Source organism: Struthio camelus, chromosome 1 (assembly GCF_040807025.1).
Source record: "Struthio camelus isolate bStrCam1 chromosome 1, bStrCam1.hap1, whole genome shotgun sequence".
NCBI lineage: Eukaryota > Metazoa > Chordata > Aves > Struthioniformes > Struthionidae > Struthio > Struthio camelus.
Genome location: NC_090942.1, coordinates 27690856 through 27753171, shown reverse-complemented (window position 1 = coordinate 27753171; position 62316 = coordinate 27690856). Strand labels below are relative to the sequence as shown.

General features: G+C 56.7%; 4 protein-coding genes across 4 annotated transcripts in view; all 4 read right to left on the bottom strand.

Annotated features, from left to right (window-relative positions):
* Positions 1-7303: 7303 nt before the first annotated feature.
* Positions 7304-8424, bottom strand: LOC138065745 (ankyrin repeat domain-containing protein 7-like; the record flags this gene model as incomplete). Its single annotated transcript, XM_068931164.1, has 4 exons — positions 7304-7415; positions 7705-7811; positions 7907-8080; positions 8317-8424. Coding segments are annotated over 4 exons (501 nt in total), but the record flags the coding sequence as incomplete, so codon positions are not given.
* A 15439-nt stretch (positions 8425-23863) lies between these two features.
* On the bottom strand, positions 23864-25989 carry LOC138065744 (ankyrin repeat domain-containing protein 7-like; the record flags this gene model as incomplete). Its single annotated transcript, XM_068931163.1, has 5 exons — positions 23864-23975; positions 24265-24371; positions 24467-24640; positions 24876-24990; positions 25877-25989. Coding segments are annotated over 5 exons (621 nt in total), but the record flags the coding sequence as incomplete, so codon positions are not given.
* Positions 25990-43306: 17317 nt separating this feature from the next.
* LOC138065743 (ankyrin repeat domain-containing protein 7-like) lies at positions 43307-45446 on the bottom strand (the record flags this gene model as incomplete). Its single annotated transcript, XM_068931162.1, has 5 exons — positions 43307-43418; positions 43708-43814; positions 43910-44083; positions 44319-44433; positions 45334-45446. Coding segments are annotated over 5 exons (621 nt in total), but the record flags the coding sequence as incomplete, so codon positions are not given.
* Positions 45447-61333: 15887 nt separating this feature from the next.
* The window catches only part of LOC138065742 (ankyrin repeat domain-containing protein 7-like), a gene marked incomplete at both ends in the record, with an annotated part of 2134 nt that continues 1151 nt past the window's right edge, over positions 61334-62316 (bottom strand). The window contains 3 exons of the mRNA XM_068931159.1: positions 61334-61445; positions 61735-61841; positions 61937-62110. Of these exons, the coding sequence (XP_068787260.1) occupies positions 61334-61445; positions 61735-61841; positions 61937-62110 (393 nt within the window). The remainder of the gene's footprint in view (positions 61446-61734; positions 61842-61936; positions 62111-62316) is intronic.

The following is a 62316-nucleotide window of genomic DNA, read 5'->3' as shown; positions in this document are numbered from 1 at the left end:
GACATCTCTCTCTGCTAGCCGAGGGCCGGCCCCACAACTCCAGGGGACAGAATCCCACGCAAACTGCAGCACTTCAATATTTCCACCACCCAGGCTAAGACCGAGGGACAGAAACTGGTGCCTGCCACCCCTCTCTCCCCCCACACCACCCTCCCCCCGACCCCCACTAAAGCAAAGACCACGCGCTACTAGCGAGGGGCTCACGGGGGCAAAGGTGCCACGCACACTGGAGAACACCTTCCTCAGGCCCTCCGCTAATAGCCGACGGTACTTAGGTATCCCCATCCGGGCAGAGCACAGCTTAATTTAAAGCTCCAGGGGGATCTTCAGCGACCAGCGGCGAATGGAATTCCTGGCACAGCCTGAGGAGGCCGCTTAAGACTTGGCAACGACGTGCTTGGCACCAAGGACGTTCCACAAGTTCACTTGCAGAACGCCTTTAAGGCGGCAACAGCTGAAGTGCTGCTGCCACACGGCTTAAGCACCACAACCGGTACAAAGCAGCAACCATTCACACCGGCGCACAAGTGCCGTAAGTGCCCTTACCTCAAACACTGTTAAGTAAGACTCAGCAGAGTAGCGCACAAAACCAGAAAGCCTGCGAGCGGACCAACAGCAGCCGATCGCCTGCAGCCTGCAGGGAATGATTTCCCCGAGGCTCCCCAGGAAAATCTCTTCCGAAAACGCCCCCGCATACATACACACACAACTGCGCACAGTAGCTCATGAAACAGGAAGGCTATGACTAGCTTACAGAGGCAGAGGCGTGCAGCTCTTTCTGAAGAGCTTCGAGTCTAGCTGCCTGCTGCTGCCCTGTGTCTTCCAGCCGGGCGTTTTCCAGTTCAAGTCTTGAAAAGAAACACAGGCCTCGTCATGGAAATCCACAGGAGCACCAACACTGGCACAACAGCGCCAAATCACACAGTCCAAAGCAAAAGCCTCTCCCAAAATCGTGTACTGACTTGCTGAGATGCAACAAGGCCATCCTGCTGCTATTACACCAGCCCACAAAGCAAAGCCTTGCTTCACTGTGCCACTTCCTTACCGTCCCACTCGTTCCTCCAGGTCTTTTAGGCTAACGCCTCCCAAAGAGGCTTCCAGAAGGTCTTGCAGTTGCCGGGAAGAAGCTGTCGCTTCCCTCTGTTTCTCTGCCAGGGCCGTCTTCAAATCCTGAACACAACGCTCAGCCTGAACATGCTGCTCTTCCAACGCCTGCAACTGTAAAACCACGCTAGTCAGGACCCACGCTAGTCAGCTTCGCTTTCAGACAGACGACTCCACTGCTTCGACTCTCCAAAACCACGTTGCTCCTTCCGCTTTCATACCGGCCTCTCCCATCCCCATCTCAATTTCCTACCAGCTGCCCAAACGCAGCTGCAACACCAATCCTACTCCTTCCCGTGACTCGGGACGCTCCTAGCATCCAGCTGCTCGCTCCCCCACGGGAAGCATTACTGCAAAGGCTCTCCCTTCTCCTGCTGGCACTTCCCAACTCCAGGATAACGACCACAATCACAAAGACTTCTAGTCCAACGCTGCCCACGCTGCTATACCTTATTCTTACACAAATGGTGGAAAGCCGGTCCCTACACTCCTTCCTTCAACTCCGTACTTGCGTTGGTGGCAGCGGTGGGCGTAGTGAACGGAAAGCAAGTCAGTAGCTCTGAACGTAGCTCTCTCCAAAAACAACTTGGAAGTGAATTAGCATTTCGGGATCCTAATGCTTACTAACTACAGGTTCATCCCCAGGGCCCTGCAGGAACTATAGCACTTTGCGGCACATTTGCATCATGCAGCCACAAGATGGCCAAGATGTTTTCTACAGAAAAAGCTCAGCACTAGGGCCAACCCACGGCCTTCTCCGGGCAGCTAGGTTAGGAGGTCAAGTTCCTCCTACAGTCAGGGAACAGGACAAGTCACAGCACCTGCCTGACATGCTGCTTCCCGTATACAGTGCAAAAACCCCACCTAGCAACCAGCGCTGCGTGTGCGAGCGCAAACCATGAAGAAGGATCGCACCCTTTCAAGTGCTGCCCCCCCCCAGAACACAGACTGTCACCTTCGCAGGCATTTGACCAGCTACAAAGAAGGAACCAAAGCTCTACACACACAGCCAAATATAGAGAAAGAGTACAACAGCCTCAACAGGAAAACACGCAGCACTCTCAGGGCACCCGGAGCTCACCCACTGTCACCTTCAGGTCCACCTCAAAGCTCAGGCGGGTTCGGAGAGACAACAAGCTGCTTGAGCAGCCTCCTCGTGGGTAGGTGTGACCCCCAACACACTGCTTGGCCCCTCACGCTTGAAAGGGCAGCTCCCTGACGCGCTTGGTCTGTTTGCCACCATGGGGCAGCGGCGGGAAGAAGGGAAGGCAACAGAAGGGACACCACTGCACTACTACCCTACAGCCTCAACAAGGGCTTTTCCCCATCGTTTACAGGGGAAAACCACCTCCTCACAGTCATGCAGGCCGCTACAGGCTTTGCCTACCTTGGCTTTCACCCTGGCCAGTTCCTCTTGCAACCGCAACTTGTCTCCCTGCAGCTCACCGCAGGAAACCTTTGGAACTTCAAGTGAACCTTCTGGAAGCAACTGCTTTCCAGGAGCTTCAGCAACCTCCGCCGGCAGCTCTGCGGCCATCGCCTAAGGAAAGATTGTGCCGTGAGCCTCACAAAAAGGGCACGAACATGCACTACCACCTTCTTTTCACTCACGACAGCCTTCTTCAGAGGGAGCCCAAAGATAACATACATCTAAAGTATATTTCACATCTGCCACTCTCTGCGGTCTTCCGCCTGCGCTCTTTTGGCAATAACACCTCGCTCTAGGCTAACATCTCCACAGCTCTTCAACACAGCTCCTCACCTGTCCGTCACACTGAAAATCAGTCTGTGTTGCAGCAGCCTCGCGTCCTTCACGCTCTCCTCCCTCCTTTGCAGACACCTAGGTGAGCGAGAACACAAACAAGCAGAGAGTGGTGCAAGCAATCTCCAGAAACGCTTCACCCACAAACTGCATTTCAAATGCAGGACTACCCAAGCACAACTCGGATTGTCGCTCAAGCATTACCTGCAGATTCACTGCTGCTTCGGGACTTTGGCAGGCCGTCAAGGAACGCAGGCTCTGGAAGTAGAACAGCCCTTTCAGAACCCCCAACTGCGCTCCCTCCAAGCCTACACCCACTCTGCTGCTGTCCTTAGTACTTGGCTGCACCGTCCCAAACACGCTCCTTTCACTGCATAACCTGGCAAAGCAGCAGCAACCCTTCCAAGCACGCACAGAACCAGAACCTTCTCTCTTGCAGTAGGACTCTAGAAATACAACTCAAAGGCCACTTGCTGCCACTCCCAGGACATTAGCACACCCCACTTAGGCACAGTCCTCACCAAACCGCTTGCACAGAGCACAAGCGGCTCCAGGTCACAGGAACAAACCTGTGGTGCAGCCACCACAAGCGGCAACTGAGCCTCATCCCTGCTAGGGCCCACGTCCAAGGCAAGCTCCCGCGCACTTCCCCCCTCGGGCAACCCACTGCGCCCCTCACACCAAGCACCTCGGAATCCCAGGGAGAGTCGCTCTCGTCCTCCTGCTCCGCTCCTGCGGACGACGCAACACCTGCAAAGGAAGCCACAAATGACACACCACCGCTCCTTCTTTCCCTCTCCTGCTCTCCTCCAGCACGCAAGCCCTGCGCCCAGGACACACCAAACCGTTCCACTCCCCAGGAAAAACAAAGCAGCGTCATTTAAGGGCGCCTGCACCCCCAGCCGCACCACCACGCCATCGCCACTTCCTGCCGCCTTCTTGCCAGCACCACAGGCCCAAGCCCAGCAGCACAGCTCACGCCCCTACCAAGAACGCCCAACACATGCTCGGCGAGCATCCAAACAAGGCTCTGCCATGCCACAGTCGCCGACTACGCAGCTCTGACGGCATCTCCCCTCCAAACTACAGCTCCAGAGTTGGCCCTTCACAATCCCTCGGCACGCTACAGGAGCGACCCGCAAAGCACTAGACAAACACCCTCCCACCCGCAGGAAGTCACCAAGAAACAACCCTCCTTCCCTAGCACTACCACAAAACATCTCCCTCCAGCTACGTTCCCTCCCCCCTTCCCCGCCATTGCCTGCCCAGCGCCTACCTGCCTGCTCTACCCTCTCACAGGCAGATCGCCATTTCAGTTCATTCACCCAGCCCAAAGAGCAGAGAAACAAAGCCCCTCCATGTCTAGAAACTCACCTCTCACACCAGCAGGGGCTCCTGCAGCAGCCGCCACTTGGGCACCACCAGGAGCCTCCTCTCCCTTCCTTTCCGGTGAGTCGTCCTAAAAGAGATCGGCCCGCACACTTAGAAAGAACAGAAACAAGCAGCCTCCACGAGAACGTATGTGAAGGGACGGCAATGCCGAAGCTCACAAACGCCCTGCTCCCTTCCCCTAAAGCCCCTGAGAAGCACTACCCACACTCCAGCTTCCCCTACACGGCAATACTCAGCAGCACACACATCCTTCCCCCCTCCTTTGCACCAACAAACACCGCCAGCTGCCTGCTTCTCCAACAACCTGAGGCAAACCTCCCCCTGGGCCCTCGCTTCCACTCTCCAACCCCCAACTGCGCTCCCTCCAAGCCTACACCCACTCTGCTGCTGTCCTTAGTACTTGGCTGCACCGTCCCAAACACGCTCCTTTCACTGCATAACCTGGCAAAGCAGCAGCAACCCTTCCAAGCACGCACAGAACCAGAACCTTCTCTCTTGCAGTAGGACTCTAGAAATACAACTCCAAGGCCACTTGCTGCCACTCCCAGGACAGCAGCCTCTGCCCAGGCCATCCACACCTTGCCAAATACTTCTCCTCTCTCGAGCCACAGAGAAAAACCTTCTCGCTCCTCTTTTACAAGGCCTGCAGATGTCTTTATGTACACAGCAATACCTAATGTCACTAACGTCCTGCTCCCATTCCATAAAGCCCCCCGAGAAGCACTGCCCGCACACAGTCAGGCTCTGCCTTCACCTACGTTACCTTATCCAGCAGCACACACACCCTTTCCCCCTCCCTTGGGCTCACGAGACCACCAGCTGCCTGCTTCTCAAACTACCGTAGTCTCACCTCCCCCTCTTTCCTCACTTTCACTCCTCCAACCACCATCACATCTTACTATGCCACACTAGCTCTTCTCACACAACAGCTGCCACAGTCTCTGACAGGCCACTGAGACAAGGGCAACCAGGTTGCAAATAAACATGCCTGCATCTCCAGCACTACGGGGTGCGTTCCTGCACCACACTCGGCTTCTTCAGCTTCTTCATCATGGCACAGCCCCAATGCCACACACCTCAACTGAAAAACAAACCAAAACAAAACAAAAGAAACAAAAGGAAGGGGAAACAGGTGCTGTGAGATCCCATGCAAGCCCGCAATGCCATCCCCCAGGAGGAAAAAAAGACCCTCTTGAGCCACTCCCCCCGCCCCCAAGCACTCTTGGGCAACCTGACAAGGACGAAAGAAAGGAGAGCCAGGAGATGAAGCATTGCAGCAGATCTTGAACAGCAAGTGCCCTTTTCCCCATATCAGCCTGAATTCTATCACCAAAGTTACTGGAAACAAACAGCAAGGCTTGGAGGACAAAAGAACAGGCCATCTAGAGGCTGATCAGCTTTGGGACGAGAACTCTGACTCAGGTGAAGAAAACCATGTGGTCGCTTTTCTTGTCACCTACTGCTCTTCCCACCCGCAACCGCAAGCCTGCTGCATGCTCTGCCACGGACGGCTACAAGGCTTGGAGCAAACAGCTCACCGCAGCTGAAAGACTGGCAGGCAGGAGACCGCGGGGCAGGAGAAAACCACCCTGCCTGGACACGCGCTTTTGCCCAAATCTAGACAGCTCTGCCCTGCAAACGAGTCGCTCCACGGGCAGTTCTCCTTCTGGAGGCACTTTACCTTGGCAGCTAAACTGCTTTTTTCTTCCTCAGAAGCAGGACAGCTGTCATCGCTCTCCTCTGCCTCCAACACTCTTCAAAGGCAAAGGCAAAGGCAAAGGCAAGAAGGACCGTCTCGCTCAAATCTCCCCTCTTTTTCGGCAGGTTAAGGTCGTTGGCAAAAGCTACTGTTCGAGGCTCACCTCGTGAAGTATTCGTGGGAAAAGCCACCTCTCACTGTTCAAATATTAATTGACAGGATTAATTCTTAGCATGTCGGACCTTCGACTTTCAGCAATGCAGACAAGCATGTTACACGGACAATTCTACAGGCCAGACTAGAGTGAAGCAGTCATGCCAGACAGCATGAACGAAAGCATGCCCCAAACCACCAATTTCTCCCATCCTACTCAATTCTCGCTGCCCCCCCCCACCCCCCGCAAAATAAAAAAGGACAAGAATTCCACACCGCCCTTGTCTTTCCTTCGAACGTTCCAAACCTCAAACCTGCCATGGCATGAATATGCTATGTGAGCAGGCAGCGAGCAAATGCTGGTAGCGGTTGAACAGGACAAGAAGGAAACAAACTGCCGAGCTCTTCATACCACACAGGCAGAGATCGGTCTCTCTCTCGTGCTCTCTTTGCCTCTACCCCCACCCCCGCCAACCTGTGCTTCAAAATGCCAGAGACTACGCTGTATTTCCTGCTCTACCCAGCCTCCCACCCATCACCCCCAAAACCAAAAGCCAGCCTCAAAACCAAAGGACTATCCTCACGGAGGAGGATCACCAGCGCGTCTCTACTCCGTCCCTAGCAAGGGTACTCAACAGGCAAGAGGGACGGAACCCTGCCAAGCTTCAATACAAGCCACCACAAGAAAAGGCCGTAGGCATTCTCCTCCTCAGCTCCTCCACAGTTAAGCCTCCTACCTCCTCGGTCCGCAGCAGGTGTGCCCAACGCAAACGCAGCAGCTCCTGCCTCGCAACGAGTGCTAAGCACTGGCGTGCTTTCTGCGCTGCCTGCACAAGCTTCTCCCACGTTTTTCTCGGCTGCGCGGTCTGCCAGCTGTTCACTAACACTAGGGAGGTGCGGAAAGAAAGGGAACACTGTCACTATAATCAACTACATCCTTGCATAACACCACTTACCAAACAAGACGATTTGCAGGGGAAGCTTTCCTCAACTCCCCAACTCACACTTGACACAGGGAACGCTACGTCCCGGAAGATTCCACTGAGCCCACCTTCAACAAAGGTCTCCACGCATCATTAAACCTTGCGCCTCTTACCAAACACGTCCGCACACCAACACGGACATTCGGACCGCTTAGCGACTCTCACCGTGACCTAAAGCACTTACCCAGTGTGTCCAGACCTCCTAGCATAAGCCTCCGCTGTCCATCCAAGAACGTCTTTCTGGCAAAGGTCAGCACCATAGCCAAGAAGAACTTCTATCATGCTCACGTCCCCGGCAGAGGCGGCAAGCATCAGAGGGGTCCTAAAGCAGCCACAAGACGAGACAAAAGCTATCAGGAGACACCGACGTTTCACTGGCGTTCCTTTCATCCCTATTTGCTCCCAAAACAATTACACCTCCCCCTTTCCTACAGCCAGGAGGAAAGCAAAGCCAACCACACGGAAGCCCACGAGAACTCGGGTTGCAAGGGGCCGCAGCACGTCCCTGGGCCAAACGTCTCCCCCGCTAAGCACCCTCGGCTACCCGGCCAGACCAGGCAAACTTCACCAATGCTCAGGAGACCCACGCCCCGTTTTGACAAACCCTTCACCTTTCCGACTGATCTCGAGCGTGCACGTCGGCTCCTTTGCTAAGCAGGAACTCCACCATCTCTACGTGATGCGCGGACACGGCCAGAGAAAGGGGCGTGTATCCCATCTGAAAGCATAACGCCCCTCTCCAGTTAGAAAAACACAGAGAAGCAAAGCAACTTTTTCTTCTCAGGAGCGGCCTGACCCAAATTCCACGCTTACCTTATTCTGCGCATCAAGATGGGCGTTGTGCGCCAGTAACTGCCCTGCTAGGCAGGTGTTAGGAGCAAGGGCAGCCAGGTGAAGGGCAGTGTTGCCGTTAGCATCCGCAAGGTTAGCGTCGGCGCCATGCGCTAGCAGAATGGCGACGCAGCCTTCGTGCTGGCACTGCACTGCCTGCCAACCACACGGGAAACAAGGAAACGTTGCCAGCAATTACGCTTCCCTCTGGCAGAATTCCCACAGCTTGCCGACCTCGGACAACAATAACGCGCCCAAACATTAGGCAACGCACGCCTAGCCAGCGCCCAGCGCACCACAAGCTCCACCCAGACCTACCTCCAGAATCACCCAAGAGCTCGATCGCTCGGGGCGCAATTTAGAAGCCCTGCCTCACCGCAGCACCCACGTACCTTCATCAGTGGCGATCTCTTGAAGTTGTCACGAGGATTTAGCTTGCACTTCCTCTCTACTAAGTACAAGACAACCTCCGCATGTCCGTTAGCGCAAGCCAGATGCAGAGGTGTCCTAAAAATTGAGCATGTTACCTTAGCGCAGGCCAGACAGCTGAAGAGACCGCGCCTGCCCATGTCACGCGGGTGACCGCTGCACACCCAAAGCCCGAGACGCCGGGGCTAGGAAAAAGCTCCTCCCCGCCCCAGCCCCAGCCCCCACTTAGGAAGACAACGTTGCCTCAGCTCCGCGCTCCCTTCCCTGCGCGTGCATCCCTGCGCCCAGGCCCCCCATTTCTCCCAGCCAGCCTCCGGCTTCCGCTCTGCAACTGCTGCCCTCCGCCCCGGCACCTCCTCCCTGCCTCCAACACCACTACGCACGCAGCCCAGCAAGCAAGAGCAAGGCTTGCGCACCTCCAGCCTACGGCAAGGCAACCTCCACCTGCTGCCAGGACCACTCACGCCACAGCAGCGGGCCGCAGGCCCAGCACGTGCCTTTTATAACACCAGAACATCCCCTCGCTGCTGGCCTTGCCGGGAAGTCGCGCCCTCTGGCCTCTTCCCGGCCTTACTGCTGCAGCAAGCACCAGCACGCGCTCGCTCCCAAGGGCCCTCCACAACACCTACCAAACCCGACAGCAGAAACCTTCCCCCTCGACCCTGTCACGCTCCCAGCAACAAAGTCCCGCTCCGGCCTGGCCACACACGCAACCGGCCTCCGAGCCCCGAGCCCCGAGCCCCGAGCCCCGAGCCCACCCCGCGCGCGCAAGGCCGACTGCCCTCCCGCACTCCCTCGCCAGCCCAAGCAAACGGCCCTGCCTTCCCGGCACAAAGGCGCTCCTGCCAGCTGCACGCCAGCTCCAACCCACCAGCCGCCGCCCCCGCCGGCACCGACGCAGCAGCCCGGCCCTCGCCGCCGCCCCCCCCACCCCCCGCGCCGCCCCGGCCCCCCCGCCGCCCCTCACCGCTTCGCCTTGTCCCGCCCGTCGAGGCCGACTCTCGGCAGCCACCGCCGCCGCCGCACCCGCGCCAGGTCGCCGCTGGCGGCCGCGCGGTGCAGCTTGCCCAGCTCCTTCTCCCGGAGCTCGTAGGCAGCGCCGACGCAGCGCAGGGGCGCGCTGCCGCCGCACGCCCACCGCGACCGCGACCGCGACGGCGACGGCGACGGCGGCTGCCCCTGGCCCTGGCCGAAGAGCCCCAAGAGCCTCTTCATGCTGCGGCGGGCACGCGGGCGGCGGACAGCCCCGAGCAGGGGCCGCGGCCCGGGCCAGCTGCTGCGGGGCTGAGTCCCGGCGAGCTCGGAGCCCCCGGGCCGGGGGCAGAGGCGCCGGCCGAGGACAGCGACGCAGCGACGCTGGCAGCGAGGCACACGGCCGCAACAGCACCGAGGACCACCGGCTCCGGAGGCGGTGGCGGGCGCGCCGCGCATGCGCAACAGCCGCGGCGAGGGCGCGGGGGGGGGCGTCACAGGGCAGCGGGGTGACGCGCCGAGGGGCGGGGCTGTGCAGCGAGGGGGCGGGGCTGCGGCCGGGGCGGGCCCGGGGCGGGGCGGGGGGGGGCGCTGCCGCCTCCTTCGCGGCGCTGCCGGGCCGGGCCGGGGGGCGGCGGCGGCGGCGGGTGGCTGCGGCCGGCCGAAGGACGTCTTTGTTGGGGGTCCCTCCCCGGCGGCCCCCAGCTCCAGCTCTTACTCTGCTGTGCCGTCATTTCCCTGAAGAATTCATGCTGCTGCTGCTCCAGGTGCGGGACACTGTGCTCCTCGCAAACCTGCGCTCCCACTGTTTCCCTAAGGGCGCGGGCGTCGCGAGCGCTTGGCCGAGCTCGCAGGGCTGAAGTAGCTCGTTGCGCCTGAAGAGACGGCGACTGCTTAGGTTGAGCCCCGCAGCTGGCTGCTCTGGCTGCTGCCCGGCCAGGCCGCGAGCGTGCCAGTCCTTCTGGGCTCCCAGCTCTGCGCCTGCGCCGTAGGAAGCCCAAGTGCCGGAGGGAGCCAAATTGGCCGCGAGTCGCGACTCTCACCGAGGTGAGCGACTCTCACCGAAAGCGGATCGCTCCAGCTGTTAGCAGAGACCACAGCGAGAGGCTGGAGGGCGATTGCTCCCTTTGGCAGAAAGTTATTATCAAAACGATTAAAATGTGGTTACGATTTCTTTCTCTAACCATTGCTGACTCCTTGCTGCCCACCTGCACCCCCAGGCCTTCCTCTGCCCAGCTGCTTTCCTGGCAGTAGCCCCCAGCCTGCCCCAGGGCACAGGGGCTATTTGTCCCCAGGTGCAGCCCTTGACAGTTCCCCTTGTCGAACTTGACTAGATGCCCGGTCGCCCGCTTCTCCTGCTTGTCACAGAATCACCGGACGTTTGAGGTTGGAAGGCACCTCTGGAGATCGTCTCGTCCAGCCCCCCCTACTCAAGCAGGATCACCTCAAGTAGTCGGCCCAGGACCCTAGCCAGACGGCTTGGGAACATCTCCGAGGACGGAGACTCCCCAAGCTCTCTGGGCAACCTCTTCCAGGGCTCAGTCACCCCTCACAGCAAAGAACTTTTTCCTCCTGTTCAGACAGGACGGCCTGTGTTTCAGTTTGTGCCCCTTGCCCCTCGTCCTACCGCTAGGCACCGCTGAGAAGAGTCTGCCTCCGACTTCTTTACACCCTCCCTTCGCATCCTGCCTACACCCTGATCCGCGGTCTTCTCTTCTGCAGGCTGAACAATCCCAGCTCTCTCAGCCTTTCCTCGTATGAGAGCTACTCCAGTCCCTTAATCATCTTAGTAGCCCTTCGCTGGACTCGCTCCAGTAGCTCCATCCCTCTCCTCTAGTGCAGGGGCCAGAACAGACGGGACTTTGCTCTACCCGCCTTGTAAGCGCTACCAGCTCCTGTCATGCCAGATGCCAGCGCTGAATTTCAGTGCTGCTGCTCCGGCGGCCAAGAACTTTCACCTCTCCCTGACACCCAGCAGGACAGAAGCAGGCAGGGAACCACTGGAAAACAGTTCCTCTCAGAGTTTGGCAACAGGACAACCCAAAGCGAAGGCACTTCAGAGGCGTTCCGCACCTGCTTTTGCTTTGCAGAGAGAAGAGCAAGTGCCCAGCACTGGACAGCGGTTCCGCTTTGCCAGTCACGCTGCAGGGCAGAGAACTTCCATAACCCCTTTCCCCTTTGCAGACTGCAAGCGGATCCAACAGCCTTCCAGACCGGCGGGCTTTGCGACCTTTCCTGGCTACCAGAAGCTCTCGCCCTCCCTTCTGCCCAGACCACAGGAAGCATCGTTCTCAAAGGCAGCAAGAGGCCAGTGCCCCGCTACGAGCGAGACGTGAGGCAACCGGGCACCTTGTCAAGTTCAACAAGGGGAACCGCCAAGGGCTGCACCTGGGGACGATCGAGGCCCCTGTCTTCACACACTCGTGCTTCCAGCCCCCGCTGAGGAAAAACACACAGTCTGCATGCTGGCCCTTGGCCTGGCTGCCAGGACAGGCTGAAGGAGCAGCTGGGAAGCCAGCTGAAGGGAGCAGAGCAGAGCAGAGCTGAGCTCTCCCTTGGACAAACGGCCTCTCTGCCCTCAGGCCTGGAGCTGTCTGCATAAGTGACTTTTGGTCAGACCAGCGCGAGGCAGAAGGGCTAAGCGCCTGCCCAGGAAGAAAGCCTGGCTAGGCCTTCAAAAACATGACTTCCATCATCCGTGCTGGCTAGCGCTGAACAACTCGCAAAACGCAGGGACAAAACGCAGCCCTTGCCCGCAAATGCCGCAGCAGGCCAGACTTCCACCAGCATCCACCATTTGGCAGCAATGCAACACGTACTACTCCATAAGAGACACGAGCAGAGGGGACAGTCATATGCGCAGGGCAGGCAAAGTCAGGAAGGGGAACAGAATAAAACGGAGAGACCTACTAGATTACAACATTTATTAAATACCAAGTTGGAACACAATACTTGCAGTTAAAGACCGCACGTTGTTATTATTGGCTACACCGCACTGTTGCACTCGTACAAAAACAGTGGCAAGGGTTGCTTTTCCTCACAGCCTGGTAACGCGAGTCCCTCTGTCAGGAGGTAGTAGTCTCAGGATAACCACTCTTAGCTCTCTGGAACGGGGCTGTCAAAACATCGCGGCACTCTTGCGTTGCCCTGGAAAGCGGCTCCTGGTCTACGTTTTCTGAAGATCCTTCAGTAGATGCCCAGGGAGAAGCTCCAGCCGATCCAACGTTCAGCTCAGCCATTGCTGGGGAAGGGGCGGGGCGAGAGCGGGAGGGGAGAAAATGCCCTATGTTAGTGTTGCAGTAGGAAAAGGTCCCCAAAGCAAACAAACCTTATTACTCCCAGGAGACAGGCAACTCCAGTCACAATGCAAACGGATTCAATGCCACGGATTTGTGTCCGTCCTAGCAAACGGAAAGAGCTCTAGCGCAACGGCTGGCCACTCGCTAGGAGAGTAAAGGCTACTGGGACAGAAGGAATTGCTCTCAGGGGCTACCTGCTTTGCAACAGGCCCAGTCACTGCCAAGCCACAACTCTGGAGAAACAATTATCCTGAAGAGGTGGAATTGCTCAGGGCTCGGGGGCAGGGGCTGAACGTGCGCATAGGCCGCTTTTCCTCTCTGTGATCTAAAGGCAACTGCATACGACTCTGTACGACTATTATTTGCATAAGCAGCAAGTTGCCTCGCAGAGCTCTAGGTTGGAAAGCTAGTAGAAAACAACCGTGCTTAGCACAGGAGCTTGGCAGCTTTCCAGTAGTTGTGTTCAAAATGGAGGAACCGTCCTCTTCCTTGGTAACACCGCTAACAGATCCTGACAGATTACCTTGCTCAAGTTCTTCAGCGATATTTTTGACCATTCCCGCCGCACCTGCAAGTACAGACAAGATACCCTTAAGGCCTCAGTAGCTACATTCTTGTAGCATTAGCTTCTCAAGCCAACTGCAACATGGGAATAAACACTGGAAACATCACCCCCACTACAGAGAAAGTCTTTGTCCACCAAGGCCCAGCGTTCCCATTGCTCTATGGCATTAACCGTCTCACAAAGCAATCCCCAACTCGAGAGCTTCTCCACACCCCCACTCTGTGCAAAGGCGGGAACGGATCACGGCATTTTGTGAAGAATCACGTGCTCCCTTGCCCCACTCTCGGCATGCGCTTCCCAAACCTCAGGGCACGCTGCTCACCACGCTGTGAGGAACATGCCGTCACACGGACTGCTAATTCTGGGGCGCGCCCGGACCAGAGCTTTTGCCGAGGTTGCAGCGCTCTGAGGGTCAGCAGGCGTGTCTAGACTCCTAGATTGGGTGCGGTGGAGCTAGGAACGGATGCTCATTTTCAGCTTGAGAATAACAGGTATTCCCAATGCCTTACCTCAGCCATATGAGCTTCCACTCTCTCCGTCACAGAGGAAGCGCTGCCCACCGGGTTCGTTGCCAGAGAGTGGCTTCTGCAGGGCTCATAGCATTGCGCAGCAGCAGCAGCTTCCGCAAGCCTCTCGTTAGCGCTCTCTCACTGCAGGCGTTTTGTGAGAGCCAATTCATATTCTAAATGCCTAACTCTCTGCTGCAGTCGGCCTACCGCGGAAGCTGCAGAAGCGGCTCTTAGTTGTTCCGCTCGGTCCTGGGCGGCTGCCTGTGCCTGAAGCAGATAATGCAGTTTCAACCCCCAGGAAAGAAAAAGAGATCATTCCCCCCAGGCCCTTTCACACACCCACTTTGAAGAGCACAACCTCACCCAGGGAGCCAACTGGGCCTCCTCACTGCCCTCTACAATCAAGGACAAAACCCAAAAGCACCCCATTACATCATCCTTTTGGTTCAGAAAGAAACCGGCTCTCTCAGCGCAACTTTTTGCTTTGCTTTGTTTTGTTTTGAATCAGAGCTAGTACTAAGCCACCTCTGTCTCTCTAAGACACTAGTCCACTTGCAATTCTCGTCTTTCTTGGCGCTGTTACAGATTCGCCAGTGACCGAGGTGCGTAAAGAAGATTATTCACCACATCTCAGAATGCCTGAGGACAAGCATCCAACAAGCTCGCACCCTTCAGCAACCTCCTGAAGCTATAACGAGCCCATGACCCCACAGCACTGACCGGCACAAGCATAACATACCGAGAAATGACAACAGTAAAGAATGAATGACAAGCCACAAACGGACTGCGCGTACTAGCGGTAAGGGAGCTCACCTGCAGAAAGAGATTGACTTCCTGTAGTTTTTGCCTTAGCTCTTGCCCAGCCTTTTGCTCAATCTCCCTTTTATCCTCTTCTCTGTGCCTCTGATCCCTCATCTTGGCCTCTAAGCGACACCTCAGCGCAACCACCTCTTCTTCCAGCTGCCGCTTGCTCTTCCGCAGTTTGTCACGGCTCCCATGCAGCCAAGCCAACTCTTCTCGCGCACCTTCGTTTGCTTTCTCTAGCTGCCTCGACTTCCTCCGCTCTGCCTCCAGGGAGCAGCACAGCTCACGGACCTGCACACAGGGAAAGGACTCACTCACCTAAGCAGACCCAGAGGTCTAAGCGTACGCAGTTCTGTGACAATCCACCGAGCGTGTCCCTTTGTGCCGGGAGGCCTCCGCAGAACGACCGAACCAGTTGAGAGGCATTTTGCCCTGGTAAGGTAATTCGGCGGGCTCCCGACACTAAACAGGGTCGGCTGGTAGTGTAGGTGTCCCTACTCCTTAGGAATGAATTTACTATTGTAACAGGTAAGTAACCGAGTGTAATGAACTAATGAACGGGAACGATAACAACTGTAATCATATTGACAACAATATACAATAATCACAAGGTATTCACTTGTTTACAGTGGTATACCTGAAGCTTCAGGAAAGAGGAAACAGAAATGATTATCTCTTTCTACATACACGCACACACACGCGCACACACACACACACACACACAGGTTTGAGTTTAGAAGACAATCAACAAAGAAGTGCCAGGGTTTCAGTAGGCCCCAAAGGTCAACTAAAACTCTGCCGCCGTCGTCGTCGTCGTCGTCTTCTCTCCGCAGAAACGCACCTTTTCCACACCTCTCACACCTATGCTTCCGATGTCCTTGCCTTTCATACTGTGGTTAGGCTTATAATGGTCCTACTTACCGGTCTTCCAGAGCACAAATTCATCTGTCAGACCTCAAAGATGCTGCCAGGGCCTCAAGCTTTCAAGCTGGGCTCTCGCCCAGAAAGACCCAGGCTCACAAGTGCCCTGCTATCGCAACGCCTCTTCACTTCCCAAAGGATTACACAGGCTTTTTCAGGGACCATAAGAGACAGCCGTTCTTTTCAAACACGGCCACCACATAATTAACACCACAACCCAACAGCCAGGAAAAGAATCTTACAGCTTTCCAAAACAAGCACCACAACAAGCCAACCAAAGCTCACCTTTGTTCGTAATTTAGCAACTTCTCTGCCCCTTCCCGAACACGGGTCCTCCCTTTCGCCCGGGAAATTCATCTGGGACTCTCGCGCCCGCCTCTCATACGCCCTCACTTTCTTCATAGCTTTCTCCAGAAGCCTCTTCGACCTGCACAGCACATTAGCAAGTAAAGTAGGAAGCCCAAGCACAGTCCGCCTTTACGCATGCACTTCCCTAAGCACCACGCATACGGTGCGGGGCTTACTTCATTTGTACCATGGCGGACAGGCCAGGACTTCCAGAACAAGACACCAAGCCAAAACACCACACCAACCCACCCACCCACATCATTCCCCTCCCACACATCACTTGCCCAGTCAACATTTCATCTGCTCCCATGAAGCTTCTCCCTCTGCCTGACAACAGGCACAAGACACAAGCGACTTCTTCCTGCCCTCCCGCCCTCCCTCTCTTCCCAGGACAACTGCCCTCCTGCCTGCACTTCCACCTACCTAAAACCGCACGCTCCCCTACAGAAGCCACTTGCAAGACCTAACGCAAGCCTTGAGCTCGCTCACCAACAGATACGTACTCGGAGTCTCAGGGGCAAGGTACATAACGCCTGACTCCCCGCTCATTCGACAGCTCTTACAAGTACTCAACGGCTGTACCTGTTGCATTCTTTCTGCAGTGCAACGTTTTTCTTCATTTCTTCCTCCAGGCGGGCTTCTGCGGGTTGTTTCCACTCTGCCAGCTCCTTCCCTGGCTTTCTTCCGCTCTCACGCTTTCCGGACAGGAAGAAGAAATGGCACACACGACTCACTCACGGCACCTAGAAGCACTAGGTGCGCACAGCCTTCCTCACAAAGGTGCGGCAGGACATCTCTCTCTGCTAGCCGAGGGCCGGCCCCACAACTCCAGGGGACAGAATCCCACGCAAACTGCAGCACTTCAATATTTCCACCACCCAGGCTAAGACCGAGGGACAGAAACTGGTGCCTGCCACCCCTCTCTCCCCCCACACCACCCTCCCCCCGACCCCCACTAAAGCAAAGACCACCCGCTACTAGCGAGGGGCTCACGGGGGCAAAGGTGCCACGCACACTGGAGAACACCTTCCTCAGGCCCTCCGCTAATAGCCGACGGTACTTAGGTATCCCCATCCGGGCAGAGCACAGCTTAATTTAAAGCTCCAGGGGGATCTTCAGCGACCAGCGGCAAATGGAATTCCTGGCACAGCCTGAGGAGGCCGCTTAAGACTTGGCAACGACGTGCTTGGCACCAAGGACGTTCCACAAGTTCACTTGCAGAACGCCTTTAAGGCGGCAACAGCTGAAGTGCTGCTGCCACACGGCTTAAGCACCACAACCGGTACAAAGCAGCAACCATTCACACCGGCGCACAAGTGCCGTAAGTGCCCTTACCTCAAACACTGTTAAGTAAGACTCAGCAGAGTAGCGCACAAAACCAGAAAGCCTGCGAGCGGACCAACAGCAGCCGATCGCCTGCAGCCTGCAGGGAATGATTTCCCCGAGGCTCCCCAGGAAAATCTCTTCCGAAAACGCCCCCGCATACATACACACACAACTGCGCACAGTAGCTCATGAAACAGGAAGGCTATGACTAGCTTACAGAGGCAGAGGCGTGCAGCTCTTTCTGAAGAGCTTCGAGTCTAGCTGCCTGCTGCTGCCCTGTGTCTTCCAGCCGGGCGTTTTCCAGTTCAAGTCTTGAAAAGAAACACAGGCCTCGTCATGGAAATCCACAGGAGCACCAACACTGGCACAACAGCGCCAAATCACACAGTCCAAAGCAAAAGCCTCTCCCAAAATCGTGTACTGACTTGCTGAGATGCAACAAGGCCATCCTGCTGCTATTACACCAGCCCACAAAGCAAAGCCTTGCTTCACTGTGCCACTTCCTTACCGTCCCACTCGTTCCTCCAGGTCTTTTAGGCTAACGCCTCCCAAAGAGGCTTCCAGAAGGTCTTGCAGTTGCCGGGAAGAAGCTGTCGCTTCCCTCTGTTTCTCTGCCAGGGCCGTCTTCAAATCCTGAACACAACGCTCAGCCTGAACATGCTGCTCTTCCAACGCCTGCAACTGTAAAACCACACTAGTCAGGACCCACGCTAGTCAGCTTCGCTTTCAGACAGACGACTCCACTGCTTCGACTCTCCAAAACCACGTTGCTCCTTCCGCTTTCATACCGGCCTCTCCCATCCCCATCTCAATTTCCTACCAGCTGCCCAAACGCAGCTGCAACACCAATCCTACTCCTTCCCGTGACTCGGGACGCTCCTAGCATCCAGCTGCTCGCTCCCCCACGGGAAGCATTACTGCAAAGGCTCTCCCTTCTCCTGCTGGCACTTCCCAACTCCAGGATAACGACCACAATCACAAAGACTTCTAGTCCAACGCTGCCCACGCTGCTATACCTTATTCTTACACAAATGGTGGAAAGCCGGTCCCTACACTCCTTCCTTCAACTCCGTACTTGCGTTGGTGGCAGCGGTGGGCGTAGTGAACGGAAAGCAAGTCAGTAGCTCTGAACGTAGCTCTCTCCAAAAACAACTTGGAAGTGAATTAGCATTTCGGGATCCTAATGCTTACTAACTACAGGTTCATCCCCAGGGCCCTGCAGGAACTATAGCACTTTGCGGCACATTTGCATCATGCAGCCACAAGATGGCCAAGATGTTTTCTACAGAAAAAGCTCAGCACTAGGGCCAACCCACGGCCTTCTCCGGGCAGCTAGGTTAGGAGGTCAAGTTCCTCCTACAGTCAGGGAACAGGACAAGTCACAGCACCTGCCTGACATGCTGCTTCCCGTATACAGTGCAAAAACCCCACCTAGCAACCAGCGCTGCGTGTGCGAGCGCAAACCATGAAGAAGGATCGCACCCTTTCAAGTGCTGCCCCCCCCCAGAACACAGACTGTCACCTTCGCAGGCATTTGACCAGCTACAAAGAAGGAACCAAAGCTCTACACACACAGCCAAATATAGAGAAAGAGTACAACAGCCTCAACAGGAAAACACGCAGCACTCTCAGGGCACCCGGAGCTCACCCACTGTCACCTTCAGGTCCACCTCAAAGCTCAGGCGGGTTCGGAGAGACAACAAGCTGCTTGAGCAGCCTCCTCGTGGGTAGGTGTGACCCCCAACACACTGCTTGGCCCCTCACGCTTGAAAGGGCAGCTCCCTGACGCGCTTGGTCTGTTTGCCACCATGGGGCAGCGGCGGGAAGAAGGGAAGGCAACAGAAGGGACACCACTGCACTACTACCCTACAGCCTCAACAAGGGCTTTTCCCCATCGTTTACAGGGGAAAACCACCTCCTCACAGTCATGCAGGCCGCTACAGGCTTTGCCTACCTTGGCTTTCACCCTGGCCAGTTCCTCTTGCAACCGCAACTTGTCTCCCTGCAGCTCACCGCAGGAAACCTTTGGAACTTCAAGTGAACCTTCTGGAAGCAACTGCTTTCCAGGAGCTTCAGCAACCTCCGCCGGCAGCTCTGCGGCCATCGCCTAAGGAAAGATTGTGCCGTGAGCCTCACAAAAAGGGCACGAACATGCACTACCACCTTCTTTTCACTCACGACAGCCTTCTTCAGAGGGAGCCCAAAGATAACATACATCTAAAGTATATTTCACATCTGCCACTCTCTGCGGTCTTCCGCCTGCGCTCTTTTGGCAATAACACCTCGCTCTAGGCTAACATCTCCACAGCTCTTCAACACAGCTCCTCACCTGTCCGTCACACTGAAAATCAGTCTGTGTTGCAGCAGCCTCGCGTCCTTCACGCTCTCCTCCCTCCTTTGCAGACACCTAGGTGAGCGAGAACACAAACAAGCAGAGAGTGGTGCAAGCAATCTCCAGAAACGCTTCACCCACAAACTGCATTTCAAATGCAGGACTACCCAAGCACAACTCGGATTGTCGCTCAAGCATTACCTGCAGATTCACTGCTGCTTCGGGACTTTGGCAGGCCGTCAAGGAACGCAGGCTCTGGAAGTAGAACAGCCCTTTCAGAACCCCCAACTGCGCTCCCTCCAAGCCTACACCCACTCTGCTGCTGTCCTTAGTACTTGGCTGCACCGTCCCAAACACGCTCCTTTCACTGCATAACCTGGCAAAGCAGCAGCAACCCTTCCAAGCACGCACAGAACCAGAACCTTCTCTCTTGCAGTAGGACTCTAGAAATACAACTCAAAGGCCACTTGCTGCCACTCCCAGGACATTAGCACACCCCACTTAGGCACAGTCCTCACCAAACCGCTTGCACAGAGCACAAGCGGCTCCAGGTCACAGGAACAAACCTGTGGTGCAGCCACCACAAGCGGCAACTGAGCCTCATCCCTGCTAGGGCCCACGTCCAAGGCAAGCTCCCGCGCACTTCCCCCCTCGGGCAACCCACTGCGCCCCTCACACCAAGCACCTCGGAATCCCAGGGAGAGTCGCTCTCGTCCTCCTGCTCCGCTCCTGCGGACGACGCAACACCTGCAAAGGAAGCCACAAATGACACACCACCGCTCCTTCTTTCCCTCTCCTGCTCTCCTCCAGCACGCAAGCCCTGCGCCCAGGACACACCAAACCGTTCCACTCCCCAGGAAAAACAAAGCAGCGTCATTTAAGGGCGCCTGCACCCCCAGCCGCACCACCACGCCATCGCCACTTCCTGCCGCCTTCTTGCCAGCACCACAGGCCCAAGCCCAGCAGCACAGCTCACGCCCCTACCAAGAACGCCCAACACATGCTCGGCGAGCATCCAAACAAGGCTCTGCCATGCCACAGTCGCCGACTACGCAGCTCTGACGGCATCTCCCCTCCAAACTACAGCTCCAGAGTTGGCCCTTCACAATCCCTCGGCACGCTACAGGAGCGACCCGCAAAGCACTAGCCAAACACCCTCCCACCCGCAGGAAGTCACCAAGAAACAACCCTCCTTCCCTAGCACTACCACAAAACATCTCCCTCCAGCTACGTTCCCTCCCCCCCTCCCCGCCATTGCCTGCCCAGCGCCTACCTGCCTGCTCTACCCTCTCACAGGCAGATCGCCATTTCAGTTCATTCACCCAGCCCAAAGAGCAGAGAAACAAAGCCCCTCCATGTCTAGAAACTCACCTCTCACACCAGCAGGGGCTCCTGCAGCAGCCGCCACTTGGGCACCACCAGGAGCCTCCTCTCCCTTCCTTTCCGGTGAGTCGTCCTAAAAGAGATCGGCCCGCACACTTAGAAAGAACAGAAACAAGCAGCCTCCACGAGAACGTATGTGAAGGGACGGCAATGCCGAAGCTCACAAACGCCCTGCTCCCTTCCCCTAAAGCCCCTGAGAAGCACTACCCACACTCCAGCTTCCCCTACACGGCAATACTCAGCAGCACACACATCCTTCCCCCCTCCTTTGCACCAACAAACACCGCCAGCTGCCTGCTTCTCCAACAACCTGAGGCAAACCTCCCCCTGGGCCCTCGCTTCCACTCTCCAACCCCCAACTGCGCTCCCTCCAAGCCTACACCCACTCTGCTGCTGTCCTTAGTACTTGGCTGCACCGTCCCAAACACGCTCCTTTCACTGCATAACCTGGCAAAGCAGCAGCAACCCTTCCAAGCACGCACAGAACCAGAACCTTCTCTCTTGCAGTAGGACTCTAGAAATACAACTCCAAGGCCACTTGCTGCCACTCCCAGGACAGCAGCCTCTGCCCAGGCCATCCACACCTTGCCAAATACTTCTCCTCTCTCGAGCCACAGAGAAAAACCTTCTCGCTCCTCTTTTACAAGGCCTGCAGATGTCTTTATGTACACAGCAATACCTAATGTCACTAACGTCCTGCTCCCATTCCATAAAGCCCCCCGAGAAGCACTGCCCGCACACAGTCAGGCTCTGCCTTCACCTACGTTACCTTATCCAGCAGCACACACACCCTTTCCCCCTCCCTTGGGCTCACGAGACCACCAGCTGCCTGCTTCTCAAACTACCGTAGTCTCACCTCCCCCTCTTTCCTCACTTTCACTCCTCCAACCACCATCACATCTTACTATGCCACACTAGCTCTTCTCACACAACAGCTGCCACAGTCTCTGACAGGCCACTGAGACAAGGGCAACCAGGTTGCAAATAAACATGCCTGCATCTCCAGCACTACGGGGTGCGTTCCTGCACCACACTCGGCTTCTTCAGCTTCTTCATCATGGCACAGCCCCAATGCCACACACCTCAACTGAAAAACAAACCAAAACAAAACAAAAGAAACAAAAGGAAGGGGAAACAGGTGGTGTGAGATCCCATGCAAGCCCGCAATGCCATCCCCCAGGAGGAAAAAAAGACCCTCTTGAGCCACTCCCCCCGCCCCCAAGCACTCTTGGGCAACCTGACAAGGACGAAAGAAAGGAGAGCCAGGAGATGAAGCATTGCAGCAGATCTTGAACAGCAAGTGCCCTTTTCCCCATATCAGCCTGAATTCTATCACCAAAGTTACTGGAAACAAACAGCAAGGCTTGGAGGACAAAAGAACAGGCCATCTAGAGGCTGATCAGCTTTGGGACGAGAACTCTGACTCAGGTGAAGAAAACCATGTGGTCGCTTTTCTTGTCACCTACTGCTCTTCCCACCCGCAACCGCAAGCCTGCTGCATGCTCTGCCACGGACGGCTACAAGGCTTGGAGCAAACAGCTCACCGCAGCTGAAAGACTGGCAGGCAGGAGACCGCGGGGCAGGAGAAAACCACCCTGCCTGGACACGCGCTTTTGCCCAAATCTAGACAGCTCTGCCCTGCAAACGAGTCGCTCCACGGGCAGTTCTCCTTCTGGAGGCACTTTACCTTGGCAGCTAAACTGCTTTTTTCTTCCTCAGAAGCAGGACAGCTGTCATCGCTCTCCTCTGCCTCCAACACTCTTCAAAGGCAAAGGCAAAGGCAAAGGCAAGAAGGACCGTCTCGCTCAAATCTCCCCTCTTTTTCGGCAGGTTAAGGTCGTTGGCAAAAGCTACTGTTCGAGGCTCACCTCGTGAAGTATTCGTGGGAAAAGCCACCTCTCACTGTTCAAATATTAATTGACAGGATTAATTCTTAGCATGTCGGACCTTCGACTTTCAGCAATGCAGACAAGCATGTTACACGGACAATTCTACAGACCAGACTAGAGTGAAGCAGTCATGCCAGACAGCATGAACGAAAGCATGCCCCAAACCACCAATTTCTCCCATCCTACTCAATTCTCGCTGCCCCCCCCCACCCCCCGCAAAATAAAAAAGGACAAGAATTCCACACCGCCCTTGTCTTTCCTTCGAACGTTCCAAACCTCAAACCTGCCATGGCATGAATATGCTATGTGAGCAGGCAGCGAGCAAATGCTGGTAGCGGTTGAACAGGACAAGAAGGAAACAAACTGCCGAGCTCTTCATACCACACAGGCAGAGATCGGTCTCTCTCTCGTGCTCTCTTTGCCTCTACCCCCACCCCCGCCAACCTGTGCTTCAAAATGCCAGAGACTACGCTGTATTTCCTGCTCTACCCAGCCTCCCACCCATCACCCCCAAAACCAAAAGCCAGCCTCAAAACCAAAGGACTATCCTCACGGAGGAGGATCACCAGCGCGTCTCTACTCCGTCCCTAGCAAGGGTACTCAACAGGCAAGAGGGACGGAACCCTGCCAAGCTTCAATACAAGCCACCACAAGAAAAGGCCGTAGGCATTCTCCTCCTCAGCTCCTCCACAGTTAAGCCTCCTACCTCCTCGGTCCGCAGCAGGTGTGCCCAACGCAAACGCAGCAGCTCCTGCCTCGCAACGAGTGCTAAGCACTGGCGTGCTTTCTGCGCTGCCTGCACAAGCTTCTCCCACGTTTTTCTCGGCTGCGCGGTCTGCCAGCTGTTCACTAACACTAGGGAGGTGCGGAAAGAAAGGGAACACTGTCACTATAATCAACTACATCCTTGCATAACACCACTTACCAAACAAGACGATTTGCGGGGGAAGCTTTCCTCAACTCCCCAACTCACACTTGACACAGGGAACGCTACGTCCCGGAAGATTCCACTGAGCCCACCTTCAACAAAGGTCTCCACGCATCATTAAACCTTGCGCCTCTTACCAAACACGTCCGCACACCAACACGGACATTCGGACCGCTTAGCGACTCTCACCGTGACCTAAAGCACTTACCCAGTGTGTCCAGACCTCCTAGCATAAGCCTCCGCTGTCCATCCAAGAACGTCTTTCTGGCAAAGGTCAGCACCATAGCCAAGAAGAACTTCTATCATGCTCACGTCCCCGGCAGAGGCGGCAAGCATCAGAGGGGTCCTAAAGCAGCCACAAGACGAGACAAAAGCTATCAGGAGACACCGACGTTTCACTGGCGTTCCTTTCATCCCTATTTGCTCCCAAAACAATTACACCTCCCCCTTTCCTACAGCCAGGAGGAAAGCAAAGCCAACCACACGGAAGCCCACGAGAACTCGGGTTGCAAGGGGCCGCAGCACGTCCCTGGGCCAAACGTCTCCCCCGCTAAGCACCCTCGGCTACCCGGCCAGACCAGGCAAACTTCACCAATGCTCAGGAGACCCACGCCCCGTTTTGACAAACCCTTCACCTTTCCGACTGATCTCGAGCGTGCACGTCGGCTCCTTTGCTAAGCAGGAACTCCACCATCTCTACGTGATGCGCGGACACGGCCAGAGAAAGGGGCGTGTATCCCATCTGAAAGCATAACGCCCCTCTCCAGTTAGAAAAACACAGAGAAGCAAAGCAACTTTTTCTTCTCAGGAGCGGCCTGACCCAAATTCCACGCTTACCTTATTCTGCGCATCAAGATGGGCGTTGTGCGCCAGTAACTGCCCTGCTAGGCAGGTGTTAGGAGCAAGGGCAGCCAGGTGAAGGGCAGTGTTGCCGTTAGCATCCGCAAGGTTAGCGTCGGCGCCATGCGCTAGCAGAATGGCGACGCAGCCTTCGTGCTGGCACTGCACTGCCTGCCAACCACACGGGAAACAAGGAAACGTTGCCAGCAATTACGCTTCCCTCTGGCAGAATTCCCACAGCTTGCCGACCTCGGACAACAATAACGCGCCCAAACATTAGGCAACGCACGCCTAGCCAGCGCCCAGCGCACCACAAGCTCCACCCAGACCTACCTCCAGAATCACCCAAGAGCTCGATCGCTCGGGGCGCAATTTAGAAGCCCTGCCTACCGCAGCACCCACGTACCTTCATCAGTGGCGATCTCTTGAAGTTGTCACGAGGATTTAGCTTGCACTTCCTCTCTACTAAGTACAAGACAACCTCCGCATGTCCGTTAGCGCAAGCCAGATGCAGAGGTGTCCTAAAAATTGAGCATGTTACCTTAGCGCAGGCCAGACAGCTGAAGAGACCGCGCCTGCCCATGTCACGCGGGTGACCGCTGCACACCCAAAGCCCGAGACGCCGGGGCTAGGAAAAAGCCCCTCCCCGCCCCAGCCCCAGCCCCAGCCCCAGCCCCAGCCCCCACTTAGGAAGACAACGTTGCCTCAGCTCCGCGCTCCCTTCCCTGCGCGTGCATCCCTGCGCCCAGGCCCCCCATTTCTCCCAGCCAGCCTCCGGCTTCCGCTCTGCAACTGCTGCCCTCCGCCCTGGCACCTCCTCCCTGCCTCCAACACCACTACGCACGCAGCCCAGCAAGCAAGAGCAAGGCTTGCGCACCTCCAGCCTACGGCAAGGCAACCTCCACCTGCTGCCAGGACCACTCACGCCACAGCAGCGGGCCGCAGGCCCAGCACGTGCCTTTTATAACACCAGAACATCCCCTCGCTGCTGGCCTTGCCGGGAAGTCGCGCCCTCTGGCCTCTTCCCGGCCTTACTGCTGCAGCAAGCACCAGCACGCGCTCGCTCCCAAGGGCCCTCCACAACACCTACCAAACCCGACAGCAGAAACCTTCCCCCTCGACCCTGTCACGCTCCCAGCAACAAAGTCCCGCTCCGGCCTGGCCACACACGCAACCGGCCTCCGAGCCCCGAGCCCACCCCGCGCGCGCAAGGCCGACTGCCCTCCCGCACTCCCTCGCCAGCCCAAGCAAACGGCCCTGCCTTCCCGGCACAAAGGCGCTCCTGCCAGCTGCACGCCAGCTCCAACCCACCAGCCGCCGCCCCCGCCGGCACCGACGCAGCAGCCCGGCCCTCGCCGCCGCCCCCCCCACCCCCCGCGCCGCCCCGGCCCCCCCGCCGCCCCTCACCGCTTCGCCTTGTCCCGCCCGTCGAGGCCGACTCTCGGCAGCCACCGCCGCCGCCGCACCCGCGCCAGGTCGCCGCTGGCGGCCGCGCGGTGCAGCTTGCCCAGCTCCTTCTCCCGGAGCTCGTAGGCAGCGCCGACGCAGCGCAGGGGCGCGCTGCCGCCGCACGCCCACCGCGACCGCGACCGCGACCGCGACGGCGGCTGCCCCTGGCCCTGGCCGAAGAGCCCCAAGAGCCTCTTCATGCTGCGGCGGGCACGCGGGCGGCGGACAGCCCCGAGCAGGGGCCGCGGCCCGGGCCAGCTGCTGCGGGGCTGAGTCCCGGCGAGCTCGGAGCCCCCGGGCCGGGGGCAGAGGCGCCGGCCGAGGACAGCGACGCAGCGACGCTGGCAGCGAGGCACACGGCCGCAACAGCACCGAGGACCACCGGCTCCGGAGGCGGTGGCGGGCGCGCCGCGCATGCGCAACAGCCGCGGCGAGGGCGCGGGGGGGGGCGTCACAGGGCAGCGGGGTGACGCGCCGAGGGGCGGGGCTGTGCAGCGAGGGGGCGGGGCTGCGGCCGGGGCGGGCCCGGGGCGGGGCGGGGGGGGGCGCTGCCGCCTCCTTCGCGGCGCTGCCGGGCCGGGCCGGGGGGCGGCGGCGGCGGCGGCGGCGGGTGGCTGCGGCCGGCCGAAGGACGTCTTTGTTGGGGGTCCCTCCCCGGCGGCCCCCAGCTCCAGCTCTTACTCTGCTGTGCCGTCATTTCCCTGAAGAATTCATGCTGCTGCTGCTCCAGGTGCGGGACACTGTGCTCCTCGCAAACCTGCGCTCCCACTGTTTCCCTAAGGGCGCGGGCGTCGCGAGCGCTTGGCCGAGCTCGCAGGGCTGAAGTAGCTCGTTGCGCCTGAAGAGACGGCGACTGCTTAGGTTGAGCCCCGCAGCTGGCTGCTCTGGCTGCTGCCCGGCCAGGCCGCGAGCGTGCCGGTCCTTCTGGGCTCCCAGCTCTGCGCCTGCGCCGTAGGAAGCCCAAGTGCCGGAGGGAGCCAAATTGGCCGCGAGTCGCGACTCTCACCGAGGTGAGCGACTCTCACCGAAAGCGGATCGCTCCAGCTGTTAGCAGAGACCACAGCGAGAGGCTGGAGGGCGATTGCTCCCTTTGGCAGAAAGTTATTATCAAAACGATTAAAATGTGGTTACGATTTCTTTCTCTAACCATTGCTGACTCCTTGCTGCCCACCTGCACCCCCAGGCCTTCCTCTGCCCAGCTGCTTTCCTGGCAGTAGCCCCCAGCCTGCCCCAGGGCACAGGGGCTATTTGTCCCCAGGTGCAGCCCTTGACAGTTCCCCTTGTCGAACTTGACTAGATGCCCGGTCGCCCGCTTCTCCTGCTTGTCACAGAATCACCGGACGTTTGAGGTTGGAAGGCACCTCTGGAGATCGTCTCGTCCAGCCCCCCCTACTCAAGCAGGATCACCTCAAGTAGTCGGCCCAGGACCCTAGCCAGACGGCTTGGGAACATCTCCGAGGACGGAGACTCCCCAAGCTCTCTGGGCAACCTCTTCCAGGGCTCAGTCACCCCTCACAGCAAAGAACTTTTTCCTCCTGTTCAGACAGGACGGCCTGTGTTTCAGTTTGTGCCCCTTGCCCCTCGTCCTACCGCTAGGCACCGCTGAGAAGAGTCTGCCTCCGACTTCTTTACACCCTCCCTTCGCATCCTGCCTACACCCTGATCCGCGGTCTTCTCTTCTGCAGGCTGAACAATCCCAGCTCTCTCAGCCTTTCCTCGTATGAGAGCTACTCCAGTCCCTTAATCATCTTAGTAGCCCTTCGCTGGACTCGCTCCAGTAGCTCCATCCCTCTCCTCTAGTGCAGGGGCCAGAACAGACGGGACTTTGCTCTACCCGCCTTGTAAGCGCTACCAGCTCCTGTCATGCCAGATGCCAGCGCTGAATTTCAGTGCTGCTGCTCCGGCGGCCAAGAACTTTCACCTCTCCCTGACACCCAGCAGGACAGAAGCAGGCAGGGAACCACTGGAAAACAGTTCCTCTCAGAGTTTGGCAACAGGACAACCCAAAGCGAAGGCACTTCAGAGGCGTTCCGCACCTGCTTTTGCTTTGCAGAGAGAAGAGCAAGTGCCCAGCACTGGACAGCGGTTCCGCTTTGCCAGTCACGCTGCAGGGCAGAGAACTTCCATAACCCCTTTCCCCTTTGCAGACTGCAAGCGGATCCAACAGCCTTCCAGACCGGCGGGCTTTGCGACCTTTCCTGGCTACCAGAAGCTCTCGCCCTCCCTTCTGCCCAGACCACAGGAAGCATCGTTCTCAAAGGCAGCAAGAGGCCAGTGCCCCGCTACGAGCGAGACGTGAGGCAACCGGGCACCTTGTCAAGTTCAACAAGGGGAACCGCCAAGGGCTGCACCTGGGGACGATCGAGGCCCCTGTCTTCACACACTCGTGCTTCCAGCCCCCGCTGAGGAAAAACACACAGTCTGCATGCTGGCCCTTGGCCTGGCTGCCAGGACAGGCTGAAGGAGCAGCTGGGAAGCCAGCTGAAGGGAGCAGAGCAGAGCAGAGCTGAGCTCTCCCTTGGACAAACGGCCTCTCTGCCCTCAGGCCTGGAGCTGTCTGCATAAGTGACTTTTGGTCAGACCAGCGCGAGGCAGAAGGGCTAAGCGCCTGCCCAGGAAGAAAGCCTGGCTAGGCCTTCAAAAACATGACTTCCATCATCCGTGCTGGCTAGCGCTGAACAACTCGCAAAACGCAGGGACAAAACGCAGCCCTTGCCCGCAAATGCCGCAGCAGGCCAGACTTCCACCAGCATCCACCATTTGGCAGCAATGCAACACGTACTACTCCATAAGAGACACGAGCAGAGGGGACAGTCATATGCGCAGGGCAGGCAAAGTCAGGAAGGGGAACAGAATAAAACGGAGAGACCTACTAGATTACAACATTTATTAAATACCAAGTTGGAACACAATACTTGCAGTTAAAGACCGCACGTTATTATTATTGGCTACACCGCACTGTTGCACTCGTACAAAAACAGTGGCAAGGGTTGCTTTTCCTCACAGCCTGGTAACGCGAGTCCCTCTGTCAGGAGGTAGTAGTCTCAGGATAACCACTCTTAGCTCTCTGGAACGGGGCTGTCAAAACATCGCGGCACTCTTGCGTTGCCCTGGAAAGCGGCTCCTGGTCTACGTTTTCTGAAGATCCTTCAGTAGATGCCCAGGGAGAAGCTCCAGCCGATCCAACGTTCAGCTCAGCCATTGCTGGGGAAGGGGCGGGGCGAGAGCGGGAGGGAAGAAAATGCCCTATGTTAGTGTTGCAGTAGGAAAAGGTCCCCAAAGCAAACAAACCTTATTACTCCCAGGAGACAGGCAACTCCAGTCACAATGCAAACGGATTCAATGCCACGGATTTGTGTCCGTCCTAGCAAACGGAAAGAGCTCTAGCGCAACGGCTGGCCACTCGCTAGGAGAGTAAAGGCTACTGGGACAGAAGGAATTGCTCTCAGGGGCTACCTGCTTTGCAACAGGCCCAGTCACCGCCAAGCCACAACTCTAGAGAAACAATTATCCTGAAGAGGTGGAATTGCTCAGGGCTCGGGGGCAGGGGCTGAACGTGCGCATAGGCCGCTTTTCCTCTCTGTGATCTAAAGGCAACTGCATACGACTCTGTACGACTATTATTTGCATAAGCAGCAAGTTGCCTCGCAGAGCTCTAGGTTGGAAAGCTAGTAGAAAACAACTGTGCTTAGCACAGGAGCTTGGCAGCTTTCCAGTAGTTGTGTTCAAAATGGAGGAACCGTCCTCTTCCTTGGTAACACCGCTAACAGATCCTGACAGATTACCTTGCTCAAGTTCTTCAGCGATATTTTTGACCATTCCCGCCGCACCTGCAAGTACAGACAAGATACCCTTAAGGCCTCAGTAGCTACATTCTTGTAGCATTAGCTTCTCAAGCCAACTGCAACATGGGAATAAACACTGGAAACATCACCCCCACTACAGAGAAAGTCTTTGTCCACCAAGGCCCAGCGTTCCCATTGCTCTATGGCATTAACCGTCTCACAAAGCAATCCCCAACTCGAGAGCTTCTCCACACCCCCACTCTGTGCAAAGGCGGGAACGGATCACGGCATTTTGTGAAGAATCACGTGCTCCCTTGCCCCACTCTCGGCATGCGCTTCCCAAACCTCAGGGCACGCTGCTCACCACGCTGTGAGGAACATGCCGTCACACGGACTGCTAATTCTGGGGCGCGCCCGGACCAGAGCTTTTGCCGAGGTTGCAGCGCTCTGAGGGTCAGCAGGCGTGTCTAGACTCCTAGATTGGGCGCGGTGGAGCTAGGAACGGATGCTCATTTTCAGCTTGAGAATAACAGGTATTCCCAATGCCTTACCTCAGCCATATGAGCTTCCACTCTCTCCGTCACAGAGGAAGCGCTGCCCACCGGGTTCGTTGCCAGAGAGTGGCTTCTGCAGGGCTCATAGCATTGCGCAGCAGCAGCAGCTTCCGCAAGCCTCTCGTTAGCGCTCTCTCACTGCAGGCGTTTTGTGAGAGCCAATTCATATTCTAAATGCCTAACTCTCTGCTGCAGTCGGCCTACCGCGGAAGCTGCAGAAGCGGCTCTTAGTTGTTCCGCTCGGTCCTGGGCGGCTGCCTGTGTCTGAAGCAGATAATGCAGTTTCAACCCCCAGGAAAGAAAAAGAGATCATTCCCCCCAGGCCCTTTCACACACCCACTTTGAAGAGCACAACCTCACCCAGGGAGCCAACTGGGCCTCCTCACTGCCCTCTACAATCAAGGGCAAAACCCAAAAGCACCCCATTACATCATCCTTTTCGTTCAGAAAGAAACCGGCTCTCTCAGCGCAACTTTTTGCTTTGCTTTGTTTTGTTTTGAATCAGAGCTAGTACTAAGCCACCTCTGTCTCTCTAAGACACTAGTCCACTTGCAATTCTCGTCTTTCTTGGCGCTGTTACAGATTCGCCAGTGACCGAGGTGCGTAAAGAAGATTATTCACCACATCTCAGAATGCCTGAGGACAAGCATCCAACAAGCTCGCACCCTTCAGCAACCTCCTGAAGCTATAACGAGCCCATGACCCCACAGCACTGACCGGCACAAGCATAACATACCGAGAAATGACAACAGTAAAGAATGAATGACAAGCCACAAACGGACTGCGCGTACTAGCGGTAAGGGAGCTCACCTGCAGAAAGAGATTGACTTCCTGTAGTTTTTGCCTTAGCTCTTGCCCAGCCTTTTGCTCAATCTCCCTTTTATCCTCTTCTCTGTGCCTCTGATCCCTCATCTTGGCCTCTAAGCGACACCTCAGCGCAACCACCTCTTCTTCCAGCTGCCGCTTGCTCTTCCGCAGTTTGTCACGGCTCCCATGCAGCCAAGCCAACTCTTCTCGCGCACCTTCGTTTGCTTTCTCTAGCTGCCTCGACTTCCTCCGCTCTGCCTCCAGGGAGCAGCACAGCTCACGGACCTGCACACAGGGAAAGGACTCACTCACCTAAGCAGACCCAGAGGTCTAAGCGTACGCAGTTCTGTGACAATCCACCGAGCGTGTCCCTTTGTGCCGGGAGGCCTCCGCAGAACGACCGAACCAGTTGAGAGGCATTTTGCCCTGGTAAGGTAATTCGGCGGGCTCCCGACACTAAACAGGGTCGGCTGGTAGTGTAGGTGTCCCTACTCCTTAGGAATGAGTTTACTATTGTAACAGGTAAGTAACCGAGTGTAATGAACTAATGAACGGGAACGATAACAACTGTAATCATATTGACAACAATATATAATAATCACAAGGTATTCACTTGTTTACAGTGGTATACCTGAAGCTTCAGGAAAGAGGAAACAGAAATGATTATTTCTTTCTACATACACGCACACACACGCGCACACACACACACACAGGTTTGAGTTTAGAAGACAATCAACAAAGAAGTGCCAGGGTTTCAGTAGGCCCCAAAGGTCAACTAAAACTCTGCCGTCGTCGTCGTCTTCTCTCCGCAGAAACGCACCTTTTCCACACCTCTCACACCTATGCTTCCGATGTCCTTGCCTTTCATACTGTGGTTAGGCTTATAATGGTCCTACTTACCGGTCTTCCAGAGCACAAATTCATCTGTCAGACCTCAAAGATGCTGCCAGGGCCTCAAGCTTTCAAGCTGGGCTCTCACCCAGAAAGACCCAGGCTCACAAGTGCCCCGCTATCGCAACGCCTCTTCACTTCCCAAAGGATTACACAGGCTTTTTCAGGGACCATAAGAGACAGCCGTTCTTTTCAAAACACGGCCACCACATAATTAACACCACAACCCAACAGCCAGGAAAAGAATCTTACAGCTTTCCAAAACAAGCACCACAACAAGCCAGCCAAAGCTCACCTTTGTTCGTAATTTAGCAACTTCTCTGCCCCTTCCCGAACACGGGTCCTCCCTTTCGCCCGGGAAATTCATCTGGGACTCTTGCGCCCGCCTCTCATACGCCCTCACTTTCTTTATAGCTTTCTCCAGAAGCCTCTTCGACCTGCACAGCACATTAGCAAGTAAAGCAGGAAGCCCAAGCACAGTCCGCCTTTACGCATGCACTTCCCTAAGCACCACGCATACGGTGCGGGGCTTACTTCATTGTACCATGGCGGATAGGCCAGGACTTCCAGAACAAGACACCAAGCCAAAACACCACACCAACCCACCCACCCACATCATTCCCCTCCCACACATCACTTGCCCAGTCAACATTTCATCTGCTCCCTTGAAGCTTCTCCCTCTGCCTGACAACAGGCACAAGACACAAGCGACTTCTTCCTGCCCTCCCGCCCTCCCTCTCTTCCCAGGACAACTGCCCTCCTGCCTGCACTTCCACCTACCTAAAACCGCACGCTCCCCTACAGAAGCCACTTGCAAGACCTAACGCAAGCCTTGAGCTCGCTCACCAACAGATACGTACTCGGAGTCTCAGGGGCAAGGTACATAACGCCTGACTCCCCGCTCATTCGACAGCTCTTACAAGTACTCAACGGCTGTACCTGTTGCATTCTTTCTGCAGTGCAACGTTTTTCTTCATTTCTTCCTCCAGGCGGGCTTCTGCGGGTTGTTTCCACTCTGCCAGCTCCTTCCCTGGCTTTCTTCCGCTCTCACGCTTTCCGGACAGGAAGAAGAAATGGCACACATGACTCACTCACGGCACCTAGAAGCACTAGGTGCGCACAGCCTTCCTCACAAAGGTGCGGCAGGACATCTCTCTCTGCTAGCCGAGGGCCGGCCCCACAACTCCAGGGGACAGAATCCCACGCAAACTGCAGCACTTCAATATTTCCACCACCCAGGCTAAGACCGAGGGACAGAAACTGGTGCCTGCCACCCCTCTCTCCCCCCACACCACCCTCCCCCCGACCCCCACTAAAGCAAAGACCACGCGCTACTAGCGAGGGGCTCACGGGGGCAAAGGTGCCACGCACACTGGAGAACACCTTCCTCAGGCCCTCCGCTAATAGCCGACGGTACTTAGGTATCCCCATCCGGGCAGAGCACAGCTTAATTTAAAGCTCCAGGGGGATCTTCAGCGACCAGCGGCGAATGGAATTCCTGGCACAGCCTGAGGAGGCCGCTTAAGACTTGGCAACGACGTGCTTGGCACCAAGGACGTTCCACAAGTTCACTTGCAGAACGCCTTTAAGGCGGCAACAGCTGAAGTGCTGCTGCCACACGGCTTAAGCACCACAACCGGTACAAAGCAGCAACCATTCACACCGGCGCACAAGTGCCGTAAGTGCCCTTACCTCAAACACTGTTAAGTAAGACTCAGCAGAGTAGCGCACAAAACCAGAAAGCCTGCGAGCGGACCAACAGCAGCCGATCGCCTGCAGCCTGCAGGGAATGATTTCCCCGAGGCTCCCCAGGAAAATCTCTTCCGAAAACGCCCCCGCATACATACACACACAACTGCGCACAGTAGCTCATGAAACAGGAAGGCTATGACTAGCTTACAGAGGCAGAGGCGTGCAGCTCTTTCTGAAGAGCTTCGAGTCTAGCTGCCTGCTGCTGCCCTGTGTCTTCCAGCCGGGCGTTTTCCAGTTCAAGTCTTGAAAAGAAACACAGGCCTCGTCATGGAAATCCACAGGAGCACCAACACTGGCACAACAGCGCCAAATCACACAGTCCAAAGCAAAAGCCTCTCCCAAAATCGTGTACTGACTTGCTGAGATGCAACAAGGCCATCCTGCTGCTATTACACCAGCCCACAAAGCAAAGCCTTGCTTCACTGTGCCACTTCCTTACCGTCCCACTCGTTCCTCCAGGTCTTTTAGGCTAACGCCTCCCAAAGAGGCTTCCAGAAGGTCTTGCAGTTGCCGGGAAGAAGCTGTCGCTTCCCTCTGTTTCTCTGCCAGGGCCGTCTTCAAATCCTGAACACAACGCTCAGCCTGAACATGCTGCTCTTCCAACGCCTGCAACTGTAAAACCACGCTAGTCAGGACCCACGCTAGTCAGCTTCACTTTCAGACAGACGACTCCACTGCTTCGACTCTCCAAAACCACGTTGCTCCTTCCGCTTTCATACCGGCCTCTCCCATCCCCATCTCAATTTCCTACCAGCTGCCCAAACGCAGCTGCAACACCAATCCTACTCCTTCCCATGACTCGGGACGCTCCTAGCATCCAGCTGCTCGCTCCCCCACGGGAAGCATTACTGCAAAGGCTCTCCCTTCTCCTGCTGGCACTTCCCAACTCCAGGATAACGACCACAATCACAAAGACTTCTAGTCCAACGCTGCCCACGCTGCTATACCTTATTCTTACACAAATGGTGGAAAGCCGGTCCCTACACTCCTTCCTTCAACTCCGTACTTGCGTTGGTGGCAGCGGTGGGCATAGTGAACGGAAAGCAAGTCAGTAGCTCTGAACGTAGCTCTCTCCAAAAACAACTTGGAAGTGAATTAGCATTTCGGGATCCTAATGCTTACTAACTACAGGTTCATCCCCAGGGCCCTGCAGGAACTATAGCACTTTGCGGCACATTTGCATCATGCAGCCACAAGATGGCCAAGATGTTTTCTACAGAAAAAGCTCAGCACTAGGGCCAACCCACGGCCTTCTCCGGGCAGCTAGGTTAGGAGGTCAAGTTCCTCCTACAGTCAGGGAACAGGACAAGTCACAGCACCTGCCTGACATGCTGCTTCCCGTATACAGTGCAAAAACCCCACCTAGCAACCAGCGCTGCGTGTGCGAGCGCAAACCATGAAGAAGGATCGCACCCTTTCAAGTGCTGCCCCCCCCCAGAACACAGACTGTCACCTTCACAGGCATTTGACCAGCTACAAAGAAGGAACCAAAGCTCTACACACACAGCCAAATATAGAGAAAGAGTACAACAGCCTCAACAGGAAAACACGCAGCACTCTCAGGGCACCCGGAGCTCACCCACTGTCACCTTCAGGTCCACCTCAAAGCTCAGGCGGGTTCGGAGAGACAACAAGCTGCTTGAGCAGCCTCCTCGTGGGTAGGTGTGACCCCCAACACACTGCTTGGCCCCTCACGCTTGAAAGGGCAGCTCCCTGACGCGCTTGGTCTGTTTGCCACCATGGGGCAGCGGCGGGAAGAAGGGAAGGCAACAGAAGGGACACCACTGCACTACTACCCTACAGCCTCAACAAGGGCTTTTCCCCATCGTTTACAGGGGAAAACCACCTCCTCACAGTCATGCAGGCCGCTACAGGCTTTGCCTACCTTGGCTTTCACCCTGGCCAGTTCCTCTTGCAACCGCAACTTGTCTCCCTGCAGCTCACCGCAGGAAACCTTTGGAACTTCAAGTGAACCTTCTGGAAGCAACTGCTTTCCAGGAGCTTCAGCAACCTCCGCCGGCAGCTCTGCGGCCATCGCCTAAGGAAAGATTGTGCCGTGAGCCTCACAAAAAGGGCACGAACATGCACTACCACCTTCTTTTCACTCACGACAGCCTTCTTCAGAGGGAGCCCAAAGATAACATACATCTAAAGTATATTTCACATCTGCCACTCTCTGCGGTCTTCCGCCTGCGCTCTTTTGGCAATAACACCTCGCTCTAGGCTAACATCTCCACAGCTCTTCAACACAGCTCCTCACCTGTCCGTCACACTGAAAATCAGTCTGTGTTGCAGCAGCCTCGCGTCCTTCACGCTCTCCTCCCTCCTTTGCAGACACCTAGGTGAGCGAGAACACAAACAAGCAGAGAGTGGTGCAAGCAATCTCCAGAAACGCTTCACCCACAAACTGCATTTCAAATGCAGGACTACCCAAGCACAACTCGGATTGTCGCTCAAGCATTACCTGCAGATTCACTGCTGCTTCGGGACTTTGGCAGGCCGTCAAGGAACGCAGGCTCTGGAAGTAGAACAGCCCTTTCAGAACCCCCAACTGCGCTCCCTCCAAGCCTACACCCACTCTGCTGCTGTCCTTAGTACTTGGCTGCACCGTCCCAAACACGCTCCTTTCACTGCATAACCTGGCAAAGCAGCAGCAACCCTTCCAAGCACGCACAGAACCAGAACCTTCTCTCTTGCAGTAGGACTCTAGAAATACAACTCAAAGGCCACTTGCTGCCACTCCCAGGACATTAGCACACCCCACTTAGGCACAGTCCTCACCAAACCGCTTGCACAGAGCACAAGCGGCTCCAGGTCACAGGAACAAACCTGTGGTGCAGCCACCACAAGCGGCAACTGAGCCTCATCCCTGCTAGGGCCCACGTCCAAGGCAAGCTCCCGCGCACTTCCCCCCACGGGCAACCCACTGCGCCCCTCACACCAAGCACCTCGGAATCCCAGGGAGAGTCGCTCTCGTCCTCCTGCTCCGCTCCTGCGGACGACGCAACACCTGCAAAGGAAGCCACAAATGACACACCACCGCTCCTTCTTTCCCTCTCCTGCTCTCCTCCAGCACGCAAGCCCTGCGCCCAGGACACACCAAACCGTTCCACTCCCCAGGAAAAACAAAGCAGCGTCATTTAAGGGCGCCTGCACCCCCAGCCGCACCACCACGCCATCGCCACTTCCTGCCGCCTTCTTGCCAGCACCACAGGCCCAAGCCCAGCAGCACAGCTCACGCCCCTACCAAGAACGCCCAACACATGCTCGGCGAGCATCCAAACAAGGCTCTGCCATGCCACAGTCGCCGACTACGCAGCTCTGACGGCATCTCCCCTCCAAACTACAGCTCCAGAGTTGGCCCTTCACAATCCCTCGGCACGCTACAGGAGCGACCCGCAAAGCACTAGCCAAACACCCTCCCACCCGCAGGAAGTCACCAAGAAACAACCCTCCTTCCCTAGCACTACCACAAAACATCTCCCTCCAGCTACGTTCCCTCCCCCCCTCCCCGCCATTGCCTGCCCAGCGCCTACCTGCCTGCTCTACCCTCTCACAGGCAGATCGCCATTTCAGTTCATTCACCCAGCCCAAAGAGCAGAGAAACAAAGCCCCTCCATGTCTAGAAACTCACCTCTCACACCAGCAGGGGCTCCTGCAGCAGCCGCCACTTGGGCACCACCAGGAGCCTCCTCTCCCTTCCTTTCCGGTGAGTCGTCCTAAAAGAGATCGGCCCGCACACTTAGAAAGAACAGAAACAAGCAGCCTCCACGAGAACGTATGTGAAGGGACGGCAATGCCGAAGCTCACAAACGCCCTGCTCCCTTCCCCTAAAGCCCCTGAGAAGCACTACCCACACTCCAGCTTCCCCTACACGGCAATACTCAGCAGCACACACATCCTTCCCCCCTCCTTTGCACCAACAAACACCGCCAGCTGCCTGCTTCTCCAACAACCTGAGGCAAACCTCCCCCTGGGCCCTCGCTTCCACTCTCCAACCCCCAACTGCGCTCCCTCCAAGCCTACACCCACTCTGCTGCTGTCCTTAGTACTTGGCTGCACCGTCCCAAACACGCTCCTTTCACTGCATAACCTGGCAAAGCAGCAGCAGCCCTTCCAAGCACGCACAGAACCAGAACCTTCTCTCTTGCAGTAGGACTCTAGAAATACAACTCAAAGGCCACTTGCTGCCACTCCCAGGACATTAGCACACCCCACTTAGGCACAGTCCTCACCAAACCGCTTGCACAGAGCACAAGCGGCTCCAGGTCACAGGAACAAACCTGTGGCGCAGCCACCACAAGCGGCAACTGAGCTTCATCCCTGCTAGGGCCCACGTCCAAGGCAAGCTCCCGCGCACTTCCCCCCTCGGGCAACCCACTGTGCCCCTCACACCAAGCACCTCGGAATCCCAGGGAGAGTCGCTCTCGTCCTCCTGCTCCGCTCCTGCGGACGACGCAACACCTGCAAAGGAAGCCACAAATGACACACCACCGCTCCTTCTTTCCCTCTCCTGCTCTCCTCCAGCACGCAAGCCCCGCGCCCAGGACACACCAAACCGTTCCACTCCCCAGGAAAAACAAAGCAGCGTCATTTAAGGGCGCCTGCACCCCCAGCCGCACCACCACGCCATCGCCACTTCCTGCCGCCTTCTTGCCAGCACCACAGGCCCAAGCCCAGCAGCACAGCTCACGCCCCTACCAAGAACGCCCAACACATGCTCGGCGAGCATCCAAACAAGGCTCTGCCATGCCACAGTCGCCGACTACGCAGCTCTGACGGCATCTCCCCTCCAAACTACAGCTCCAGAGTTGGCCCTTCACAATCCCTCGGCACGCTACAGGAGCGACCCGCAAAGCACTAGCCAAACACCCTCCCACCCGCAGGAAGTCACCAAGAAACAACCCTCCTTCCCTAGCACTACCACAAAACATCTCCCTCCAGCTACGTTCCCTCCCCCCCTCCCCGCCATTGCCTGCCCAGCGCCTACCTGCCTGCTCTACCCTCTCACAGGCAGATCGCCATTTCAGTTCATTCACCCAGCCCAAAGAGCAGAGAAACAAAGCCCCTCCATGTCTAGAAACTCACCTCTCACACCAGCAGGGGCTCCTGCAGCAGCCGCCACTTGGGCACCACCAGGAGCCTCCTCTCCCTTCCTTTCCGGTGAGTCGTCCTAAAAGAGATCGGCCCGCACACTTAGAAAGAACAGAAACAAGCAGCCTCCACGAGAACGTATGTGAAGGGACGGCAATGCCGAAGCTCACAAACGCCCTGCTCCCTTCCCCTAAAGCCCCTGAGAAGCACTACCCACACTCCAGCTTCCCCTACACGGCAATACTCAGCAGCACACACATCCTTCCCCCCTCCTTTGCACCAACAAACACCGCCAGCTGCCTGCTTCTCCAACAACCTGAGGCAAACCTCCCCCTGGGCCCTCGCTTCCACTCTCCAACCCCCAACTGCGCTCCCTCCAAGCCTACACCCACTCTGCTGCTGTCCTTAGTACTTGGCTGCACCGTCCCAAACACGCTCCTTTCACTGCATAACCTGGCAAAGCAGCAGCAACCCTTCCAAGCACGCACAGAACCAGAACCTTCTCTCTTGCAGTAGGACTCTAGAAATACAACTCAAAGGCCACTTGCTGCCACTCCCAGGACATTAGCACACCCCACTTAGGCACAGTCCTCACCAAACCGCTTGCACAGAGCACAAGCGGCTCCAGGTCACAGGAACAAACCTGTGGCGCAGCCACCACAAGCGGCAACTGAGCCTCATCCCTGCTAGGGCCCACGTCCAAGGCAAGCTCCCGCGCACTTCCCCCCTCGGGCAACCCACTGCGCCCCTCACACCAAGCACCTCGGAATCCCAGGGAGAGTCGCTCTCGTCCTCCTGCTCCGCTCCTGCGGACGACGCAACACCTGCAAAGGAAGCCACAAATGACACACCACCGCTCCTTCTTTCCCTCTCCTGCTCTCCTCCAGCACGCAAGCCCTGCGCCCAGGACACACCAAACCGTTCCACTCCCCAGGAAAAACAAAGCAGCGTCATTTAAGGGCGCCTGCACCCCCAGCCGCACCACCACGCCATCGCCACTTCCTGCCGCCTTCTTGCCAGCACCACAGGCCCAAGCCCAGCAGCACAGCTCACGCCCCTACCAAGAACGCCCAACACATGCTCGGCGAGCATCCAAACAAGGCTCTGCCATGCCACAGTCGCCGACTACGCAGCTCTGACGGCATCTCCCCTCCAAACTACAGCTCCAGAGTTGGCCCTTCACAATCCCTCGGCACGCTACAGGAGCGACCCGCAAAGCACTAGCCAAACACCCTCCCACCCGCAGGAAGTCACCAAGAAACAACCCTCCTTCCCTAGCACTACCACAAAACATCTCCCTCCAGCTACGTTCCCTCCCCCCCTCCCCGCCATTGCCTGCCCAGCGCCTACCTGCCTGCTCTACCCTCTCACAGGCAGATCGCCATTTCAGTTCATTCACCCAGCCCAAAGAGCAGAGAAACAAAGCCCCTCCATGTCTAGAAACTCACCTCTCACACCAGCAGGGGCTCCTGCAGCAGCCGCCACTTGGGCACCACCAGGAGCCTCCTCTCCCTTCCTTTCCGGTGAGTCGTCCTAAAAGAGATCGGCCCGCACACTTAGAAAGAACAGAAACAAGCAGCCTCCACGAGAACGTATGTGAAGGGACGGCAATGCCGAAGCTCACAAACGCCCTGCTCCCTTCCCCTAAAGCCCCTGAGAAGCACTACCCACACTCCAGCTTCCCCTACACGGCAATACTCAGCAGCACACACATCCTTCCCCCCTCCTTTGCACCAACAAACACCGCCAGCTGCCTGCTTCTCCAACAACCTGAGGCAAACCTCCCCCTGGGCCCTCGCTTCCACTCTCCAACCCCCAACTGCGCTCCCTCCAAGCCTACACCCACTCTGCTGCTGTCCTTAGTACTTGGCTGCACCGTCCCAAACACGCTCCTTTCACTGCATAACCTGGCAAAGCAGCAGCAACCCTTCCAAGCACGCACAGAACCAGAACCTTCTCTCTTGCAGTAGGACTCTAGAAATACAACTCAAAGGCCACTTGCTGCCACTCCCAGGACAGCAGCCTCTGCCCAGGCCATCCACACCTTGCCAAATACTTCTCCTCTCTCGAGCCACAGAGAAAAACCTTCTCGCTCCTCTTTTACAAGGCCTGCAGATGTCTTTATGTACACAGCAATACCTAATGTCACTAACGTCCTGCTCCCATTCCATAAAGCCCCCCGAGAAGCACTGCCCGCACACAGTCAGGCTCTGCCTTCACCTACGTTACCTTATCCAGCAGCACACACACCCTTTCCCCCTCCCTTGGGCTCACGAGACCACCAGCTGCCTGCTTCTCAAACTACCGTAGTCTCACCTCCCCCTCTTTCCTCACTTTCACTCCTCCAACCACCATCACATCTTACTATGCCACACTAGCTCTTCTCACACAACAGCTGCCACAGTCTCTGACAGGCCACTGAGACAAGGGCAACCAGGTTGCAAATAAACATGCCTGCATCTCCAGCACTACGGGGTGCGTTCCTGCACCACACTCGGCTTCTTCAGCTTCTTCATCATGGCACAGCCCCAATGCCACACACCTCAACTGAAAAACAAACCAAAACAAAACAAAAGAAACAAAAGGAAGGGGAAACAGGTGGTGTGAGATCCCATGCAAGCCCGCAATGCCATCCCCCAGGAGGAAAAAAAGACCCTCTTGAGCCACTCCCCCCGCCCCCAAGCACTCTTGGGCAACCTGACAAGGACGAAAGAAAGGAGAGCCAGGAGATGAAGCATTGCAGCAGATCTTGAACAGCAAGTGCCCTTTTCCCCATATCAGCCTGAATTCTATCACCAAAGTTACTGGAAACAAACAGCAAGGCTTGGAGGACAAAAGAACAGGCCATCTAGAGGCTGATCAGCTTTGGGACGAGAACTCTGACTCAGGTGAAGAAAACCATGCGGTCGCTTTTCTTGTCACCTACTGCTCTTCCCACCCGCAACCGCAAGCCTGCTGCATGCTCTGCCACGGACGGCTACAAGGCTTGGAGCAAACAGCTCACCGCAGCTGAAAGACTGGCAGGCAGGAGACCGCAGGGCAGGAGAAAACCACCCTGCCTGGACACGCGCTTTTGCCCAAATCTAGACAGCTCTGCCCTGCAAACGAGTCGCTCCACGGGCAGTTCTCCTTCTGGAGGCACTTTACCTTGGCAGCTAAACTGCTTTTTTCTTCCTCAGAAGCAGGACAGCTGTCATCGCTCTCCTCTGCCTCCAACACTCTTCAAAGGCAAAGGCAAAGGCAAGAAGGACCGTCTCGCTCAAATCTCCCCTCTTTTTCGGCAGGTTAAGGTCGTTGGCAAAAGCTACTGTTCGAGTCTCACCTCGTGAAGTATTCGTGGGAAAAGCCACCTCTCACTGTTCAAATATTAATTGACAGGATTAATTCTTAGCATGTCGGACCTTCGACTTTCAGCAATGCAGACAAGCATGTTACACGGACAATTCTACAGGCCAGACTAGAGTGAAGCAGTCATGCCAGACAGCATGAACGAAAGCATGCCCCAAACCACCAATTTCTCCCATCCTACTCAATTCTCGCTGCCCCCCCCCACCCCCCGCAAAATAAAAAAGGACAAGAATTCCACACCGCCCTTGTCTTTCCTTCGAACGTTCCAAACCTCAAACCTGCCATGGCATGAATATGCTATGTGAGCAGGCAGCGAGCAAATGCTGGTAGCGGTTGAACAGGACAAGAAGGAAACAAACTGCCGAGCTCTTCATACCACACAGGCAGAGATCGGTCTCTCTCTCGTGCTCTCTTTGCCTCTACCCCCACCCCCGCCAACCTGTGCTTCAAAATGCCAGAGACTACGCTGTATTTCCTGCTCTACCCAGCCTCCCACCCATCACCCCCAAAACCAAAAGCCAGCCTCAAAACCAAAGGACTATCCTCACGGAGGAGGATCACCAGCGCGTCTCTACTCCGTCCCTAGCAAGGGTACTCAACAGGCAAGAGGGACGGAACCCTGCCAAGCTTCAATACAAGCCACCACAAGAAAAGGCCGTAGGCATTCTCCTCCTCAGCTCCTCCACAGTTAAGCCTCCTACCTCCTCTGTCCGCAGCAGGTGTGCCCAACGCAAACGCAGCAGCTCCTGCCTCGCAACGAGTGCTAAGCACTGGCGTGCTTTCTGCGCTGCCTGCACAAGCTTCTCCCACGTTTTTCTCGGCTGCGCGGTCTGCCAGCTGTTCACTAACACTAGGGAGGTGCGGAAAGAAAGGGAACACTGTCACTATAATCAACTACATCCTTGCATAACACCACTTACCAAACAAGACGATTTGCGGGGGAAGCTTTCCTCAACTCCCCAACTCACACTTGACACAGGGAACGCTACGTCCCGGAAGATTCCACTGAGCCCACCTTCAACAAAGGTCTCCACGCATCATTAAACCTTGCGCCTCTTACCAAACACGTCCGCACACCAACACGGACATTCGGACCGCTTAGCGACTCTCACCGTGACCTAAAGCACTTACCCAGTGTGTCCAGACCTCCTAGCATAAGCCTCCGCTGTCCATCCAAGAACGTCTTTCTGGCAAAGGTCAGCACCATAGCCAAGAAGAACTTCTATCATGCTCACGTCCCCGGCAGAGGCGGCAAGCATCAGAGGGGTCCTAAAGCAGCCACAAGACGAGACAAAAGCTATCAGGAGACACCGACGTTTCACTGGCGTTCCTTTCATCCCTATTTGCTCCCAAAACAATTACACCTCCCCCTTTCCTACAGCCAGGAGGAAAGCAAAGCCAACCACACGGAAGCCCACGAGAACTCGGGTTGCAAGGGGCCGCAGCACGTCCCTGGGCCAAACGTCTCCCCCGCTAAGCACCCTCGGCTACCCGGCCAGACCAGGCAAACTTCACCAATGCTCAGGAGACCCACGCCCCGTTTTGACAAACCCTTCACCTTTCCGACTGATCTCGAGCGTGCACGTCGGCTCCTTTGCTAAGCAGGAACTCCACCATCTCTACGTGATGCGCGGACACGGCCAGAGAAAGGGGCGTGTATCCCATCTGAAAGCATAACGCCCCTCTCCAGTTAGAAAAACACAGAGAAGCAAAGCAACTTTTTCTTCTCAGGAGCGGCCTGACCCAAATTCCACGCTTACCTTATTCTGCGCATCAAGATGGGCGTTGTGCGCCAGTAACTGCCCTGCTAGGCAGGTGTTAGGAGCAAGGGCAGCCAGGTGAAGGGCAGTGTTGCCGTTAGCATCCGCAAGGTTAGCGTCGGCGCCATGCGCTAGCAGAATGGCGACGCAGCCTTCGTGCTGGCACTGCACTGCCTGCCAACCACACGGGAAACAAGGAAACGTTGCCAGCAATTACGCTTCCCTCTGGCAGAATTCCCACAGCTTGCCGACCTCGGACAACAATAACGCGCCCAAACATTAGGCAACGCACGCCTAGCCAGCGCCCAGCGCACCACAAGCTCCACCCAGACCTACCTCCAGAATCACCCAAGAGCTCGATCGCTCGGGGCGCAATTTAGAAGCCCTGCCTACCGCAGCACCCACGTACCTTCATCAGTGGCGATCTCTTGAAGTTGTCACGAGGATTTAGCTTGCACTTCCTCTCTACTAAGTACAAGACAACCTCCGCATGTCCGTTAGCGCAAGCCAGATGCAGAGGTGTCCTAAAAATTGAGCATGTTACCTTAGCGCAGGCCAGACAGCTGAAGAGACCGCGCCTGCCCATGTCACGCGGGTGACCGCTGCACACCCAAAGCCCGAGACGCCGGGGCTAGGAAAAAGCCCCTCCCCGCCCCAGCCCCAGCCCCAGCCCCAGCCCCAGCCCCCACTTAGGAAGACAACGTTGCCTCAGCTCCGCGCTCCCTTCCCTGCGCGTGCATCCCTGCGCCCAGGCCCCCCATTTCTCCCAGCCAGCCTCCGGCTTCCGCTCTGCAACTGCTGCCCTCCGCCCCGGCACCTCCTCCCTGCCTCCAACACCACTACGCACGCAGCCCAGCAAGCAAGAGCAAGGCTTGCGCACCTCCAGCCTACGGCAAGGCAACCTCCACCTGCTGCCAGGACCACTCACGCCACAGCAGCAGGCCGCAGGCCCAGCACGTGCCTTTTATAACACCAGAACATCCCCTCGCTGCTGGCCTTGCCGGGAAGTCGCGCCCTCTGGCCTCTTCCCGGCCTTACTGCTGCAGCAAGCACCAGCACGCGCTCGCTCCCAAGGGCCCTCCACAACACCTACCAAACCCGACAGCAGAAACCTTCCCCCTCGACCCTGTCACGCTCCCAGCAACAAAGTCCCGCTCCGGCCTGGCCACACACGCAACCGGCCTCCGAGCCCCGAGCCCCGAGCCCCGAGCCCACCCCGCGCGCGCAAGGCCGACTGCCCTCCCGCACTCCCTCGCCAGCCCAAGCAAACGGCCCTGCCTTCCCGGCACAAAGGCGCTCCTGCCAGCTGCACGCCAGCTCCAACCCACCAGCCGCCGCCCCCGCCGGCACCGACGCAGCAGCCCGGCCCTCGCCGCCGCCCCCCCCACCCCCCGCGCCGCCCCGGCCCCCCCGCCGCCCCTCACCGCTTCGCCTTGTCCCGCCCGTCGAGGCCGACTCTCGGCAGCCACCGCCGCCGCCGCACCCGCGCCAGGTCGCCGCTGGCGGCCGCGCGGTGCAGCTTGCCCAGCTCCTTCTCCCGGAGCTCGTAGGCAGCGCCGACGCAGCGCAGGGGCGCGCTGCCGCCGCACGCCCACCGCGACCGCGACCGCGACCGCGACGGCGACGGCGAAGGCGGCTGCCCCTGGCCCTGGCCGAAGAGCCCCAAGAGCCTCTTCATGCTGCGGCGGGCACGCGGGCGGCGGACAGCCCCGAGCAGGGGCCGCGGCCCGGGCCAGCTGCTGCGGGGCTGAGTCCCGGCGAGCTCGGAGCCCCCGGGCCGGGGGCAGAGGCGCCGGCCGAGGACAGCGACGCAGCGACGCTGGCAGCGAGGCACACGGCCGCAACAGCACCGAGGACCACCGGCTCCGGAGGCGGTGGCGGGCGCGCCGCGCATGCGCAACAGCCGCGGCGAGGGCGCGGGGGGGGGCGTCACAGGGCAGCGGGGTGACGCGCCGAGGGGCGGGGCTGTGCAGCGAGGGGGCGGGGCTGCGGCCGGGGCGGGCCCGGGGCGGGGCGGGGGGGGGCGCTGCCGCCTCCTTCGCGGCGCTGCCGGGCCGGGCCGGGGGGCGGCGGCGGCGGCGGCGGCGGGTGGCTGCGGCCGGCCGAAGGACGTCTTTGTTGGGGGTCCCTCCCCGGCGGCCCCCAGCTCCAGCTCTTACTCTGCTGTGCCGTCATTTCCCTGAAGAATTCATGCTGCTGCTGCTCCAGGTGCGGGACACTGTGCTCCTCGCAAACCTGCGCTCCCACTGTTTCCCTAAGGGCGCGGGCGTCGCGAGCGCTTGGCCGAGCTCGCAGGGCTGAAGTAGCTCGTTGCGCCTGAAGAGACGGCGACTGCTTAGGTTGAGCCCCGCAGCTGGCTGCTCTGGCTGCTGCCCGGCCAGGCCGCGAGCGTGCCAGTCCTTCTGGGCTCCCAGCTCTGCGCCTGCGCCGTAGGAAGCCCAAGTGCCGGAGGGAGCCAAATTGGCCGCGAGTCGCGACTCTCACCGAGGTGAGCGACTCTCACCGAAAGCGGATCGCTCCAGCTGTTAGCAGAGACCACAGCGAGAGGCTGGAGGGCGATTGCTCCCTTTGGCAGAAAGTTATTATCAAAACGATTAAAATGTGGTTACGATTTCTTTCTCTAACCATTGCTGACTCCTTGCTGCCCACCTGCACCCCCAGGCCTTCCTCTGCCCAGCTGCTTTCCTGGCAGTAGCCCCCAGCCTGCCCCAGGGCACAGGGGCTATTTGTCCCCAGGTGCAGCCCTTGACAGTTCCCCTTGTCGAACTTGACTAGATGCCCGGTCGCCCGCTTCTCCTGCTTGTCACAGAATCACCGGACGTTTGAGGTTGGAAGGCACCTCTGGAGATCGTCTCGTCCAGCCCCCCCTACTCAAGCAGGATCACCTCAAGTAGTCGGCCCAGGACCCTAGCCAGACGGCTTGGGAACATCTCCGAGGACGGAGACTCCCCAAGCTCTCTGGGCAACCTCTTCCAGGGCTCAGTCACCCCTCACAGCAAAGAACTTTTTCCTCCTGTTCAGACAGGACGGCCTGTGTTTCAGTTTGTGCCCCTTGCCCCTCGTCCTACCGCTAGGCACCGCTGAGAAGAGTCTGCCTCCGACTTCTTTACACCCTCCCTTCGCATCCTGCCTACACCCTGATCCGCGGTCTTCTCTTCTGCAGGCTGAACAATCCCAGCTCTCTCAGCCTTTCCTCGTATGAGAGCTACTCCAGTCCCTTAATCATCTTAGTAGCCCTTCGCTGGACTCGCTCCAGTAGCTCCATCCCTCTCCTCTAGTGCAGGGGCCAGAACAGACGGGACTTTGCTCTACCCGCCTTGTAAGCGCTACCAGCTCCTGTCATGCCAGATGCCAGCGCTGAATTTCAGTGCTGCTGCTCCGGCGGCCAAGAACTTTCACCTCTCCCTGACACCCAGCAGGACAGAAGCAGGCAGGGAACCACTGGAAAACAGTTCCTCTCAGAGTTTGGCAACAGGACAACCCAAAGCGAAGGCACTTCAGAGGCGTTCCGCACCTGCTTTTGCTTTGCAGAGAGAAGAGCAAGTGCCCAGCACTGGACAGCGGTTCCGCTTTGCCAGTCACGCTGCAGGGCAGAGAACTTCCATAACCCCTTTCCCCTTTGCAGACTGCAAGCGGATCCAACAGCCTTCCAGACCGGCGGGCTTTGCGACCTTTCCTGGCTACCAGAAGCTCTCGCCCTCCCTTCTGCCCAGACCACAGGAAGCATCGTTCTCAAAGGCAGCAAGAGGCCAGTGCCCCGCTACGAGCGAGACGTGAGGCAACCGGGCACCTTGTCAAGTTCAACAAGGGGAACCGCCAAGGGCTGCACCTGGGGACGATCGAGGCCCCTGTCTTCACACACTCGTGCTTCCAGCCCCCGCTGAGGAAAAACACACAGTCTGCATGCTGGCCCTTGGCCTGGCTGCCAGGACAGGCTGAAGGAGCAGCTGGGAAGCCAGCTGAAGGGAGCAGAGCAGAGCAGAGCTGAGCTCTCCCTTGGACAAACGGCCTCTCTGCCCTCAGGCCTGGAGCTGTCTGCATAAGTGACTTTTGGTCAGACCAGCGCGAGGCAGAAGGGCTAAGCGCCTGCCCAGGAAGAAAGCCTGGCTAGGCCTTCAAAAACATGACTTCCATCATCCGTGCTGGCTAGCGCTGAACAACTCGCAAAACGCAGGGACAAAACGCAGCCCTTGCCCGCAAATGCCGCAGCAGGCCAGACTTCCACCAGCATCCACCATTTGGCAGCAATGCAACACGTACTACTCCATAAGAGACACGAGCAGAGGGGACAGTCATATGCGCAGGGCAGGCAAAGTCAGGAAGGGGAACAGAATAAAACGGAGAGACCTACTAGATTACAACATTTATTAAATACCAAGTTGGAACACAATACTTGCAGTTAAAGACCGCACGTTATTATTATTGGCTACACCGCACTGTTGCACTCGTACAAAAACAGTGGCAAGGGTTGCTTTTCCTCACAGCCTGGTAACGCGAGTCCCTCTGTCAGGAGGTAGTAGTCTCAGGATAACCACTCTTAGCTCTCTGGAACGGGGCTGTCAAAACATCGCGGCACTCTTGCGTTGCCCTGGAAAGCGGCTCCTGGTCTACGTTTTCTGAAGATCCTTCAGTAGATGCCCAGGGAGAAGCTCCAGCCGATCCAACGTTCAGCTCAGCCATTGCTGGGGAAGGGGCGGGGCGAGAGCGGGAGGGGAGAAAATGCCCTATGTTAGTGTTGCAGTAGGAAAAGGTCCCCAAAGCAAACAAACCTTATTACTCCCAGGAGACAGGCAACTCCAGTCACAATGCAAACGGATTCAATGCCACGGATTTGTGTCCGTCCTAGCAAACGGAAAGAGCTCTAGCGCAACGGCTGGCCACTCGCTAGGAGAGTAAAGGCTACTGGGACAGAAGGAATTGCTCTCAGGGGCTACCTGCTTTGCAACAGGCCCAGTCACCGCCAAGCCACAACTCTAGAGAAACAATTATCCTGAAGAGGTGGAATTGCTCAGGGCTCGGGGGCAGGGGCTGAACGTGCGCATAGGCCGCTTTTCCTCTCTGTGATCTAAAGGCAACTGCATACGACTCTGTACGACTATTATTTGCATAAGCAGCAAGTTGCCTCGCAGAGCTCTAGGTTGGAAAGCTAGTAGAAAACAACTGTGCTTAGCACAGGAGCTTGGCAGCTTTCCAGTAGTTGTGTTCAAAATGGAGGAACCGTCCTCTTCCTTGGTAACACCGCTAACAGATCCTGACAGATTACCTTGCTCAAGTTCTTCAGCGATATTTTTGACCATTCCCGCCGCACCTGCAAGTACAGACAAGATACCCTTAAGGCCTCAGTAGCTACATTCTTGTAGCATTAGCTTCTCAAGCCAACTGCAACATGGGAATAAACACTGGAAACATCACCCCCACTACAGAGAAAGTCTTTGTCCACCAAGGCCCAGCGTTCCCATTGCTCTATGGCATTAACCGTCTCACAAAGCAATCCCCAACTCGAGAGCTTCTCCACACCCCCACTCTGTGCAAAGGCGGGAACGGATCACGGCATTTTGTGAAGAATCACGTGCTCCCTTGCCCCACTCTCGGCATGCGCTTCCCAAACCTCAGGGCACGCTGCTCACCACGCTGTGAGGAACATGCCGTCACACGGACTGCTAATTCTGGGGCGCGCCCGGACCAGAGCTTTTGCCGAGGTTGCAGCGCTCTGAGGGTCAGCAGGCGTGTCTAGACTCCTAGATTGGGCGCGGTGGAGCTAGGAACGGATGCTCATTTTCAGCTTGAGAATAACAGGTATTCCCAATGCCTTACCTCAGCCATATGAGCTTCCACTCTCTCCGTCACAGAGGAAGCGCTGCCCACCGGGTTCGTTGCCAGAGAGTGGCTTCTGCAGGGCTCATAGCATTGCGCAGCAGCAGCAGCTTCCGCAAGCCTCTCGTTAGCGCTCTCTCACTGCAGGCGTTTTGTGAGAGCCAATTCATATTCTAAATGCCTAACTCTCTGCTGCAGTCGGCCTACCGCGGAAGCTGCAGAAGCGGCTCTTAGTTGTTCCGCTCGGTCCTGGGCGGCTGCCTGTGTCTGAAGCAGATAATGCAGTTTCAACCCCCAGGAAAGAAAAAGAGATCATTCCCCCCAGGCCCTTTCACACACCCACTTTGAAGAGCACAACCTCACCCAGGGAGCCAACTGGGCCTCCTCACTGCCCTCTACAATCAAGGGCAAAACCCAAAAGCACCCCATTACATCATCCTTTTCGTTCAGAAAGAAACCGGCTCTCTCAGCGCAACTTTTTGCTTTGCTTTGTTTTGTTTTGAATCAGAGCTAGTACTAAGCCACCTCTGTCTCTCTAAGACACTAGTCCACTTGCAATTCTCGTCTTTCTTGGCGCTGTTACAGATTCGCCAGTGACCGAGGTGCGTAAAGAAGATTATTCACCACATCTCAGAATGCCTGAGGACAAGCATCCAACAAGCTCGCACCCTTCAGCAACCTCCTGAAGCTATAACGAGCCCATGACCCCACAGCACTGACCGGCACAAGCATAACATACCGAGAAATGACAACAGTAAAGAATGAATGACAAGCCACAAACGGACTGCGCGTACTAGCGGTAAGGGAGCTCACCTGCAGAAAGAGATTGACTTCCTGTAGTTTTTGCCTTAGCTCTTGCCCAGCCTTTTGCTCAATCTCCCTTTTATCCTCTTCTCTGTGCCTCTGATCCCTCATCTTGGCCTCTAAGCGACACCTCAGCGCAACCACCTCTTCTTCCAGCTGCCGCTTGCTCTTCCGCAGTTTGTCACGGCTCCCATGCAGCCAAGCCAACTCTTCTCGCGCACCTTCGTTTGCTTTCTCTAGCTGCCTCGACTTCCTCCGCTCTGCCTCCAGGGAGCAGCACAGCTCACGGACCTGCACACAGGGAAAGGACTCACTCACCTAAGCAGACCCAGAGGTCTAAGCGTACGCAGTTCTGTGACAATCCACCGAGCGTGTCCCTTTGTGCCGGGAGGCCTCCGCAGAACGACCGAACCAGTTGAGAGGCATTTTGCCCTGGTAAGGTAATTCGGCGGGCTCCCAACACTAAACAGGGTCGGCTGGTAGTGTAGGTGTCCCTACTCCTTAGGAATGAGTTTACTATTGTAACAGGTAAGTAACCGAGTGTAATGAACTAATGAATGGGAATGATAACAACTGTAATCATATTGACAACAATATACAATAATCACAAGGTATTCACTTGTTTACAGTGGTATACCTGAAGCTTCAGGAAAGAGGAAACAGAAATGATTATCTCTTTCTACATACACGCACACACACACACACACACACACACACACAGGTTTGAGTTTAGAAGACAATCAACAAAGAAGTGCCAGGGTTTCAGTAGGCCCCAAAGGTCAACTAAAACTCTGCCGCCGTCGTCGTCGTCTTCTCTCCGCAGAAACGCACCTTTTCCACACCTCTCACACCTATGCTTCTGATGTCCTTGCCTTTCATACTGTGGTTAGGCTTATAATGGTCCTACTTACCGGTCTTCCAGAGCACAAATTCATCTGTCAGACCTCAAAGATGCTGCCAGGGCCTCAAGCTTTCAAGCTGGGCTCTCGCCCAGAAAGGCCCAGGCTCACAAGTGCCCCGCTATCGCAACGCCTCTTCACTTCCCAAAGGATTACACAGGCTTTTTCAGGGACCATAAGAGACAGCCGTTCTTTTCAAAACACGGCCACCACATAATTAACACCACAACCCAACAGCCAGGAAAAGAATCTTACAGCTTTCCAAAACAAGCACCACAACAAGCCAGCCAAAGCTCACCTTTGTTCGTAATTTAGCAACTTCTCTGCCCCTTCCCGAACACGGGTCCTCCCTTTCGCCCGGGAAATTCATCTGGGACTCTTGCGCCCGCCTCTCATACGCCCTCACTTTCTTTATAGCTTTCTCCAGAAGCCTCTTCGACCTGCACAGCACATTAGCAAGTAAAGTAGGAAGCCCAAGCACAGTCCGCCTTTACGCATGCACTTCCCTAAGCACCACGCATACGGTGCGGGGCTTACTTCATTTGTACCATGGCGGACAGGCCAGGACTTCCAGAACAAGACACCAAGCCAAAACACCACACCAACCCACCCACCCACATCATTCCCCTCCCACACATCACTTGCCCAGTCAACATTTCATCTGCTCCCTTGAAGCTTCTCCCTCTGCCTGACAACAGGCACAAGACACAAGCGACTTCTTCCTGCCCTCCCGCCCTCCCTCTCTTCCCAGGACAACTGCCCTCCTGCCTGCACTTCCACCTACCTAAAACCGCACGCTCCCCTACAGAAGCCACTTGCAAGACCTAACGCAAGCCTTGAGCTCGCTCACCAACAGATACGTACTCGGAGTCTCAGGGGCAAGGTACATAACGCCTGACTCCCCGCTCATTCGACAGCTCTTACAAGTACTCAACGGCTGTACCTGTTGCATTCTTTCTGCAGTGCAACGTTTTTCTTCATTTCTTCCTCCAGGCGGGCTTCTGCGGGTTGTTTCCACTCTGCCAGCTCCTTCCCTGGCTTTCTTCCGCTCTCACCCTTTCCGGACAGGAAGAAGAAATGGCACACACGACTCACTCACGGCACCTAGAGGCACTAGGTGCGCACAGCCTTCCTCACAAAGGTGCGGCAGGACATCTCTCTCTGCTAGCCGAGGGCCGGCCCCACAACTCCAGGGGACAGAATCCCACGCAAACTGCAGCACTTCAATATTTCCACCACCCAGGCTAAGACCGAGGGACAGAAACTGGTGCCTGCCACCCCTCTCTCCCCCCACACCACCCTCCCCCCGACCCCCACTAAAGCAAAGACCACGCGCTACTAGCGAGGGGCTCACGGGGGCAAAGGTGCCACGCACACTGGAGAACACCTTCCTCAGGCCCTCCGCTAATAGCCGACGGTACTTAGGTATCCCCATCCGGGCAGAGCACAGCTTAATTTAAAGCTCCAGGGGGATCTTCAGCGACCAGCGGCGAATGGAATTCCTGGCACAGCCTGAGGAGGCCGCTTAAGACTTGGCAACGACGTGCTTGGCACCAAGGACGTTCCACAAGTTCACTTGCAGAACGCCTTTAAGGCGGCAACAGCTGAAGTGCTGCTGCCACACGGCTTAAGCACCACAACCGGTACAAAGCAGCAACCATTCACACCGGCGCACAAGTGCCGTAAGTGCCCTTACCTCAAACACTGTTAAGTAAGACTCAGCAGAGTAGCGCACAAAACCAGAAAGCCTGCGAGCGGACCAACAGCAGCCGATCGCCTGCAGCCTGCAGGGAATGATTTCCCCGAGGCTCCCCAGGAAAATCTCTTCCGAAAACGCCCCCGCATACATACACACACAACTGCGCACAGTAGCTCATGAAACAGGAAGGCTATGACTAGCTTACAGAGGCAGAGGCGTGCAGCTCTTTCTGAAGAGCTTCGAGTCTAGCTGCCTGCTGCTGCCCTGTGTCTTCCAGCCGGGCGTTTTCCAGTTCAAGTCTTGAAAAGAAACACAGGCCTCGTCATGGAAATCCACAGGAGCACCAACACTGGCACAACAGCGCCAAATCACACAGTCCAAAGCAAAAGCCTCTCCCAAAATCGTGTACTGACTTGCTGAGATGCAACAAGGCCATCCTGCTGCTATTACACCAGCCCACAAAGCAAAGCCTTGCTTCACTGTGCCACTTCCTTACCGTCCCACTCGTTCCTCCAGGTCTTTTAGGCTAACGCCTCCCAAAGAGGCTTCCAGAAGGTCTTGCAGTTGCCGGGAAGAAGCTGTCGCTTCCCTCTGTTTCTCTGCCAGGGCCGTCTTCAAATCCTGAACACAACGCTCAGCCTGAACATGCTGCTCTTCCAACGCCTGCAACTGTAAAACCACGCTAGTCAGGACCCACGCTAGTCAGCTTCGCTTTCAGACAGACGACTCCACTGCTTCGACTCTCCAAAACCACGTTGCTCCTTCCGCTTTCATACCGGCCTCTCCCATCCCCATCTCAATTTCCTACCAGCTGCCCAAACGCAGCTGCAACACCAATCCTACTCCTTCCCGTGACTCGGGACGCTCCTAGCATCCAGCTGCTCGCTCCCCCACGGGAAGCATTACTGCAAAGGCTCTCCCTTCTCCTGCTGGCACTTCCCAACTCCAGGATAACGACCACAATCACAAAGACTTCTAGTCCAATGCTGCCCACGCTGCTCTACCTTATTCTTACACAAATGGTGGAAAGCCGGTCCCTACACTCCTTCCTTCAACTCCGTACTTGCGTTGGTGGCAGCGGTGGGCGTAGTGAACGGAAAGCAAGTCAGTAGCTCTGAACGTAGCTCTCTCCAAAAACAACTTGGAAGTGAATTAGCATTTCGGGATCCTAATGCTTACTAACTACAGGTTCATCCCCAGGGCCCTGCAGGAACTATAGCACTTTGCGGCACATTTGCATCATGCAGCCACAAGATGGCCAAGATGTTTTCTACAGAAAAAGCTCAGCACTAGGGCCAACCCACGGCCTTCTCCGGGCAGCTAGGTTAGGAGGTCAAGTTCCTCCTACAGTCAGGGAACAGGACAAGTCACAGCACCTGCCTGACATGCTGCTTCCCGTATACAGTGCAAAAACCCCACCTAGCAACCAGCGCTGCGTGTGCGAGCGCAAACCATGAAGAAGGATCGCACCCTTTCAAGTGCTGCCCCCCCCCAGAACACAGACTGTCACCTTCGCAGGCATTTGACCAGCTACAAAGAAGGAACCAAAGCTCTACACACACAGCCAAATATAGAGAAAGAGTACAACAGCCTCAACAGGAAAACACGCAGCACTCTCAGGGCACCCGGAGCTCACCCACTGTCACCTTCAGGTCCACCTCAAAGCTCAGGTGGGTTCGGAGAGACAACAAGCTGCTTGAGCAGCCTCCTCGTGGGTAGGTGTGACCCCCAACACACTGCTTGGCCCCTCACGCTTGAAAGGGCAGCTCCCTGACACGCTTGGTCTGTTTGCCACCATGGGGCAGCGGCGGGAAGAAGGGAAGGCAACAGAAGGGACACCACTGCACTACTACCCTACAGCCTCAACAAGGGCTTTTCCCCATCGTTTACAGGGGAAAACCACCTCCTCACAGTCATGCAGGCCGCTACAGGCTTTGCCTACCTTGGCTTTCACCCTGGCCAGTTCCTCTTGCAACCGCAACTTGTCTCCCTGCAGCTCACCGCAGGAAACCTTTGGAACTTCAAGTGAACCTTCTGGAAGCAACTGCTTTCCAGGAGCTTCAGCAACCTCCGCCGGCAGCTCTGCGGCCATCGCCTAAGGAAAGATTGTGCCGTGAGCCTCACAAAAAGGGCACGAACATGCACTACCACCTTCTTTTCACTCACGACAGCCTTCTTCAGAGGGAGCCCAAAGATAACATACATCTAAAGTATATTTCACATCTGCCACTCTCTGCGGTCTTCCGCCTGCGCTCTTTTGGCAATAACACCTCGCTCTAGGCTAACATCTCCACAGCTCTTCAACACAGCTCCTCACCTGTCCGTCACACTGAAAATCAGTCTGTGTTGCAGCAGCCTCGCGTCCTTCACGCTCTCCTCCCTCCTTTGCAGACACCTAGGTGAGCGAGAACACAAACAAGCAGAGAGTGGTGCAAGCAATCTCCAGAAACGCTTCACCCACAAACTGCATTTCAAATGCAGGACTACCCAAGCACAACTCGGATTGTCGCTCAAGCATTACCTGCAGATTCACTGCTGCTTCGGGACTTTGGCAGGCCGTCAAGGAACGCAGGCTCTGGAAGTAGAACAGCCCTTTCAGAACCCCCAACTGAGCTCCCTCCAAGCCTACACCCACTCTGCTGCTGTCCTTAGTACTTGGCTGCACCGTCCCAAACACGCTCCTTTCACTGCATAACCTGGCAAAGCAGCAGCAACCCTTCCAAGCACGCACAGAACCAGAACCTTCTCTCTTGCAGTAGGACTCTAGAAATACAACTCAAAGGCCACTTGCTGCCACTCCCAGGACATTAGCACACCCCACTTAGGCACAGTCCTCACCAAACCGCTTGCACAGAGCACAAGCGGCTCCAGGTCACAGGAACAAACCTGTGGCGCAGCCACCACAAGCGGCAACTGAGCCTCATCCCTGCTAGGGCCCACGTCCAAGGCAAGCTCCCGCGCACTTCCCCCCACGGGCAACCCACTGCGCCCCTCACACCAAGCACCTCGGAATCCCAGGGAGAGTCGCTCTCGTCCTCCTGCTCCGCTCCTGCGGACGACGCAACACCTGCAAAGGAAGCCACAAATGACACACCACCGCTCCTTCTTTCCCTCTCCTGCTCTCCTCCAGCACGCAAGCCCTGCGCCCAGGACACACCAAACCGTTCCACTCCCCAGGAAAAACAAAGCAGCGTCATTTAAGGGCGCCTGCACCCCCAGCCGCACCACCACGCCATCGCCACTTCCTGCCGCCTTCTTGCCAGCACCACAGGCCCAAGCCCAGCAGCACAGCTCACGCCCCTACCAAGAACGCCCAACACATGCTCGGCGAGCATCCAAACAAGGCTCTGCCATGCCACAGTCGCCGACTACGCAGCTCTGACGGCATCTCCCCTCCAAACTACAGCTCCAGAGTTGGCCCTTCACAATCCCTCGGCACGCTACAGGAGCGACCCGCAAAGCACTAGCCAAACACCCTCCCACCCGCAGGAAGTCACCAAGAAACAACCCTCCTTCCCTAGCACTACCACAAAACATCTCCCTCCAGCTACGTTCCCTCCCCCCCTCCCCGCCATTGCCTGCCCAGCGCCTACCTGCCTGCTCTACCCTCTCACAGGCAGATCGCCATTTCAGTTCATTCACCCAGCCCAAAGAGCAGAGAAACAAAGCCCCTCCATGTCTAGAAACTCACCTCTCACACCAGCAGGGGCTCCTGCAGCAGCCGCCACTTGGGCACCACCAGGAGCCTCCTCTCCCTTCCTTTCCGGTGAGTCGTCCTAAAAGAGATCGGCCCGCACACTTAGAAAGAACAGAAACAAGCAGCCTCCACGAGAACGTATGTGAAGGGACGGCAATGCCGAAGCTCACAAACGCCCTGCTCCCTTCCCCTAAAGCCCCTGAGAAGCACTACCCACACTCCAGCTTCCCCTACACGGCAATACTCAGCAGCACACACATCCTTCCCCCCTCCTTTGCACCAACAAACACCGCCAGCTGCCTGCTTCTCCAACAACCTGAGGCAAACCTCCCCCTGGGCCCTCGCTTCCACTCTCCAACCCCCAACTGCGCTCCCTCCAAGCCTACACCCACTCTGCTGCTGTCCTTAGTACTTGGCTGCACCGTCCCAAACACGCTCCTTTCACTGCATAACCTGGCAAAGCAGCAGCAACCCTTCCAAGCACGCACAGAACCAGAACCTTCTCTCTTGCAGTAGGACTCTAGAAATACAACTCAAAGGCCACTTGCTGCCACTCCCAGGACATTAGCACACCCCACTTAGGCACAGTCCTCACCAAACCGCTTGCACAGAGCACAAGCGGCTCCAGGTCACAGGAACAAACCTGTGGCGCAGCCACCACAAGCGGCAACTGAGCCTCATCCCTGCTAGGGCCCACGTCCAAGGCAAGCTCCCGCGCACTTCCCCCCTCGGGCAACCCACTGCGCCCCTCACACCAAGCACCTCGGAATCCCAGGGAGAGTCGCTCTCGTCCTCCTGCTCCGCTCCTGCGGACGACGCAACACCTGCAAAGGAAGCCACAAATGACACACCACCGCTCCTTCTTTCCCTCTCCTGCTCTCCTCCAGCACGCAAGCCCTGCGCCCAGGACACACCAAACCGTTCCACTCCCCAGGAAAAACAAAGCAGCGTCATTTAAGGGCGCCTGCACCCCCAGCCGCACCACCACGCCCTCGCCACTTCCTGCCGCCTTCTTGCCAGCACCACAGGCCCAAGCCCAGCAGCACAGCTCACGCCCCTACCAAGAACGCCCAACACATGCTCGGCGAGCATCCAAACAAGGCTCTGCCATGCCACAGTCGCCGACTACGCAGCTCTGACGGCATCTCCCCTCCAAACTACAGCTCCAGAGTTGGCCCTTCACAATCCCTCGGCACGCTACAGGAGCGACCCGCAAAGCACTAGCCAAACACCCTCCCACCCGCAGGAAGTCACCAAGAAACAACCCTCCTTCCCTAGCACTACCACAAAACATCTCCCTCCAGCTACGTTCCCTCCCCCCCTCCCCGCCATTGCCTGCCCAGCGCCTACCTGCCTGCTCTACCCTCTCACAGGCAGATCGCCATTTCAGTTCATTCACCCAGCCCAAAGAGCAGAGAAACAAAGCCCCTCCATGTCTAGAAACTCACCTCTCACACCAGCAGGGGCTCCTGCAGCAGCCGCCACTTGGGCACCACCAGGAGCCTCCTCTCCCTTCCTTTCCGGTGAGTCGTCCTAAAAGAGATCGGCCCGCACACTTAGAAAGAACAGAAACAAGCAGCCTCCACGAGAACGTATGTGAAGGGACGGCAATGCCGAAGCTCACAAACGCCCTGCTCCCTTCCCCTAAAGCCCCTGAGAAGCACTACCCACACTCCAGCTTCCCCTACACGGCAATACTCAGCAGCACACACATCCTTCCCCCCTCCTTTGCACCAACAAACACCGCCAGCTGCCTGCTTCTCCAACAACCTGAGGCAAACCTCCCCCTGGGCCCTCGCTTCCACTCTCCAACCCCCAACTGCGCTCCCTCCAAGCCTACACCCACTCTGCTGCTGTCCTTAGTACTTGGCTGCACCGTCCCAAACACGCTCCTTTCACTGCATAACCTGGCAAAGCAGCAGCAGCCCTTCCAAGCACGCACAGAACCAGAACCTTCTCTCTTGCAGTAGGACTCTAGAAATACAACTCAAAGGCCACTTGCTGCCACTCCCAGGACAGCAGCCTCTGCCCAGGCCATCCACACCTTGCCAAATACTTCTCCTCTCTCGAGCCACAGAGAAAAACCTTCTCGCTCCTCTTTTACAAGGCCTGCAGATGTCTTTATGTACACAGCAATACCTAATGTCACTAACGTCCTGCTCCCATTCCATAAAGCCCCCCGAGAAGCACTGCCCGCACACAGTCAGGCTCTGCCTTCACCTACGTTACCTTATCCAGCAGCACACACACCCTTTCCCCCTCCCTTGGGCTCACGAGACCACCAGCTGCCTGCTTCTCAAACTACCGTAGTCTCACCTCCCCCTCTTTCCTCACTTTCACTCCTCCAACCACCATCACATCTTACTATGCCACACTAGCTCTTCTCACACAACAGCTGCCACAGTCTCTGACAGGCCACTGAGACAAGGGCAACCAGGTTGCAAATAAACATGCCTGCATCTCCAGCACTACGGGGTGCGTTCCTGCACCACACTCGGCTTCTTCAGCTTCTTCATCATGGCACAGCCCCAATGCCACACACCTCAACTGAAAAACAAACCAAAACAAAACAAAAGAAACAAAAGGAAGGGGAAACAGGTGCTGTGAGATCCCATGCAAGCCCGCAATGCCATCCCCCAGGAGGAAAAAAAGACCCTCTTGAGCCACTCCCCCCGCCCCCAAGCACTCTTGGGCAACCTGACAAGGACGAAAGAAAGGAGAGCCAGGAGATGAAGCATTGCAGCAGATCTTGAACAGCAAGTGCCCTTTTCCCCATATCAGCCTGAATTCTATCACCAAAGTTACTGGAAACAAACAGCAAGGCTTGGAGGACAAAAGAACAGGCCATCTAGAGGCTGATCAGCTTTGGGACGAGAACTCTGACTCAGGTGAAGAAAACCATGCGGTCGCTTTTCTTGTCACCTACTGCTCTTCCCACCCGCAACCGCAAGCCTGCTGCATGCTCTGCCACGGACGGCTACAAGGCTTGGAGCAAACAGCTCACCGCAGCTGAAAGACTGGCAGGCAGGAGACCGCGGGGCAGGAGAAAACCACCCTGCCTGGACACGCGCTTTTGCCCAAATCTAGACAGCTCTGCCCTGCAAACGAGTCGCTCCACGGGCAGTTCTCCTTCTGGAGGCACTTTACCTTGGCAGCTAAACTGCTTTTTTCTTCCTCAGAAGCAGGACAGCTGTCATCGCTCTCCTCTGCCTCCAACACTCTTCAAAGGCAAAGGCAAAGGCAAAGGCAAGAAGGACCGTCTCGCTCAAATCTCCCCTCTTTTTCGGCAGGTTAAGGTCGTTGGCAAAAGCTACTGTTCGAGGCTCACCTCGTGAAGTATTCGTGGGAAAAGCCACCTCTCACTGTTCAAATATTAATTGACAGGATTAATTCTTAGCATGTCGGACCTTCGACTTTCAGCAATGCAGACAAGCATGTTACACGGACAATTCTACAGGCCAGACTAGAGTGAAGCAGTCATGCCAGACAGCATGAACGAAAGCATGCCCCAAACCACCAATTTCTCCCATCCTACTCAATTCTCGCTGCCCTCCCCCACCCCCCGCAAAATAAAAAAGGACAAGAATTCCACACCGCCCTTGTCTTTCCTTCGAACGTTCCAAACCTCAAACCTGCCATGGCATGAATATGCTATGTGAGCAGGCAGCGAGCAAATGCTGGTAGCGGTTGAACAGGACAAGAAGGAAACAAACTGCCGAGCTCTTCATACCACACAGGCAGAGATCGGTCTCTCTCTCGTGCTCTCTTTGCCTCTACCCCCACCCCCGCCAACCTGTGCTTCAAAATGCCAGAGACTACGCTGTATTTCCTGCTCTACCCAGCCTCCCACCCATCACCCCCAAAACCAAAAGCCAGCCTCAAAACCAAAGGACTATCCTCACGGAGGAGGATCACCAGCGCGTCTCTACTCCGTCCCTAGCAAGGGTACTCAACAGGCAAGAGGGACGGAACCCTGCCAAGCTTCAATACAAGCCACCACAAGAAAAGGCCGTAGGCATTCTCCTCCTCAGCTCCTCCACAGTTAAGCCTCCTACCTCCTCTGTCCGCAGCAGGTGTGCCCAACGCAAACGCAGCAGCTCCTGCCTCGCAACGAGTGCTAAGCACTGGCGTGCTTTCTGCGCTGCCTGCACAAGCTTCTCCCACGTTTTTCTCGGCTGCGCGGTCTGCCAGCTGTTCACTAACACTAGGGAGGTGCGGAAAGAAAGGGAACACTGTCACTATAATCAACTACATCCTTGCATAACACCACTTACCAAACAAGACGATTTGCGGGGGAAGCTTTCCTCAACTCCCCAACTCACACTTGACACAGGGAACGCTACGTCCCGGAAGATTCCACTGAGCCCACCTTCAACAAAGGTCTCCACGCATCATTAAACCTTGCGCCTCTTACCAAACACGTCCGCACACCAACACGGACATTCGGACCGCTTAGCGACTCTCACCATGACCTAAAGCACTTACCCAGTGTGTCCAGACCTCCTAGCATAAGCCTCCGCTGTCCATCCAAGAACGTCTTTCTGGCAAAGGTCAGCACCATAGCCAAGAAGAACTTCTATCATGCTCACGTCCCCGGCAGAGGCGGCAAGCATCAGAGGGGTCCTAAAGCAGCCACAAGACGAGACAAAAGCTATCAGGAGACACCGACGTTTCACTGGCGTTCCTTTCATCCCTATTTGCTCCCAAAACAATTACACCTCCCCCTTTCCTACAGCCAGGAGGAAAGCAAAGCCAACCACACGGAAGCCCACGAGAACTCGGGTTGCAAGGGGCCGCAGCACGTCCCTGGGCCAAACGTCTCCCCCGCTAAGCACCCTCGGCTACCCGGCCAGACCAGGCAAACTTCACCAATGCTCAGGAGACCCACGCCCCGTTTTGACAAACCCTTCACCTTTCCGACTGATCTCGAGCGTGCACGTCGGCTCCTTTGCTAAGCAGGAACTCCACCATCTCTACGTGATGCGCGGACACGGCCAGAGAAAGGGGCGTGTATCCCATCTGAAAGCATAACGCCCCTCTCCAGTTAGAAAAACACAGAGAAGCAAAGCAACTTTTTCTTCTCAGGAGCGGCCTGACCCAAATTCCACGCTTACCTTATTCTGCGCATCAAGATGGGCGTTGTGCGCCAGTAACTGCCCTGCTAGGCAGGTGTTAGGAGCAAGGGCAGCCAGGTGAAGGGCAGTGTTGCCGTTAGCATCCGCAAGGTTAGCGTCGGCACCATGCGCTAGCAGAATGGCGACGCAGCCTTCGTGCTGGCACTGCACTGCCTGCCAACCACACGGGAAACAAGGAAACGTTGCCAGCAATTACGCTTCCCTCTGGCAGAATTCCCACAGCTTGCCGACCTCGGACAACAATAACGCGCCCAAACATTAGGCAACGCACGCCTAGCCAGCGCCCAGCGCACCACAAGCTCCACCCAGACCTACCTCCAGAATCACCCAAGAGCTCGATCGCTCGGGGCGCAATTTAG